The sequence below is a fragment of the Oryctolagus cuniculus genome, chromosome 3 (assembly GCF_051225735.1).
Source record: "Oryctolagus cuniculus isolate XC-2025 breed Fujian yellow rabbit chromosome 3, ASM5122573v1, whole genome shotgun sequence".
Lineage (NCBI taxonomy): Eukaryota > Metazoa > Chordata > Mammalia > Lagomorpha > Leporidae > Oryctolagus > Oryctolagus cuniculus.
Genome location: NC_142869.1, coordinates 33,609,143 through 33,681,231, shown reverse-complemented (window position 1 = coordinate 33,681,231; position 72,089 = coordinate 33,609,143). Strand labels below are relative to the sequence as shown.

The 72,089-nt window shown below is 42.2% G+C and overlaps 1 protein-coding gene across 4 annotated transcripts; it reads left to right on the top strand.

Moving 5' to 3' along the window:
* The first annotated feature begins 18,606 nt into the window (after window positions 1-18,606).
* Window positions 18,607-61,615, top strand: ZDBF2 (zinc finger DBF-type containing 2). 4 transcript variants are annotated; one of them, XM_008259033.5, is made up of 5 exons: window positions 18,607-18,895; window positions 36,622-36,697; window positions 37,828-37,918; window positions 46,671-46,798; window positions 52,068-61,615. In XM_008259033.5, exons 3-5 carry the CDS (start codon window positions 37,859-37,861, stop codon window positions 58,975-58,977), a joined length of 7,098 nt encoding a protein of 2,365 aa, XP_008257255.1. In that variant the 5' UTR covers window positions 18,607-18,895; window positions 36,622-36,697; window positions 37,828-37,858; the 3' UTR covers window positions 58,978-61,615. The 4 variants fall into 4 exon arrangements, with proteins under 4 accessions (XP_008257255.1, XP_008257260.1, XP_008257258.1 ...); XM_008259036.5 differs by lacking the exon at window positions 18,607-18,895 and adding an exon at window positions 18,928-19,054; XM_008259038.5 differs by lacking the exon at window positions 37,828-37,918 and having other exon boundaries at window positions 18,616-18,895.
* The last annotated feature ends 10,474 nt before the right edge of the window (window positions 61,616-72,089 follow it).

Sequence of the window (72,089 nt, the reverse complement as noted above, 5' to 3'; positions counted from 1 at the left end):
CCCCGACTGCTCCAGTTCTTTCCAGATCGCTGCGTATGGCCTGGGAAGCAGAGGAAGATGGCCCAAGATCACCCACGGGGGGCTTCAGATTGGTCCAGCTCTGGCCGTGTGGCCATCTGGGGAGTGAACCAGCAAATCGAAAACTTCTCCCTCTCTGTAACTCAGTCTTTTTGTTTTAAATGACCGTCCTTTATCAAGGAAGGGACGGGAACGGAGAGTGGTGAGAGAGCGAGGGGCACCTGCCTCGCCTGCCAGATGGAGAACAGAGAGCCCCAAAGCTTCACAGAAGCATCTTTGGATAGGGAGTCCTAGGGGAGTCTGAAAGTGACTCCCTAGGCCTGGCTTTAAGGTGAGACATTAGGCACACACAGCCCAAAACCCTCTCTTTTTGTTTTTGGGAGACTATTGACCAGTAGGAGCTGATTTTGTGGAGATAATTTTTCCTGCAACCCAGATATCAAGACCCAGCAATTATCAAGACACAAGAAAAGCACAATTGAATTTTCTTTGTCACTACCTTGTCGCCTCTCCCACCCCACCACCTTTTTTAGTTGCTAAACCTTTGTTCAATCTGTGCCCAGAGGAGAGCTGTCCTGTCAGAACACAGAAGCTCATCCACGTGTTAGAGTAAATTGGTTTCCTAGGAATTCTAAGTCCCTTAAATTCGTATTTTGGGTGCATGAGAAGTAGGTAGGGAACCTCAGTAAATCCTGGGGGCCAGTCAATCCAGGTGCATCATTGTTTGTCCCAGGTGATGGGAGACAAGTAATGGGAATCATTGGAGAGGAGCGTATTGACAAAAGCAGAACACAGATGGACGATGGTTAAAATATTTGGGTGCTGGCAGAGATCATAGACAGGCCAGCGTCAGGTTAGGCATCAGGGGAAGCTGGATTTGTCACGTTGATTGATAAATCTCAGATCTGGTGTTAGCAGATGACTTTTATCATTTGGCTCTTAATTTTTTATTTTATTAAATCATTTTTCTTTGTTTTCATTTTATTTGCAAGGCAGAGAGAGAGAAAATCTTTCACCCGCTGATTCACTCCCCAAATGGCTGTGCGGGCAGAAGCCAGGAGCCTAGAACTCTGAGTCCCCCACAAGGGTTGCAGGGGCCAAGTACTTGGCTCATCATCTGCTGCCTTGCCAGGATTAGCAGGGAGCTGGATTTGGGCTCTGGTATGGGATGCCACCTCAGAAGCGGCAGCTTACCACACTGTGCCACAAGCACCAGCCACTGATTTAGAGCCTTAATTGAATGAGTGCTAGGTTGAAGTGGGGAAAAGGAACTCAGGGAAGCCAGTTGAAGCCACTGGGGACAGAGACACGAGGCTCAGGAGTCAGGGAGGAATCCTTTGGGGCCACACAGTGTCTTGGTAAGTCAATTCGCGGGAGGGTCGGCAACAGATACGCGGGAGCTGTAGAACTGAGTAGGAAGTTAACACCGCTGTAAGAGGGAGAGGTTGAGAAAAGAAAATCAGAAGGCAAATGATCAAAGCCCGCCACCATTGCAACGTTTTGTGGCTCTTGGGAAACCAGGTGATGTTAGGGGTGGCATAAGACACGCGGTAGGTCGCCCTTCAATTATACACTGTTCCCCACCCTGCCTTTTTTTTTTTTTTTTTTAAGATTTTCGTTTATTTATTTGAGAGGCAGAGTTACAGAGATAGAGAGAGGTCTTCCATCATGGATCCAAAGCCAGGAGCTTCTTCTGGGTCTCCAACGTGGGTGCAGGGGCCCAAGCACTTGGGCTATCTCCCACTGCTTTCCCAAGCATTGCAGAGAGCTGGATCGAAAGAGGAGCAGCCGGGCCGCCAACCGGAGTACAGAATGCTGGCACTGCAGGTGGGGGTTTAACCTGCTTCGACACAGTGCCAGCCTGGCTTGTTTCCCTTTCAGTACTGTGGCAGTGGAGGGCATTTGCCATTTATTTCTAATGTAAATGATTGGGAGTCAATGAATTTTCTGATTAGAATGCGCCTCGGGGTTCTTCCGATTCCCGACCCAGCATTCTTTTTACACTGTTTGCCTTGGATCCAGTTTCCTGCTAACTTACCTGCAGTTTATAGTGTGGGCAAGCAGCTAGATCATGGAGCACCTATGATTTTGGGGCTGTGGGTTAATATTTTCAGTTTTTCTAATTAGTTTAATTGCAGTGGCACAGTGTCATCAATCTGCCTTGTGAATGTTCCTTCCCTGCCGCACCCCCCCCCCCCCATTCTTTTTTAAAGAAACACCGTCTCAGGGCGGTCGTCCTGGCGCAGTGGGCTAAACTTCCGCTTGAGACGCCGTCATTCCATATCTGAATGCCAGTTCAAATCCGACTATTGTGCTTCTGCGCTGATGAGCCCGGGTAAAGCAGCGGAAGATGGCAGGAGCATTTGGGAGACAATAAATTAATCTTTTTTTTTTTTTTTTGACAGGCAGAGTGGACAGTGAGAGAGAGAGACAGAAAGGTCTTCCTTTGCCGTTGGTTCACCCTCCAATGGCCGCCGCGGCCGGCACGCGGTGCACCGCGCTGATCTGAAGCCAGGAGCCAGGTGCTTCTCCTGGTCTCCCATGGGGTGCAGGGCCCAAGCACTTGGGCCATCCTCCACTGCACTCCCGGGCCATAGCAGAGAGCTGGCCTGGAAGAGGGGCAACCGGGACAGAATCCGGCGCCCCGACTGGGACTAGAACCCGGTGTGCCGGCGCTGAAGGCGGAGGATTAGCCTATTTAGCCGAGGCGCTGGCCAATAAATTAATCTTAAGAACAACATCAACAAAAAGAAATACTATTATTGCAGCTCAGACATGTTTGCGTTTTGTCTGTTGCTGTTATTTTTGGAGATGTGAGCTGGGGTTGGAGATCGTTACAAAGGTTGCTTCCAGAGCCGAGATGGGAAGTCTGTTCCCACATGGAATGTGTTTTCCACGGCGTCTCCCTCAGTGGTATTATCCTTTCGTTGCTCACGATTTTGAATGTGCAGCCTGTACATTTTGGTGAGACAGACAGGAGAGGTGCCTCCTAGCCTTTTTTCTCGTTCTCCTCAGGCTTCAGCAAGATCTTCAGGGATCTTCTGAGACCCTGGAAGGTCCTCAGATGTGGTCCGCTTGGCTTTTTCAAACGAAAAGGGAGGCATCCGCAGGAATGATCAGTGAGTGAGTGAGTTGATGCGGGTAAGAGAATCTTGGAGAGTATGCCCCCTGAACAATCCTAAGTTGTTCCGCAAATTTTTCTTTCTTTTTTTTTTTTTTTTTTTTTCCTAAAAGTGGTTAGGAAAAGTTCCTGGTGATGGCTCTTGTCATTCAGACCCAGGCTTAAGTGATGTTTTTTTCTTTAAATACTTTTCATTTGTTTATTTAAAGATTTATATATTTGAAAGGCAGAGTTAGAGTAGCAGAGGCAGAGGGGGAGAGAGCTTTTCCATCCGTTGGTTCACTTTCCAGATGGCTGCAATGGCAGGAGCTGGGCTGATTCGAAGCCAGGAGCTTCTTCTGGGTCTTCTGCACGGGTGAGGCGGACTAAACACTTGTGCCATCTTCCGCTTCTTTCCCAGGCTGTAGCAGAGAGCTGGATCAGAAGTGAAGCAGCTGGATCTTGAACCAGCACCCATATGGGAAGTCAGCACTTCAGGTGGCAGCTTCACCTGCTAAGCCCAGTGCCGGGCCCCTTATTTTTATTTATTAAAAGGCGGTGGGGGGGGGGCGGGGGGGGCAGGAGGAGGAAGAGAGAAAGAAATAGAGATCTTCCATCTGCTGGCTCCCTCCCCAAATGGTTGCAATGGCCCCTGACGATCCAGGCTGAAGGCAGGTGCCAGGAACTCTACGCAAGTTTCCCACTTAGGTGGCAGGCAGGGTCCGAAGCACTTGGGCCACCCTCCACGGCTTTCCCATTTCACACTAGCAGAGTAGATGGGGAGCGGAGCAGCGCAGACTGCGCTGTACCGGCTGTGCTATTGCACTGGCTGCGGGTTTAAGTGCTCTCGCTGTTCAAGTAGCTGGGGAACTGGTGCCTAGTGTACGCTGAGCTGCTTCTGCAGGAGCTGGGCGTCTGGTGCTGGATCTTCTGGGGATCGAGGGGCTCGATGTTTGGGCGGTGGAGGATGTTCGGGGAGAGAAGGATACAAAAGAGAGGTAGTGGGGATGGGAGGGATACAGAGTTGCTGTAGGGTGTACTGAATCAGAAAAATGTTTCCGAAGACGCAGTTTAAAAGCCTGACAGTTTGAGCAGACCTTCGTGTATTTGAGATTTTTTTCCTTTTTTGCTTTACATCTCCCCTTAGGTGGATTAATTTGGAGGAGTCAAAGGAACCCTACAAGGGTGATTGTTATTAAAAGAGTCTTGAGTAGACTTTTGTAGGTGAGACAGAAAGCGGACAGTGTGGAGACCCCGGTGGTAAAGGATTTTGATGACTGAGTTCTCTGGAGAGAACTGGATCGAATAGAACAGGGCCTCATGAGGAACCAGGAACAGAAGTTTTCTAGCTGAGGAGTTGGAAATGAACCCCAGTGTACACAAGAAGCCAGAAGGAAGAACTTTGAGCTCAGGAGTCACGGATGGCAAGAAGCCTGGTGCTCTAACCCCCTCTCAGGGACTTCGCTCAGAACGGTAAGAATCAAAAACCACCCAGAGCACTGGATTCGGAGTCAAAATGACCACCAGACACTCAGACGAGTGTTGAGACGGAAGTCACCGAACTTGTCAAGGGGTGTCCTGTTAGCTGGATGGCAGTCGGCACCGATAATGACAAAGGTCAACGGAGTGCGTATAAGTTAAGTTGGTGAAGACTGGTTAATTCTGTTCAGTAACTACTGGCAGTAGGGGAAAGAACCAGGCTCCATTCTGATTTGTGCAGAAGGGATTTGGCCATTTTAAAGGAATCGGTAGAGTCAGAGACATGAAATCGAATCAAAGGGCTTCCAGGTCCCTGGGGGTGGAAGGGCACAGAAGCTTCGTGCTCCCAACCTCAGATGTTGCCCTGTGCATCTCCTTGGTCTGGCTCGTCGGTAGTCTCTGTAATATCCTTTATGATAAACCAGTGAATGTAAATTCGCAGCAGCTATGAAAAGCTTCTCCTGAATCCACCTTTGATTGTTAGTGAACAATTGCTCAGATGCTTCAGCGCTAATTACAATAATGAAAAGGAAACACACGATTCCCATATTAAGTGAATTGGGGATACATTTGCAGATTTGGAAACCGTGAGTTTGCTTTAGGTGTGGATCATTTGGAAGAATATATGAAACAAATGTACTTTGGCCGGCGCCGCGGCTCACTCGGCTAATCCTCCGCCTGCGGCGCCGGCACCCCGGGTTCTACTCCCGGTCAGGGCGCTGGATTCTGTCCCGGTTGTCCCTCTTCCAGTCCAGCTCTCTGCTGTGGCCAGGGAGTGCAGTGGAGGAGGGTCCAAGTGCTTGGGCCCTGCACCCCATGGGAGACCAGGAGAAGTACCTGGCTCCTGGCTTTGGATCAGCGCGGTGCGCCGGCCGCGGCGGCCATTGGAGGGTGAACCAACGGCAAAGGAAGACCTTTCTCTCTGTCTCTGTCTCTCTGTCCACTCTGCCTGTCAAAAAAAAGAAAAAGAAGGCCGGCGCCGCGGCTCACTAGGCTAATCCTCCGCCTTCAGCGCTGGCACACCGGGTTCTAGTCCCGGTCGGGGCGCCGGATTCTGTCCCGGTTGCCCCTCTTCCAGGCCAGCTCTCTGCTGTGGCCAGGGAGTGCAGTGGAGGATGGCCCAGGTACTTGGGCCCTGCACCCCATGGGAGACCAGGAAAAGCACCTGGCTCCTGGCTCCTGCCATCGGATCAGCGCGGTGCGCCGGCCGCAGCGCGCCGGCCGCGGCGGCCATTGGAGGGTGAACCAACGGCAAAGGAAGACCTTTCTCTTTGTCTCTCTCTCTCACCGTCCACTCTGCCTGTCAAAAAAATAAAAAAAAAGAAAAAGAAAGAAAAAGAAAGAAACAAATGTACTTTATGTGGCTCCTCAGTCCTGCCAATGACAGACATTTTGTTTTCTTTTAAAGGTTTTTTTGTTTATTCGAAAGGCAGAGTTACAAAGAGAGAAGGAAGAGAGGGAGGGAGAGAGCCGTGTCCTATCCTCTCTGCTTCACTCCCCAAAGAGCTGCATCGGCCCTGGGCAGGGCCAGGGTGAAATCAGGAGCCAGGAGTTTCATTTGGGTCTTTCACACGGGTGCAGGGGCCCAAGGACTTGATCCATCTTCCACTGCTTTCCCAGGACATAGCACAGAGCTGGATCGGAAGTGGAGCAGTCGGGACTCCAAGCGGCATCCACAAGAGATGCCGGCGCTGCAGGTGACAGCTTTATCTGCTACACCACGCCAGCCCCAGACTTATTCTGAAGCTCTTGGATGTGTGAATGTTAGAAGTTCTCTGCCCAATTAATGTGGAGTTTGATGGCGTGGAATTACTGTGGAGATCAGAGAGCCATCTTGGAAGTCAGGTAACTAATACAGTGTTGGTGGCTACTTGTGCTGATTTGGCACTATTTAATCCAGGCACACTCAGATCTGATTTTTTTTTATTTTTATTTATTTTTTATACTATTTTTTAAGCTTTTATTTAATGAATATAAATTTCCAAAGTACAACTTATGGATTACAATGGCTTCCCCCCATCAGATCTGATTGTACATGTCCAGTGGAGAATTTTACTTGAAAAGAAAAGATTTTTTTCTTTTTGTCTGTCCTTGCCATAGTGAATCCATTTTAGTTGTCAGAGTAGCAGGTATACAGTGGCTTGAAGCACCTGAACATAGGATTTACTCTAGACGGATATTTCCTTACATCGTTGACAGAATTTGGAGTTAATTCAGATGCAGAATCAGGACACTGAATCTTTTTTTTTTTTTTTAAATATGTATGTATTTACTTGAAATGTAGAGTTACAGAAATGGTAGGAGAAACAGAGAGAAAGAGCTGTTCCATACACTGGTTCAACCCCGCATGGTGGCAACGGCGGGCGGGAACTGTGCAGGTTTACAGCTAGTAGCCAGGAGCCAAAAGCTTTTCCCAGGTCTCCCATGTGGGTGCAGGGGCCCAAGTACTTGGGCCATCTTCCGCTGCTTTCCCAGGCCATTAGCAGAGAGCTGGATCAGAAATGGAGCAGCCAGGTCATGAAACGGTGTCTATGTAGGATGCCTGTGTCGTAAGGGGCCGTTTAACCTGTAGCCCCACAGCATCAGCCCCAGCACACTGAATCTTTTTTTTTTTTTTTTTTTTGACAAGAGTTAGACCGTGAGAGACAGAGAGAGAGAGAGAGAGAGAGAGAGAGAGAGAGAGAGGCCGGCGCCGCGGCTCACTAGGCTAATCCTCCGCCTTGTGGCGCCGACACACCGGGTTGTAGTCCTGGTCGGGGCGCCGGATTCTGTCCCGGTTGCCCCTCTTCCAGGCCAGCTCTCTGCTATGGCCAGGGAGTGCAGTGGAGGATGGCCCAAGTGCTTGGGCCCTGCACCCCATGGGAGACCAGGAGAAGTACCTGGCTCCTGCCATCGGATCAGCGCGGTGCGCCGGCCGCAGCGCGCCAGCCGCGGCGGCCATTGGAGGGTGAACCAACGGCAAAGGAAGACCTTTCTGTCTCTCTCTCTCATTGTCCACTCTACCTGTCAAAAAAAAATTAGAGAGAGAGAGAGAGAGAAAGAAAGAAAGAGAAAAGACTTCATTTCCGTTGGTTCAACCCCAAAATGGCCGCTACAGCCGGCGCGCTGCACCAATCTGAAGCCAGGAGCCGGGTGCTTCCTCTTGGTCTCCCACGCGGGTGCAGGGCCCAAGCACTTGGGCCATCCTCCACTGCCTTCCTGGGCCACAGCAGAGAGCTGGACTGGAAGAGGAGCAACCAGGACAGAACCCGGGGCCCCAACAGAGACTAGAACCCGGGGTGCTGGCGCTGCAGGCAGAGGATTAGCCAAGTAAGCTGTGGCGCCGGCCAGCACACTGAATCTTAAAAGGTATTATAAAAGTTCAAGGTAATACCTACAAATAAACAGATTTTACCTTCTAGGCAGGCGTTGTAGCACAACAGGTTAAGTTGCTGCTCCCATGGGATGTCTACATCCCATTTGGGTTCAAGTTATGGCTACTCCTTTTGATGCAGCTTCCTGGTAACACACACCCTAAGGCAGCAGATGATGGCTCAAGAACTTGAGTCCTTGCCACCTGTGTGGGGGACATGGATGGAGTTCTTGGCTCCTTGTTTCTACCTACCCCCATCCCGACTGTTGTGGGTATTTGGGGAATGAACTGGTTTATAGAAAATTCTCTCTCTCCCTCCCTCCCTGCTGTCTCTCCCTCTTTTTCAGTCACTCTTCTTCAAATAAATAAATATACAAATATTTACAAATTGTGCTCTCTTGCTATTAAAGTGCATTTGAAATAGGAAGGATGCTTAAACTGTGCAGAAAATTTGTCTTCAAATATTTAGTACAGAAACTGAAGAGTATTTTCCTACAGTATAATGAATCACATTGAATTGATAGCATTTTTGCAAGGAAGCAATGAGTGTCTTCCAGGCCATTGAATGAGTTTAATTACTGCCACAAACAAATCACCATCACTGACAGCCTTTGAGGAAAAATCAGATAAACCATCAGCAGTAATTGCAGCAGTACCTTGCACAGAAGGACAGATTTGCCATATTTCTCAGAACGTTCACAACAACTGAGAACTGCAAGGAGACAAAGCCTTAAGAATTTCCTTCAGTTAGTGATAATGCATTAGAAAACTCTGATTCTGATAGAAACATATAGATAATGTGTTTTATTAGTCAAGGCCAAAAAAACCCTGTCAAATTAACATACAAATTTAGCCTTGACAACTACAGTAATATAATTATGGCTCTTTTGTACTTTCCCAGATCGATTTTAATTCTAGAGATACTTGCTCTAACTGTTCTTTTCATTTGGTTTTTACCAAGTCATATAATTTTTGAGTATAGTGTGTTTTGCCAGAAACAAATGAGAACATATTTGTGACTTAAGTATATATCCTGGGTAATGCTCCCAGATTAAGTGACTTCCATACTCAAAAGAAAAAAAAAAAAAAAGCAAAGCACCCAGGACTGGTCATTGTAAATTAAATGTGATCAGGCAGCTTTGTCGGCTGGCAGGCTGTTATCTAACTAAGGATCCTATCCTCCCACAAGACCTGGAGACAAACAAGGCTTATCTTTCTTGTTGAAAACATCCAATGGCCTTGAGACCTTTGATAGAGAAGCTTCTGAGTTGCAAGAACTACACCCTCTAAAGTACAACAGCGAGCCCTTTTCAGTAAATGCACTAGGAAAGGGATATCAGGGGCCTAGCACTGGGTGTGTGTTGGCGAGGACGTATAGTAACTTTTCTGGCAGCATGGAGCCGTCACCAGGAGGCACTTTAAGGAGAACAGAGGTCACTCAGAGAGGCAGCCCCGTGCTGCTAGATGGCATGCTGGGGTTGGGCTCATCTCTGAGTGCAGGGGTGTGGGTGGGGTGATGTGTGCCAGGAGTTCTGCAGTTTTTACTCTACGCAAGCTACACTGCATCCTGCACAGCCTGGTGCTCTTCCAGGCATTCTCCAGGTCTGTCTTGGAACCCTTTGGGCGATTGTTCTTGTTTTGGAGCCCTTTAACCTCAAGTATGCCCCAGCATTTTCTTTTAAATAATATTTATTGTATCTATAGGTTATAGGGACAGTATTGTGGCGTAGCAGGTAAAGCTGCCGTCTTTGCTGGCATCCCATATGGGCACTGGTTCGAGTCCTGGCTGCTCCTTTTCCAATCCAGCTCACGGCAAATGCCCGTGGGAAAGCAGTAGAAGATGGCCCAGGTTCTTGGGCCCCTGCATGCATGTAGGAGACCCCAGGAGAAGTTCTTGGTTCCTTAGTTCAATCTGGCCCAATCCTACCCATTGCAGCCATTTGGGGAATCTGTGTCTCTCCCTCTCCCTCTCAGTAACTCTGCCTTTCAAATAAATATAATAAATCTAAAAGAATATGGCGGGGGGAGAAAGAGAGAGAGAGAGAGAGAGAGAGATATCTTCCATCTCTCCCCAAACGGCTGCAATGCCCTAGAATTGGGCAAAGTAGAAGCCAGGAGCCTGTAACCCCATCTGGGTCTCCCATGTGGGTCACCCATCTTCCTCTGCTTTCCCGGGTGTGTTAGTAGGAAGTTGGATCAGAAGCGGAGTAACCTGAACTCAAACAGTCACCTGTCTGGCCCGCTCCCAGTCATTTTCATCTTGGAACTATTTGGGGTCAAAAACACCCCAGCATTTTTGTGTTTGAATTGTTTGGGCTACAAAATGCCCCAACATTCTCATCTTGAAACCCTTGCTCAGCGCTTGGGGGACGAAACGCCCAGCATTCCCATCTTGGAACAGTTTGGGGTACAGATATGCCTCAGCAGGCAGGTGTTGTGGCGCGGCAGGTTAAGCTGCCACCCGGGGCACAGGCATCCCATATGAACAGTGGTTATAATCCCACCTGCACTAGTTAAAATCCAGCTGTGTGTGTGTGTGTGTGTGTGTGTGTGACAGGCAGAGTGGACAGTGAGAGAGAGAGAGACAGAGAGAAAGGTCTTCCTTTGCCGTTGGTTCACCCTCCAATGGCCGCCATGGCCGGGGCGCTGCGGCAGGCGCACCGCGCTGATCCGATGGCAGGAGCCAGGTACTTCTCCTGGTCTCCCATGGGGTGCAGGGCCCAAGTACTTGGGCCATCCTCCACTGCACTCCCTGGCCACAGCAGAGAGCTGGCCTGGAAGAGGGGCAACCGGGACAGAATCCAGCGCAAGGCGGAGGATTAGCCTAGTGAGCCATGGCGCCAGCCAAAATCCAGCTTTCTACTAATGTGCCTGGGAAAGCAGCGGAACGGCCCAAGTGCTTAGGTCTCTGCACCCACGTGGGAGACCCAGATAAAGTTCCAGGCTCCTGGTTTCATCCTGGCTCAGCCCTGGTTGTTGTGGCCACTTGGGGAGTGAGCCAGCAGATGGGAGATTCTCTCTCTGTCTCTGTGCCTTTCAAACAAATAAGATTAAAAAAAAACACCCCGCATTCTCCTATCGAAACTGTTGCCCCCCTCCCTCCTGCCGTGATCTCAGAACCATTCGTGTGTTGTGTGCCCCTATTTTCAAGCTCTTTGGGGGTACAGTACACCTCATTCTCATCTTGGAACGCTTTGCAGTGCTGCGCGACACTGCACCGCAGCTCCCAAGCTGTGAGTTGTGAGGTCACAGCAGTCAGGCCCCGACAGAGAAATCACACAGTGGTATCCATCAAACAGCATGTAGGCACACGCCGCAGCGCTCTCTCCAGCGGGGACTTCTGTCTGTCGGGCTGGTTACCGAGCCCACAGCAGTCTATCTGGGTATCCTGCTACCCTACTCATGGCGCCCATTGTTCTAATGCGCCCCAGACTTGTTTGAGCAGGTGTAGTAAGCAAGAAGGAGTTTTGAAATTGTACCCATGTTCCCCTAGACCCAGGAGACACAGCACCATGCAGGGCTACACAGGGAAATGCCGAGTGAGATAAAAAGGCAGAGGTGGTGGTGAGGGTGACCTGCAGGTGGGCGGGAACTTTTTTCTCAGGAAGAAATGAATCAAGCAGGGTCAGCAGGCATACACACATAGACTGTAGTTTGTAGGCTGTGCCAGTGGTTTGGTACCTAGCCCTGCAATGATTAGAACAGGGGATAGTGTCCCAGACCCCAGAGGTCTGGTAATTGAGATGGTTGGGGCTAGGGTCCGGCGGATTGGTTGGTTTCATAGCAAAGACAAACTGGCAGGTCAGTTTGCTCTCTCTAGGAATTAGTTAATCCTGAGAGAGGTGGTTCCTCAGCCCTGAAAGTCCCCAGTTGCATGAAGAATACAGAAAATATAGTTGATACAATTGACTATGAGATGCTCCGACATTACAGAAATTTCTGGAACGCTTTCCATATCATAACATTTGAATGCCACCAATTAATTTCTAGAAATAGGGTCTGTGAAATTCACATTAGCCTCTAATTTTTTCCTTGTAGCCTCTTACACTCCAATGCAATAATTGGCTCTTTTCCCCGTAGCCTTGGACGCAATCGGCAGCTTTCGACGAAGCTGAATGTCCCCTTCCCCGCTGCTGGCTGCCGAGACTCATTAAAGTGGACGATGAATGTCAGCTTCGTGCTCGTTATGAGTAGCACTGGCCACGGACGTTGCTGCTCACAGTCTCTGAGAAGAACGGAAGGGTTTTGTGGTCTGAATCCGTGGTGGGAATGGCAAACGAGGTTTCCCCATGAAGCAGCAGGGTGTCCTGACCGTGGTGGAGTCTGCCCGCTGCTGAGTAGGGGGCACTCCTGTTAAAGACCAGGGGAACTGGAGAAAGAAAGTGCAAATCTGTCCGGTTGAATTGTGGATGACAGTTGGAGCCTTTTCAAGCTGGTTTTTGTTAGGAGAGAGAGAGGGAGGAAGGGAGAGAGGGAGGATATTCTTGACAGATCAGTATATCCAGTTCCTCGTCACCTGGAGCCCAAAAGAACTATGAGAATCCACAAACCTCTCGGTCTCTACAGAGACTTTACAAAGAAGATGATGTCTGCCAATATGTATTAAGAGAGCCCTTGCAAAAGAAGATAGGAACCCAAGACCAAGCACCTGAGGTTCAGCATCCTACTACTCTACGCGTTCTGCAATAGCAATGCTGGGGAATTGCCCTGAGGAAACAAGGGTACTAAGAAACCAGGGAGGGGAGGCAGCGCTGAGGCTGAACGAGTTAAGCCGCCACCTGCAATCCCAGCATCCCATATGGGCGCTGGTTCAAGTCCAGGCTGCTCCACTTCTGATCCAGTTCTATGCTAATGCACCTGCGAAAGCAGAGGAGGATGGCTCAGTCCTTGGGCCCCTGCCAACCACACGGTAGACCGGGGATGGAGCCCTGGACATTGTGGTCATTTGGGAGTGAACCAGCAGATGGAAGATTTCTCTCTCTCTCTTCTCTGTCTCTTCCATTCAGTGTGTCTTTCTAATAAATGTATTTTTAAAAAAGATTTATTTATTTATTTGAAAGAGTTACACAGAGAGAGGAGAGGGAGGGAGGGAGGGAGGGAGAGAGGGAGAGAGAGAGAGAGAGAGAGAGATCTTCCATCCGCTGGTTCACTCCCCAGATGTCCGAAATGGCCAGAGCTGCGCTGATCCGAAGCCAGCAGCCAGGAGCTTCTTCCGGGTCTCCCACACGGGTGCAGGGGCCCAAGGACTTGGGCCATCTTCTACTGCTTTCCCAGGCCACAGCAGAGAGCTGGATCGGAAGTGGAGCAGCCAGGTCTCAAATCGGTGCCCATAGGGGATGCCGGTGCTTCAGGCCAGGGCATTAACCCACTGCGCCACAGCACCAGCCCCTCAAATAAATGCATTTTTTAAAAGAGGCTGTAGAATATGCTAAACTTCTGGCTAAGAGAATGAAGACCAAAGAAAATTGCCAGCAATTGATTGCCAAGATTCAGAGGCTGTCTTCTCAAGGGCTTCCATTTCTTATTAGTCCAGTGAAAAATGAGAATTTTTAAAAGTAAAAATAATTAAGACTAGGCCTCAAAAAAGATTAATTATATATTGTTGCAAATGGACAAGTGGAGATTTTAAGTAGAGTGAAAGGCTTAAGAATATATTTTCATATTGATGACCTCATTGTATGAAAAGGATAGCAATTCTTTTAAAAATGAACGATCTTTATTCACTTATTTTTATTTATTTGAAGGGAAGTGGAACAAGAGAGACAAATAGATTTCACATTTGCCAATTCACTCCCCCAAATGGCTGTAGCAGCCAGGGCTAGGCAAGGCTGAAGCCAGGAGCCCAGAACTCAATGTAGGTCTCCCACATGGGTGGCAGGGACGCAAGCATTTGAGTCATCACCTGCTGCCATCTGGGGTGTGCATCAGCAGGGAATTTGAACCCAGGCATTCTGCTATGAGATGCAAGTGTCCTTAAGCGGTATCTTAACAGCTGTATCAAACATCCACCCCAATAGTAATGCCTTTTTTCTTTTTTCTTTTTTTTTTTTAATTGGGCTAAGTGTTTCTGGTGCAGTGGGTTAAGCCTTGGCTTGCAACACTGGTATCCCATATGGGAGACCTAACTGCTTTGTTTCTGATCCAGCTCCCTGGTTATGTGCCTGGCTCTTGGCTTCAGGCTGTCCCAGCCTTGGCTGTTGCAGCCATTTGGGGAGTTAACCAGCAAATGGAAGATTCTCTCTCTGTCTCTCTCTCATCCTCCTCTATTTCTACCTCCTTCTCCTCCTCCTCTCTCCTCTCTCTTGCTCTTTCAACTCTGCCTTTCAAATTAAATAAGTAAATACTAACAAAAAAGAATTTCTGTAGGATGCAGGAGGATTGAAGATATTTGCAGTCTCCTCTCCACACTTACTACTGCAACTTTAACTGGAGCTTCACAAAGTTTGTGGAAAATTACATTGAGATATGAATTTGTTTTGGTGCAAAAAAGGCTGAAATACATGCACAGGTCTTCCATAATACACATCTCTATGAACTTGCTGAAAACCCACCGAATGCATAAATTTTAACTTTTTTGTGCCCAAATAATCTTATTTGCTAATTTCCGTTTTCCATGAATGCTTCTGATCAGGTTAGTGCTTTAGTTTGCATTTTTATCCACCGTGTTGTTACAATAACCAGCTGTGGGAACTAGCGCTAGCATCTTGCCCTCTTCTTCGTGAATGTCATCTTTGTCTGTCTTACAGGAACCGGCAAGACAGTATGGAGCCGTGTTTGTGATCATTCTTGTTTATTTTTAAATTGTGATTTGGATGGCACCTAGGGGTGATTGTGTTACAGTAAAAGATAATTTATGTATTTTAAATGCAACATAGAAACTTTATTTAACAAAAGTAACAGGTAAAGCCAAACAGGTGTTTGCATGAAGAGAAAAACTGACTGGAGAAAACTGTATGGTAAACACCTTACAGTAAGCTACCTGCAGTTGCATTTAACTGAGCTCTGTCGTGAAGGATAATCTCATGCAGGTGTGGATGAGTGATTTGTACATTTCCCAGGTGTTCATGGAATATACATAATACACATACGCGTTACATTTGGAAAAGAATTGGTGATCTCCAGATATACTTCATTTTTGTCAGTCTTTTGGGTGAGGTCGTCTAAAGAGAAGAACCTGGGGCTCTGGCTCCTGAGTCAGGCAGTGAACCTGTCCTGGACTTTGCTGGACACCCGGCCTCCTCCACTCCTCCCCAGACAGGTGGGTTTTGGTACTTGTTTGGAGTGTTCTCTGGATATCCTGGCATGCTGGCCAGAGTGAGAAATCTGCTTGTGGGCCATCCTGCTGGTGTGGGGCCGACAGGGAGAAGCCCAAGTGTGAAGAGTGGGCACAGCACCCATAATGCATGCGTACATCTATGTCGGGTCAAGGCAACAACTCTGAGAGATAATATTGTACTGTTGAAAGATGTAAAAATCCTTTTCAAAGAGTGTGCCACTATTGAACCCTGCATTTTCTTATAAGTGGTTGGCCCTGTCTCATAAGTTTTGATCCTTGACTCATTCATTCGTTCTTTCCTACCTTCCGTTTTTTAAAGATGTATTTATTTAATTGAAAGGCAGAGTTACAGAAAGAGAGAGAGGGAAAGACAGAGATCTTCCATCCACTCTTTTGTTCCCCAAATGGCTAAACAGCTCTCTTCCTTTTTTTCTTTATTTTTAATTTGAAAGGCAAAGAGAGGAGAAACACACAGATATCAATCTTCCATCTGCAGGTTCCTCTCCAGATGTCCACGAAGATGGAGCTGGGCCAGACTGAAGTGAGCAGTCGGGTGCTGCATCCGCATCTCCCACGTGAGTGGCAGGGGCCCAAATCAAACAGTGGACCACCCGCAACTGCCTCCCACATGCATTAGCAGAAAGCTGGATCAGAAGCAGAGGAGGGTGGGACTTGATCCCAGGCCCACTAATATGACATGGGAAAGGGGAGGGGGGCAGGCAGGGGTTTACCTGTTGAGCCAGGATGCACACCCCATGGGGGCACCTTCTTGAAGCAGAAGTCAACAGCAGGTTTTCAGGTAATATCCAGGAATGTTTTTCTTCTTTGATGTGTTTCTGACTAAAACTTAAGGGGTTACAGTTGATTAACCAGGCTATCAGGAATAATAATAGCCAACTCTTAAAAGTATTTTGTGTTTGTGTTTGTGTGTGTGTGTGTGTGTGGGTGGTGGTGGTGGATTAGGTTTATAGTTTAATTGTTCACATGCAGGTTAACAATAAATTTACCAATAAATACATTAACAATAAATGTACTTGGGGGCCAGCAATGTGGTGGAGTGCGTAAAGCCACCGCCTGCAGTGCCTGCATCCCGTATGGGTGCCAGTTTGAGTCCCAGGCTGCTTCACTTCCAGTCCAGCTCTCTGCTAAGGTCTCTGAAAGCAGTCCTTGGGCCCCTGCAGCCGTGTGGGAGACCTGGAAAAAGCTCCTGGCTCCCGGCTTCAGATAAGCACAGCTCTGGCTGTTGCGGCCATCTGGGGAATGAACCAGCAGATGGAAGACCTCTCTGTCTCTGCCTCTCTGTAACTCTGCCTTTCAAATAAATAAATGAATCTAAAAAACAAACAAACAAGAATAAACGTACTTAGTGAGCAATTTAGGGCTCCCAGAAATCTAGTAGGTTTTAGCCAGTCCTTTTTCTTTTCTAAGAGCCGTGGCAATCTCTGGTTCTAAGAAAATCCTCTTCTCTAGGAAAATCTTCCCTGTTTTCCTAGGTAAATCTCTCTTCAAGTTTGAAAAAACTCTGTCATTAACTCCCCCCTTTTTTAGGGCTGAGGATTTTTATCAAACCACGCACTTAGCTGAAAGGAAGACAATTGCAACAGCAACATTCAAAATTTTCTGCCGTTTGCCCAACATGTGGAGAGCAGAGTTTGTAAAATGCATCCTGATTCCAGAGATGTTAGAGTGTGAAAAAAACATGCGTCTCACAGAAACACTTAGCAGTTTACTGCAGCGTTTCTTACATTAGGCTAGAAATGAATGTCACCTACGTGCCCATCAACTGATGAATGAAGAGAGGAATTTTGATAAATCTACACAAGAAATGTATCCAGCCCTAAAAAGGGATGAAATCCTGTTGCTTGTGACCACCTGGATGGACTGGAGGACATTATGTGAAGTGAAATAAGTCAGGCACAGAAAGACCTACACTTACATGTAGAATAAACAAGTTGATCTTACATAAATTGAGAGCAGAGGCTGAGGAGAGTAGGAGGAGGGAGGGATGGGGAAAGATTTATTAATCGGTACTAAGAGAAACAGGTTCTGATGTACAGTTTAACATACAGTAGGGTGAATATGGAAAATGTATTATATACATATATATATAAAGCTAAAGAAAATATTTTCCTGATAAATGTGGCTGATTTGTCCTCTTGACTTGAACATTAGTTAGTATATGCATGTAGCTGAACTGCACATGGTACCCTATACATACAGAGTTTTCTGTATTGTTAAAAAATATCTACAAAAAGTGTGTTTTAGCATGTGCAAATTGCGTCATTGTGGCTGGATTAATGTATCAAGGTTTTCCTTTACTAATTCCAAGATTGGGAAAGAGCTTGCCTTCAAAGAAATGTTTTTTTTTTTTTTCTTGAGTGTTCAACATCTAAAGATATAAGGAGGGTATGAATCCAACAGATGCAGTAGCCTCGGTCGCAAGTGAGAGAAACACAGGCTGGGGTTGCGGATCGCAAGAGCTAAGAAACGCACAAAGAATGGAAACTATGGATGCTGATGCGATGGGTAAGTTTTTTTTTTTTTAAGGGACAAAATCATGAGCTTATCAAATAAAGATGAAATAATAATTGTAGCAACGGCCAAAAAGCAAGGTGGCTTTCTAGGGTTGTTATGGCATAAAACACAAGCTTTGGAACAGGGGACTCTGTCCCTTTTTCGATAACAATTACTTTCCTGCGCACAGATTCTAATTATGTATTCGTAGTGTGATTGATTTAGGTTTGTGTTCCCCCATTACACATAAAATGTTTTTGTTCACCATTTGCTCTTCCTCATAGTGGGTAGTGCAGTGAATCTAATTGAATGACCGAGTGGATGCTTGTTAATATTCGTAACCCTTTCATGGGCAGCCCTGGGCTTCGAAAAACCTAACCTCCTTAAAGGGGCCTCAGTTTTCTCGCTTGTCAGAGGGGGCTAACAATGGGATGCCTCTTAAAAGAGTGTCCCCAAAACGCTGAAGCACAGCCCAGCCCAGCCCAGAGGAAGCGCTCCCTGGGCTGCAGCTTTTGTGAGACGCACCTCGCTGTCGGGTACTCACGGGGCCAGCGCGACCCACTCGTATCTTAGCCCCGTTTTCGTCTTCGCATTCGTGCGCTGCTTGAAACTGGCAAGCCATTTTTGCTGGGGCCCTCAAAAGCTAAAGCCCCGGTGTCTGGAGCTGCGCTGAGCGCCTCGTCCTGTGGGCTGCAACGGGACTTGTTTCCCAAGCTCGGGAGTGGGGCCCTGACCAGGGAGGAAGTGTCCGCTTTAAGAGCTCCTGGCGGGGAGGAAGGGGGCTCCCGCGCCGGGGCGAGTGAGTGGGTGGGCGGGCGTGCGGGGGGCGGTCCGCTCCTCCTGCGTCACAAGGGGCCCCATTTTCGCACCTTCCCTGACGTCAAACCTGCATCAGGGCTGCAACGCCACGTTGCCCGTGGATGCCTGCGTGAGCCCAGTCGTGACTCGGAGCCCGCGTCTTGCGAGACGCGCTCCCGCCTCGCTGCTTCTCACTCCCGGCATGACTGGCCGGGGGCTCGGGTTTCTGGCTCCGCGGCGCTCTGGACGGCTCGGCGGTCCAGACGCCGCCTCGGAACCGGAATAAGCAGGACGAGCACCGAGCCCGCTCTTCGGTCTCCACAGCGATCCGGAAGGAATCCGGGCAGCCTCCGCGGAGGTGAGTGCCGCGGCGGGGGCGGGCCAGGGCGGCGCGCGGCCCGGGCGACGCCCGCGGGCGGAGCCTGCTAGCCCGGCGCCTCGGGCGCCTTCTTCTTCCCGGGGGACGCGTGGACCGCTCGCCGGGCTCCTGCACCCGCTTCCCGCACCCGCTTCGCAGGTCTTCGTCTTTCCCTCACCCCGAGTCCTTTCTGCCCCTACTGTGTGAGAGGGACCGGCGTCTCCGGGCCGGATCGCGGTGGCTCGGGAGGGGAGGAGGTGGGGACCCTGGGTCGGAGGGGCCCGCGGACGAGGCCTCGGGTCGGGGCCGGGCCTGGGAGGAGGCGGCTCGTGGAGGTCGGATTTAGGGCTCTGTCCCCGCGGAGACTTGCTTGGGCACCTGTGGGGCGGGGATCGCAGCCACCTGTCTGCGCACCCCCCTTGCCCCGTGCCCTTCGTTGCGTCGTCCCCCCCACCCTACCCCGCTCCGCGACCCCAGACTTAGGCCTCGGCCGGCCGTTGGAGATTGGACTTTATCTTGGAAAGGTGCGATTTTTGTGTGCCTGATCGGTTTTGCTTCCGTCGTGCAACAGTTGTGTAATCTGGGCGGGCTTCGCCATCCTCAGGAGTGGCTCCTAAAGAGGCCCCTGGCAGCCCCACGATCACTGGACGCGAAGCTTCTCGGTGGCTCGGGGTGGAAATGCAGAACGCGGTTCTGGTTCTTAAGGACTAAAATGCGCCCCCCCACCCCATTGTCGTATCTTTGTTATTATTTTTATAGTAATTATATACTACGGGGCTGGGAGGGGAGGAACGCAGGAAGCCGTAGCCATCTCACCCTCAAGCGGGAATCCACGGGCAGTCTGAGGTGTATCTGCCGCTGCTTCTCTCTAGTGAGTCCACAAACATGTATACGTGGGATGCCTAGGTAGGGTATTGCTTTTCTGCTTTTTTCGCTTCGCACGTCGAGGAGTTTTTCTGTATCATTTGAGGCTGGGCAGAAACTCGTTGCAGGTTTGATAACCTATCGCTTCAGTGGTCAGTGTGCATTGGCTAGAAAAAAAGCTGAATTCAGGGTAACAAGCGGTTGCTACTAACTGTTGTTTGCTCTGCTTAATCATCTGCACTGTTTGTTCAGACTGCAGTTTGCCACCCATTAGTGAATTGTGAGATTAATTTAGTAAATCATAACTAGCGTTTTCTTAAAAAAAAAAATGAAATTAGATAGCAGAGAAAATACCAGAACGCATTATTGCATGTAGTGAGGGTATTGTTTCGTGGAATTTTGTTTTAAGTGCACATGGGTGCCTGTGTGTGTGTGCTGGAGTGTAATATACAAGGCATTGTTTCCTGCGTTTTCCGCTAAATAAATTTGAAGTCACTAATTCAAGGTACTGTCAGCATTCCGAAAAAGGAGCATTGATTCAATCAAATTAAATATCAGTTTTACTTTTTTCCTTTGGAATAGTGACATTGTTTATTGCAGCAAATGAGGTTCCTAATTGTTTGTTTTCACCTAATAGGAAAACAATCGACTGACATTTCTAAACATAAAGTGAGAAGATGTTTTATGGAAATGGAGGAGTTCAGATTGCCTTTGGGTCAAATGCTAGCTAGCTATATACCTCCGTTTCCTAATTTGTGAAATGGAAATTATTATGGCATCCGCGGTATCGGGCTGCCTGTTATTTAGATGATGCCTATGAAGCTGTTGACAGGGTGCCTGGGTCAGATTAAATACTAAATATTAGCTGTTACTATTTTATTGAGACTGAAGAAAAGTGTCACAGATAGCGCTGCTCATCAGAGGAAAGACAGCACAGTGTGAATTAAAAGGAAAAAAAAAAAAAACCCAGAAAGTTAAAAATTAGCTAACAGGTGTTACACGATGGAACTTACACTGATTTATGAGGGTTTTGTTTTTATATCATTTGGCTATTGTTTTGCGATTGCTTTCCAATTGTTTTCCTACTTTATTTGGACAGATAATTTAGATTGTCTTATTCAAAAAACCAGATACCCTTCTATTGCTTTATTTTCTATTAACTTGACGTCTCTTTTGTCAGGCAATTGAAAAATATTTCCCCCGAGGATTCTAGATTTTGTTAGATCTTATTATAATGCCATAGTCGGCTTGAGAAACACGCACTACAACTACAAAATCAATTCAACAATAATTTTATTAGTGTTTATCTTTGCGCCTGCCACAGGTCTCAGATGGGGAAGAAATATTCCTTACCAAAAACCCAAAACACAAAATACAACTTCATTTCAATTTTGAGACAGTTATGTTAAAGTCATCTTGGGCAGTTCGGAGATCTCTGTTTACTGCCTCAGATGAGTTTATGCCGTACTGAATGCTACATTAAGCCAGTGAAATTAGAGGGTAAACACTGACATTTTAAAAACAGTATTGTTATTTTTATGAAAAATAAATGGGGTGTCTTAGACTCAGAAAAAAGGCTTTTGTTACAAAAGTGCTTAACTGGGTGTGACGACTATAAAAGGTTGCGCAGAAAATCTTAACATGAATTATAATTCTGTTCTCAGATTTGAAAATGCCTTCAGATTTTTCATCTGCTTCAGGTGAATGAAAATAGAGACTCATTTGAGGGTTTATCGTGACTTGGTTTATGAAAAAAACGACTTTGAGCTCTCCTAGCCTGTCCACCAAAAAGCCGCAAACAAACAAAATAAAAAACCCAAATGAGACAAAAAAAAAACCCAACTTGACTTTATATCAAACAAATATATATTTATTTTTAAGTTAAATAAAATATTAAGGTTGATTGTATATATATTTTTAAAATCACCTCATTGATTGAAAAGTTAACTCACGGGTGACAGGTTCTTGTCAGATCAGACTGCTTTAATCTTACACTGATAAAATGAAATATGATACAATCACTAAATATTCTATATTAGAATTATGTGAATATATAATGGCATATCAAGGTGCTCATCATATATGGTTGGTGAGAGGTTGTTTATAAAATGGAATACACAGGACCAACCTTTTTTTTTTTTTGTAAAAATGTGTTTAGAACAAATAATAATACAAGTGCTAATGGTGGATGGTGGGATTATGGCTGATTTTACTTCTCTTTATTTTTAAATTTTTGTAACTCTGAGTATGTTTTGCTTTTGTAATAAAAATAAAGATTTTTTTTTAAAAGAAAATTTAGATGTGTGTTTCTTTCTAATTTTCAAGCGTAATTGAGACCATGCTTTAGGATACTGATTCTTTGAACCTGAATATTTGGGAATGAACTGATTCCCCAGTATTCTAGGAAATGGTGCTGAATAGTTTAACAGTGATATTCCTTACCCATGGACGGTAAGGAATTTTTGAGTAGGAGACAAGCCTTATTCCAGAATTTTCCTAAAGTAATCTTTGAGTATCTCTCTGTCCAAAATAATTTTACCTGAAAATACTCTCTAAATTTTTTAGTGTGCTTTTGAATCCTTTGGTGTCTAAACTCTGTCTGCCTTTCTTGTTTTTTTGCCCCTTAAATTCTCAAATTAAATCTTAGATTCATCTGAACTCGTTAGCTTATTATCTCCAAATGGCCTTGTGCTTTCTTGCTTTTGTGCTTTTTGCTTACTTGTTGCTTGGAATCTTTTTCTGACTTTCATATAAGCAAATCCTATGCATTGTCCAATATATGGTTAAAAAACTGTATCTGCTGCGACAGCCGTGGCCACGCCAGCAACACGCGAACTTTGCAGTTGAACCCATTTGCACTTATTTTTGGTCAGGCATTTCTCAGACGCCACTCTGTGCTTGTGCATTCATTCCCCAATTCCATTTTAAACTTCCTAAGGGCAAGAAAGCTTGTTTTATATTTGTGTCTGTGTCTCAAGTCTTCTAGTGTAGAATTGTGCATAGGATAGGTGCTTAATAGTTTATTCTTCAATGATACAGTGGTGTCACTGGCACTTTTTTCTCCTTCCTTCCTTCCTTCCTTCCTTCCTTCCTTCCTTCCTTCCTTCCTTCCTTCCTTCCTTCCTCCCTCTCCCTCCCTCCCTCTCTCTCTCTCTCTCTCTCTTTCTTTCTTTCTTTCTTTCTTTCTTTCTTTCTTTCTTTCTTTCTTTCTTTCTTTCTTTCTTTCTTTCTTTCTTTCTTTCTTTCTTTCTTTCTTTCTTTCACAGGCACAGTGGACAGTGAGAGAGAGAGACAGAGAGAAAGGTCTTCCTTTTCCATTGGTTTACCCCCCAATGGCCGCTGCGGCCGGCGCGCTGTGGCCAGCGCACCACGCTGATCCGAAGGCAGGAGCCAGGTGCTTCTCCTGGTCTCCCACGCGGGTGCAGGGGCCCAAGCACTTGGGCCATCCTCCACTGCACTCCCGGGCCACAGCAGGGAGCTGGACTGGAAGAGAGGCAACCAAGACAGAATCTGGTGCCCCAACCGGGGCTAGAACCCGGGGTGCCGGCGTTGCAGGCGGAGGATTAGCCTTTTAAACGACGGCACCGGCTGTCACTGGCACTTTTGAGACTAAATGGTGCAAACATTTTTAACCAGTGATCCTGGGTAAGGGTCAACAGTGCAGAGGAATAAAAACGTGTTAGTTCCGTGTAATTGTTCATTGGTATAGATAAATGCTAAAGAATTGACATTGTTTTCCATTGAAACTAACGTTGTAGCTGAGAATTGATTGGTTAGTTTAGGACCCAAACATGTATTGCTTGTGAAAATGTCTCATGAAACTCATTTTGTGTTTGAGAACAATTTTTTTGTTCTTTTTGGTTTTGTTGAAGATTTATTTATTTGTTTGAAAGAATTACAGAGAGAAGGGAGAGAGAGAGAAAGAGAGATCTCACATTCACTGATTTACTTCCCAGAGAGCTGCAACAGCCAGGGCTGAGCCTGTTGAAGCCAGCAGCCAGAAGCTTCATACAGGTCTCCCACGCTGGTAGCCAGGGCCGAAACACTTGGGCCATCTGCTGCTGCTTTCCCAGACTATTAGCAAGGAGCTGGATCAAAGTGGAGCAGCTGGGACGCAAACTGGTGTCCATAGGGGATGCTGCTGTCGCAGGCTTGACCTGCCATGCCACAACACAGGCTCCAGAATTTTTGTTCTTAACCTTACCACAGGTACAGTTGTACTTTCTAGTCTATTACGGTTGTTACTCCTGGAGCCCAGAGATAGATGTGTTTGATGGTGGGTTAGATAGGCTGTCAGTCACTCTGGGGGCACCTTAGGAGGTCAGGTTGTGAGATTCAGTGAATCATAGTATATAAAGTGTTTTCTGTTCAAAAGTTAACACTTTCTTCTGTTACTGGAGACAGAATTATGTCACTTTACAAACTAAAATATGATTTTGGGGTCCTTATTTTTTGTCAGTGGTAGACACAGGATTTATCTTTATTTAAAAAATTGCTTTATTTTAATTTGCAGATGTTTACCAAGACTAAATATAGCTGATGAAATACCTGCCCTTTATTGCTGAAGGTAATTAATTTGTTGCTATATAAGAATGCCAGGTTTTAGTAGAATTCAGAGTGTGTACTCACATAAAAAGATCACATAAAAAGTAACATAATTCCCATACCTTAAAGAAATGATCCCCTTAGTTAGAAGGAATTCTATTAGTTTATAAAAATTGATGACTTACGTTATTGGATCTACCTACAATCGCCTTGGAACATTTTAAACATGATAATATGGAATGTCGTCAACAAGATGGCTTACCGGAGGAGCCTGGCTTGCTCTCCTCCCGAACACAGGATCGAAGCAAAGCAAAGCAAAAACAGGTATTTCACTGGAGTGTGTGGGGAAGAGTGCGACTGTGCAGTTGTAGATGTGGCAGAGATACTGTGGAGCCTGGAGATACATGATTGCCTTGTAAGGAAGGGAACTAAACACACAATCTACCATCTCATCTCTTGAGATCAACTCTGAACTAGAATGGACCTTGTGTGGAGGGGAAGCAGTAAGCAGGAGGCCCCCAGCAGTCCCCGCTCATGCCACAGATGGCTGAAGCATTTGCTGCTAGAGAAACCTGCAGCTCGTGGGGCCCGAGCTCAATTTGGGGAGGTGCTGGGTTACTACACTGTAAGTTAACTGAGAGAAAGAGCGCAGCCTGTGGGGTATTCTCCCCCATCTAGACTACTGCTGGCCAGCTCCAGATCGAGACCTCACCCGTCCAAGGTCTTGTAAAGTAGCCAGGCAGTGGCTCACAGCTTTGGGGTCGACCTAGACCTGCCAACCAGTCAGGTGGCCCTGCCCACCATCTTATTTCTCTGGGAAGCAAGCACTGCCTTAAGTGACTTGGCTTGCTGAGGCTCTGAGAAGCACATAGGTGGCCTTGCCCAGCCACACTCAGCCCTGGGAACAACTGGAAGAGGTTGGCCCCTGAAGGTCCCATGAAGTCATTTGTGCAGCCCCAGACAGTGACTGGCATCTTCTCTAGACCCACTGGTGCAGCTTGGCTCCTGTGTGGCCCTCGGACACTGACAGGTACCATGCCCCCTACTGGGCACACTGCGTCACACCTGCCTGAACCCTCTGGAACAACTCCACTCCCTCTTGACTGCTGGAAACTGCTGGGTGCATCACACCCACAGTTAAGCCTGCTGTGCCCAGAGCCACCAGCAGCCCCACACGATGCCCAAGAGAGCTGCATCCCAGCCAGTGGTGCATTCTCCAAAGCCCTACAGCCTGGGCTGCTGAAATATCCACAGACACTGATGTGGTTTACGACTGAAAAAGCTACACTAAGGCACCTACCTAGAACCAAAGCCAACACAGCCTTCCTAACTGATCTCATCTTTTGCTGTGAAAGCCACCTCAGAATTGGTAGAGGTGACCAAGGCACTAGAAGCACAAATATCAATTTAGGGATATAAGTGTGAAACAACAAAGTAACATGGTGCCTCCAAAAGAACACAATAACTTTAGCAATGAATCCCAGACAAAAGGAAATTGAAAAGTTGCCTGATAGAATTTAAAATGGTGACTTCAAGGAAACTCAGTACATTACAAAAGAATGCAGACAGACAATTCATCAAAATGAGGAAGACAATTCATGATCTGAATGAAAAATTTGACAGAGATAAGACATCATAAAGAAGAGCCAAACAGGAATCTTGGAATGAACGAACTCAGCACATGAAGTAAAAAAATATCGAGTTGAGAGCTTCAACAACAGACTGGATACATCAGAAGAAAAGATTTCTGAAGTTGAAGATGGGTCTTTTGAAATAGCCTGGTGCTATGATTTGTCCCTCTCAAGCTCGAGAGTTTGATCTCCAAAGTTACATGATAATGACTTAAAAAGTGGAAACAATCCAATTATGTATTTAGAAATGGAGCCTTGGAAAATGATTGTATTTAGGTAAAGCCAATAGCATAAAGCCCCCATGGTTGAATCTTGGTTGCTTAATAAGAGGAGGGATGCAGACCCGCTATCTAGATGGAGCTACTTACAGATGCTGTGTACTGCTATGTGCTTCCTTGGGGCTGCCAGCAAGGAGGCTGTCTAACATGAAGTGATGTAGCCAAAGGGATACCTCACAAGAGTCTGTGCCATACTGTTTGGATTCTCAGCCTGCAAAACTGTAAGCTATGTGAACTTCCTTTCTTTACAAGGTTAGCTTGCCTTCTGTGTTTTGTTATAGTGACAAAAAGTTGACTAATTCATCCAAAAAAATTCTCTTCAAGGCATATTTTAGGCAAACTGTCAAAAGTATGACAAAATTCTGAAAACATCAAGAGGTAAGCATCAAGAGGTAATTTATCATTTGTGAGAGAATCTGTGTTAGACTAGTAACAGATTTATCAGCTGAAACCTTATAAGCCAGGAGAGAATGGGATGAAATATAGTCATAGTTCTATAGAACAAACTTTGCCAACCAAGAATGCTATACCTGAAAAGCTATCCTTCAGAAATGAAGTAAAATAGAAAGTCTTTCAAAGACAGGCAAAAACTGAAGGAGTTCACCACTAAACCCAACAAGACATGCTTTTAAGGGAGTCCTACACTAGAAGCAAAAGAAGGTTAACTACCATTATGGAAACATGATGTTTTACTAGTAAGGAACTCACTAATAGAGCAGATACATAAAAGACAAAGAGAATCAAATTTTATCAATACAGAAAACCACCAACTACATGGTAAAAAACAACAAGGCAAAAACTGAAGGATATATAAATCAATCAAAAATTAATGAAATGATAGGAGTATGACTTTTTCTTTTTTAAAGATTTATTTATTTGAAAGAGTTATAGAGAGGGAGGGAGAGACACACAGAGAGATCTTCTATCTGCTTGTTCACTCCCCAGATGGTTACAATGTCAAGGGCTGGCCAGGCCAAACCCAGTACCCAGGAGGTTCTTCAGGGTCTCCCAGGTGGGTGTCAGGGTTGTCCAAGCATTTGGGCCATCTTCTGCGGCTTTTCTCAGGCCATTAACAGGAAACTGGATCAGAAGTGGAGCAGCTGGGATTTGAATTGACACCCATATGAAATGCAGATGTTGCAGGTTGGTGGCTTTATCTGCTGCACCACAGTGCTGGACCCAAGAGTATGTCTTTACTTATTGATAATAACCCTGGAAATAGATGGGTTATATTTTCCAGAATTAAAAGATATAGATCAGATGAATGGGTAAAGAAGCAAGACATAGTGGCTGGTGCTGTGGCGTAGTGAGTAAAGCCACTGCCTGCAGTGCCTGTCCCATATGGGCACCGGTTTGAGACCCTGCTGCTTCACTTCCAATCCAACTCTGCTGTGGCCTGGGAAAGCACTGGAAGATGGCCCAGGTCTTTGGGACCCTGCACCCACATGAGAGACCTGGAAAAAGCTCCTGCCTTCGGATTAGTGCAGCTCTGGCCATTGTGGCCATCTGGGTAGGGAACCAGTGGATAAAAGACCTCTCTCTCTCTCTCTCTTTCCTCTTTCTCTGTGTAGCTTGACTTTCAATAAATCTTAAAAAAAAAAAAAAAGAAAGAAACAAACAAGACCTAGCAATATGCTGCCTTTTAGAAACTCACTTCACCAGTAAAGACACATTCCTGACACTGAAGGGGTGGGAGAAGTATACCAAGTGACTAGAAACCAGAAGCTAGCAGTGGTGATTATATATCAGATAAAATTTTTATCAGATAAAATAAACTTTAAGTCAAAAACTGTGAAAAGAAACAAAGAAGTTGTTATATAACATAAGGGGCTCAATCCAAAAAAAAAAAGGAAACAACAAATTTAAGAAATTATTTACTCATAAAATTATTTACTTATTTGAGAGACAGATAGAGGGAAGAGAGAGAGCTCCCATCTACTGCTTCACTCCCCAAATGCTTATAGTGGTCAAGGCTGGGCCAGGTTGAAGCCAAGAACTTAATTTAGTTCTGTGTGGGTGGCAGGAATCCTACTGAGCCATCACTGTTACCTTTCAGAGTTCTGTATTAGCAGGAAGTTGGAGTAAGGAACTGGAGCTGGGTGCTCTGATGTGGGATATGGGTGTCTTAACTGCTAGGCTAAATGTACACCCCAACTAATACATATATACATATGCACACATCCAATGCTGGTGCAACCAATAATTATGCAAAACATCCATTGTTAGATCTAAAAGGAGAGTTGTCCTCTACTATAATCATAGGGGGGACTTCAAAACTCCACTTTCTTCTGTGTGACCAGCATTACCCTACCAAAGCCAGAGGGAAACACAGCATAAACCTCAACCGATCAACCAACAAAAAACAAACACAAAACTATAGACCAAAGTCTCTGACAAATATAGATGCAAAAATTCTCAATAAAATACTAACAAATTTAATTCAACAGCACTTCAAAAAGATTGTACACCACCATCAAGTGGTATTAATTCCAGGAATACAAAGATGTTTCAACATATACAAGTTAATTAATGCAATATGTCACATCAACAAAATGAAAGATAAAAAACATATTATCATCTCAGTGGATACAATTTGATTTTATTTGATAAAATTCAGTATCTCTTAATGACAAAAACTCTGAAAAAAGGATTACCTCAGTATAGTAAGGAGTATATATGCAAAATCCACAGCCAACATCTACTGAAGAGGGAAGAACTTAAGTCATTTTCTCTAAGATCAGGAGCAAGACAAAGTTGTCTACTTTCGACCACTCTTACTTAATATAGTATTGGAAGTTTTAGCCAGAGCAACAAGGCAAGAGAAGATAATGAGGACCATGTAAATGAAAAGGGGGAGATCAAACTATGCTTGTTTATAGATGACATGATTCTTTATGTATAGAAAAATCTACAGATCTCTCTCCCTCCCTCTCTTTCTCTCTCCCTCCCTCTCTCTGTCTCTCTCTCTCTCTCTCATGCACACACACGCACACACACACACATTAGAATTGGTAAATGAATACACTGAGGTTGCAGGACAAGATCAACATGCAAAAATCAGTGGTTCCTTTATACACCAATGACAAAATCACTGAGAAAGACATCAAGAAGCAACCCCAGTCACAACAGAAAATACCTACATGTAAATTTTACCTAGGAATTTTATGATTTGAACCATGAAAAGTGACATAGCATTACTGAAAGAAATTGAGAAAACACACGCACATGCACATGCACACACACACACAATGGATATCTGTGTTCGTAGATTGGAAAAATTAATTTTGTTAAAATGCCCATACTATCCAGACACATGTAGATTCATTACATTTCCTATCAAAATGCCATAAAATAGAAAAAAGAAACTCTTCATTTGTATGGAACCTCAGAAGACCCCTAAGTAGCCAGAACAATCCTGAACCAAATGACCAAAGCTGGAGTCATTGCAATACCTGACTTTGAAACCTATATAAAACTATAGTAACCAAAACAGCATGACATTGGCATGAAAACAGCGCACAGATAAATGGAACAGAGTAGAGAACTCATCTGTTTACAGCCAACTGATTTCTACAAAGGCTTCAAGAACTTTGGAGAAATGGTGCTGGGTATTCCATATGCAGATGAAATTAGTTCTGTTTCTCAACACATACCAAAATCAACTCAGAATGGCTCAGACTTAAATGTAAGACCTAAAACTGTAAAGCTATGAGAAGAAAACATAGGGAAAGCAGCTCAGAACATTGCTATAGGTAAATTTTTTGTTGTTGGATATGACTTCAGAACTCAGGCAGTGAAAACAAAACTTGGGGTGGGCATGTGGCCTGCTGGCTAATGTGCCCATGTCCCACACTGGAGCAACTGGGTTCAATTCTTTGTTTCAGATACTGATTCTAGCTTCCTGCTACTGCACACCCTGATTGACAGCAGTGATTATGCTCTGGTAATTCAGCTTCTGCCATCCACATAGGAGACCTGGTTCCTGGCTTTAGCCCAGCCCATCCCTCTGGGGAGTGAACCAGAGGATGGGAGTGCATGCTCTCTCTTTTGGCTTCCTCTCAGATAAATAAATATTAATTTTTTAAAAAACCAAAACTGACAAATGAGATTACATCAAACAAAAACTTTCTGCACAGTAAAGGAGACAACCAACTGTAGCAACCCTCAGAATAAGGGAAAATATTTGCAAACTGTTCATCTGACAAACGATAAATAAGGATAAATAAGGAACTCAACAACTCATCAGGAAAAAGCCAAGTAATTTGATTTTAAAATGGGCAAATGGGGGCCGGTGTTGTGGTACACTGGGTAAGCCACTGCCTGTGATGCTGGCATCCAGTATTGCAGCATTGGCTTGAGTCCCAGCTGCTCACATCTCATCCAGTGCTACCTGCCACCACTCATGTGGGAGATCCAGATGGATTTCGTAGCTCCTGGATTCGGCTTGGCCTAATTATTTGGGGAGTGAGCCAGCAGATGAAAGATCTCTTTCTCTGTTTCTCTCTTTCTGTCACTCTGCCTTTCAAATAAATAAATAAATAAATAGTTTTTTTTTTAATTGAGGAAATGACCGGAGTAGATATTTTCCAAAAGAGGATATCCAAAATAGTAACAAATATATGAAAACATGCTTAACTACAAATCATTAGGAAAGTACAAGTCAAAAACAGTATATCATCTCACCCTGGTTAGAATGACTGTTATCAAATAGGTAACAGTATCCACATGCAGAAGAATGATCTTAGACCCTTATCTCCTACCATGTACAAAAATCAACTCAAAAAGATTACAAGCTGAGATGTGAGACCTGAAACTTTGAAGCTATTAGAACAAAATATAGGGAAAATGATTTAGGACATTGGAATCAGCAAGCATTGTCTAGATCAGACTCCAAAAGCACAGGAAATAAAAGCTAAGATAGACAAATGGGATTTCATCAAACCAAAGAGCTTTACACAGCAAAGGGGAAACAGTAGAGTGAAGAGACAACCTATAGAATGGGAGAAAATATTTGCAAGCTGCACATCTGACAAGAGCTTAATATCTAGGATATGTAAGGAACTCAACTCAGTAACAGTTAATAGTACAATTAAAAATGGGCAGTAACCATGAGAGTTTCTCAGGCATGGAAAGCCAAGACACTGTGGCAAAAAAAAATGACCTAAATGAAAGATCTTTGTGAGTGAGATCCCAGCGGAAAGAATGGGCCATCAAAGAAGGAGGTACCTTTCTCTGAAGGGAAGAGAGAACTTCGATTTTGATTATGGCCTTGTCTAAATAAGTTCGGAGTTTGTGAACTCAAAAACCTTCCATAGCCTTGGCAGCTCATGACAAGAGCCTTGGGTGATTACTGACGTCATAAATAAGAGTGTCAGTTGTTAAATCAACAATGGGGCCGGTGCCACAGCTCACTAGTCTAATCCTGGCTAATCCTCCGCCTTGCGGCGCCAGCACACTGGGTTCTAGTCCCAGTCGGGGCGCCGGTTTCTGTCCTGGTTGCCCATCTTCCAGGCCAGCCCTCTGCTGTGGCCAGGGAGTGCAGTGGAGGATGGCCCAAGTCCTTGGGCCCTGCACCCCATGGGAGACCAGGATAAGTACCTGGCTCCTGCCATCGGATCAGCGCGGTGCGCCAGCTGCAGCGGCCATTGGAGGGTGAACCAACGGCAAAGGAAGACCTTTCTCTCTGTCTCTCTCACTGTCCACTCTGCCTGTCAAAAAATAAATAAATAAATAAATCAACAACGGGAGTCACTGTGCACTTATTCCCCACGTAGGATCTCTGTCCTTAATGTGTTGTACTATGAGAATTAACGATATAACTATACTCAAACAGTACTTTATACTTTGTGTGTCTGTGTGAGTGCAAACTGTTAAAATCTTTACTTAGTATATACTAAGTTGATCTTCTGTATATAAAGATAATTAAAAATGAATCTTAGTGAAGAATGGGATGAGAGAGGGAGTAGGAGATGGGATGGTTTGCAGATGGGAGGCAAGTTATGGGGGGGGGAAAACCGCTACAATCCCAAGGTTGTCATTTCAAAATTTATATTTATAAAATAAAAGTTTTAAAAAAAGTGAAAAAGAAGAAAGAAAAAAATGGGCAGTAGATCATGGACATTTCTCAAAGGAAGATATATAAATTGTCAACTGGTACAGAAAAAATGCTCCTTATCAGTAAGTAATCATCAGGGGAATGCAAATCAAAACCACAGTGAGATATCACCTCACTCCAGGAAGATTGACTTTTATCAAAAGACAAAAGATAAATGTTGGTGAAAATGTGGAGAAAAGAGAACCCATTTACACTGTTGGTGGAAATGCAAATTAGTACAGCCATTGTGGAAAATAATATGGAGGTTCCTCAAAAAAATAAAAATAGGACTATCATATGATCCAGCAATCCCACTCCTGGGTTTATGTCCAAGGGAAGTGAAATATTTCTGTTGAAGAGACATCTGCATACCCATGATTGTTGTAGCACTTTCCACAGCAGCCAAGAAATGGAAACAACCAAAGTGTCCATTCACTGATGAATGGATAAAGAACATGTAGTACATATACCTAGTGGAATACTATTCAGACATGCAAAGATGAAACATTGTTTGCAACAACGTGGATAGAAATGGAAGTCATCTTGTTATATGAAATAAACCAACCACAGAAAGACAAACTATCACATGACCTCCTCATATAATGGTGGCTACCAGAGGCTGGGGAGGGAAGTGGAGACAGAGATGGTTGATTGACGGATTCTAGGTTGTAGCTAGATAGGAGTATGAAATTCTGGGGTTCTGTTGCAAATAGGGTGACTATAGATAATGTACTGTCTACTTCTCTATTTTAAAAAAATGGAACACAGGGTTTTGGATGCTTTCACTGTAAAGAAACATGAAATGCCTGAAGTGATAAATAGATTTGCTGTGATTTGCTACCACGCAAGGTGTACATGTAATGAAACATCATATAGTACCACATAAATATCCACAATTTAAAAAAGTGGGGGTAATAACATAAAAAGGAAACAATAGCAAATGGCAGTGAGGGTGGGGAGAAAGGTTATAAACTGGTGGTGGGAATTTAAAATCAAACAGTTTTTATGGAAAATACTATGGAAGTTCCTCAAAAAACCCAACATAGAACTATCATGTGGCCTAGCAGTCCCGTTACTGAAAATATAAAGTTACTTCAAAAAGTTTGTGGGGAAGCTTGCATGGTGCTGCGGGTTAAGCTACCTCTTGTGACATTTTCATTCCCTAACGGAGCACTGGTTCTGTGTCCTGGCTGCTCCACTTCTGATCTAGTTCCCTGCTAATGGACCTGGGAAGGCAGTGAAACTCTGCCACCCATGTGGGAGACCCTGCTAGAGTTCCCCACCCCCAAGCATTGTGGCCATTTGGAGAGTGAACCAACGGGTGAAAGTTATCTCACTCTCTCTCTGTCTCTCTGTCTCTTTGTCTCTTCCAATCTGTCACTCTGCCTTTCAAATATATTTTAAAAATTTTGTGGAAAAAATGGAGTTAAAATTATGGGTTTATTTTGGTGCTTTTTCCCCCTGAATATGTAGAAAATGTGTATTATGAAAAAATTCTGTTTTGAACCAAAGTGAGCACACACTTTTAATTCAATTTTGCATGATTCTTCCGGGAGTTTCCTTGATTGTCTAAAAGAATTGAAATCAGCATGCTGAAGAGCCACTTGCACTCAGATGTTTATTATAGCATTGTTCAAAAGAGCTAATATATGGGCTCAACCTAGGTGTTCAATGACAGACAAGTGGGTAAAGAAAATGTGGTATACATACACAATAGAACATTATTCAGCTGTTAAAAAGACAATGGAGTTTCTTTTTTTAAGATGTTTTATTTATATGAAAGGTCGAGTTAGAGAGAGAGAGAGAGAAAGAGAGAGAGAGAGAATCTTCTGTCTGCTGGTTCACTCCCCAAATGGCTGCAACAGCCAGGGCTAGACCAGACCAAAGCCAGGAATCCCATCTGGGTCTCCCATGTGGGTGACAGGCCATGCACTTGGGCCATCCTCTGTTGCTTTTCCAGGCACATTAGCAGGGAGCTGGATCAGAAGTGGAGCATCCAGGACTTGAACTGTTGCCTACATGGGATGCCGGAGCCACTGGCAGTGACTTAAACCACTGCACCACGATGCTGGCCCCCAAAATGTAGTTCTGTCATTTACAGCAACATGGATGGAACTGAAGGACATTATGTTAAGTGAGATAAATTTGTCATGCACAGAAAAATAACACATGTTCTCACTTATATGGAAAGGCTAATAGAAGTAAAAAATAGAATCATGGTTACTAGGGCCTGTGAAATACATGGAGTGGCGGGATGAAGAGAGGATGGTTAGCAGGTGAGAGTTTGCCGTTGGGTAGGAGGGTGAGAGAGAGAGCTTTGATGTGCTGGTTCTCTCCCCAAATGTCTGCAACAGCTAGAGCTTGACCAAGCTGAAGCCACAAGCCTGAAACTCAATTTGGATTTACCACATGGGTGGCCCAGATCCAAATAACTGACCCATGATCTGCTACCTCCCAGGGCATGCATTGGCAGGAAACGATTGGAAGTAGCTGGTCCTTGAATCAGGCACTCCTATATGGGATGCAGGCATCCAGAGCAGTGTCCTTTTTTTTTTTTTTTTTTAAGATTTATTTATTTATTTGAAAGTCAGAATTAGAGAGAGAGAGAGAGAGAGAGAGAGATCTTCTGTCTGCTGGTTCACTTCCCAGATGGCCAGAGCTGTGCTGGTCTGAAGCCAGGAGCCAGGAGTTTCTTCTGGGTCTCCCACATGGGTGCAAGGGGCCAAGGACTTGGGCCATTTTCTGCTGCTTTCCCAGACCATAGCAGAGAGCTGGATTGGAAGTAGAGCAGCCAGGACTTGAACCGGCACTCATATGGGAATGCCGGCACTGCAGGCGGTGGATTTACCCACTATGCTACAGCGCTGGCACCCAAAGCAGTGTCTTAATGGCTGTGCCAAACAGCTGCCCCAGAAATAACATAGTATTCTAGGAGGTACAGTAGGACAACCATGATTGACAGCAATTATTTGAATATTTCTAAACAACTAGGAGAGAGGATTTTGAATGTTGCTGATAAAAACAAATGAAAAATATATGAGAAATAGCAGTTACCCCGATTTGGTCATTACATATTATGTACATTTACTGAAATGTCACACTATACCCCATAAATATATACATTTATTATGTGTCAATTAAAAGTATGCATAATATGGGGCATCCACTTGGCACAGTGGATAAGTTGCTGTTTGGGGTGCCTACATCATATGTTGGAGTGCTTGGTATAAGTCCCAGTCCTGCTCCCTATTCAAGCTTCTTGCTAATGTGTATCCTGGGAGGCAGCAGGTAATGGCTCAAGTTCTTGAGACCTTGTCAACTCCATGAATTCCAGATTCCTGGCTTTGGTCTGGCCTAGTAAGCATTGTTGTGGGCATTTGGAAAATGAAATCAGTGGAGGAAGCTCTCTTTCTGTGTTTCTCTGTTTTGCTGATTTTCAAACAACCAAAAATATTTATGTGCCTGGGCCTCCCTCAACCCACCCAAGGGTATTTTGATTGATTGGTAAATTTTGGCTGGGGTTCTGGTGTGTGAGTTTTTTAAAATGACAGCAAACATTTCTGACTCACTGACTCGTCATTGTGGCACTAGAGATAGTGGAATGGCTGGTGAAAATGAGACAGGGATAAATGGCCATAAGGGCTAAAATTTAAAAGACATTTGAAGTATTTAGTTTTGTGTGTGTACGATCAGACTCATACTTTAATTTTGACTTCGTTTTATTTTTTTTAAAGATTTATTTATTTATTTGAAAGGCAGAGATACAGAGCGAGAAGGGGAGAGAAAGAGAGAGAGAGACTGAGCTTCCACATGCTGGATTACTTCCTAAACGGCCCAAACAGCTGGGGCTGGGCCACACTGAAGCCAGGAGCCGGGAGCTTCTTTTGGGTCTCCCACATGGGTACAGAGTCCCAAAAACTTGGGCCATCTTTCTGTTTTTCCCAGGTACAGTAGTTGGGAGCTGGATTAGAAGTGGAGCAGCTGGGACTCAAACCAATACCCATGTGGGCTGCTGGCTCTGCAGGCAGAGGCTTAACCTCTGTGCCACGGTGCTGGCTCTCATTTTGGCTTTCATTTGTTGACTGTTTTAATTACATTTTCAGTGAGTCACTAAAATGTTTGATATGTTATGACTTTCAAATTTAGGTTAAAGCTCAAGGGTTCTCTTAGTTTAAACATTACCTTATCTACATGTTCAACTTAAACTAAGAAGCTTTGTTTTGTTTTGTTGCTTTAGGTTAATAGAGGAAGTAAATTAATGGAAAAAAGACACAATTTTTAAATAAGTAATTTCTTATGTGCTCTTTGTTTCAGAAGTTGCTTCAGTTGATTTATTTTCCCCATAAATGTGAAGTCAGAAAATCAAAGATCCTGAATAAAAAGTTAATAGGTGAGTAAACACTATGATGGCATTTTGAGTTAATGAAGCTTTTATAGTCTCATCTAATTGGTCTTAAGGCTATAGTTTCATTCGTGAGTTTAACTTTTTTCATTGCAGAATAATCTTTTTATTCAGAAGTACTTATAAGCACATCATAGATTCTGTTAAAAATGTTGTAACATAAGAATGTTTAATTTGAATAAAAATTGGACAAAATTATTTGTAATTTCTATTTTCAGTTTAAAAAACCCCGCATTCTTTACTTAAAATAACCATAACTGTACATACATTGTGTCAGCTCATAAATTGATGGTGCATCCAAATACCTAGGGAACTTAAAAAATTCTGAATCCTGGGCTCTAGCTCAGCTCTACTAACTCAGATTTTTGGGAAGTGATTTTGGTATTCAGCCTGTTTTGGAAACTGGTGTTGTACATAATGTTGAGGCACTTTTGTTTTAGGGGAGTGGAGCCTAGGTAACTATTTGTAGGAATCTCAAAGCTCCAGTAAGAAATAATTTCTCATATTTGTTTGCATTATATACTTCTCAAGAGGAAAATGGCTTGTGTTTCAGAATCTAAATTAGTTGTTTTGATTTTTAGCAAATTTTTTTTAAAATCTGCCTCTCTGTGAGTTAATCAGAACATGCCATGTGGTATCTTTACTCTCCTGACAGAGAATTAGTCGTTATTATAAATGACATGGAGAGTTCAAATAATCTGGGGTTTTATATAGAAACATGGTGGTAAAATTAATTAATAGACTCCATTGGAGTATGGTAAATATACTATAGTAATATTTTAGAAGTAGTAATTTGTACAAATTGAGTATTATTTGTTACTGAATCAATTCCTAATTCTTAATTATGAGTTGTGAGAAAATCGATAAGAAATTTAAGCATCTGGCCTTCAGTTTTTGGCAACGAACTGCTCTTTCGGAAGCTGAGTCATTTCATCTCTATTTGGGATTTGCTGATCGACTCAGTAGCTCATGGCTATTTTATGGTTTCCTAATTAGTTTAGAAATAAGAGTGAGTAGGACTCAGGAGTACATTTTTGCTTTCCAATATTTATCAAAGCCATCTTTCTCACGTCCATAAGGAATCCTTGTCATTTTGGCCATTTTTCTTCTTTTGGCAGTTTGAGTATTCACGGACTTTGACTATTCAAGATGCAGCGGAAGCAAGGCTATTGCAGCTACTGCCGAGTGCAGTACACTAACCTGGAACAGGTGAGCACTTCCTCTTGCGTGATAATGCCGCAAAGGACCTTAACCGTGCCTCTCTGTTCTTTGACATTTTATTGAATCCATTTATTGAACAGATATTTCGGTATATTAGTTGGCAGAGGCTATTTAAGATTCTAGGGATGTGAACATGAACAAAACCATGTTTCTTTTTCCTTTTATTTTTTGACAGGCAGAGTTAGACAGAGAGAGAGAGACAGACAGAGAGAAAGGTCTTCCTTTTCCATTGATTTACCCCCCAAATGGCCGCTACGGCCAGCGCGCTGCACCAATCCGAAGCCAGGAGCTTTGGATTATTATTATGATTATTGTTATGTTCACAAAGTGATACAGCTATTACCACTGTCTAATTTCAGAACATTTCCATCTCCTTAAAAGGGAATCTTGATCCCGTTAAGCATGAAGTCTCCCTATTCCTTTCTATCCCAGACGCTGGCCACCATGAATCTACTTTCTGACTCTGTAGACCCTGAATATTTCACATAAATGGAATCATATCCTATTTGACTGTGTCTGGCTTCTTTGATTTAGTATAATATTGTCAAGGTTCATCCATGTTTCAGCATGTATTACCATTGTCTTCCTTTTTATGGATGAATAATATTTCATTGAATGATATACCACATTTTGCTTATTCATTCAACAGTTGATGGGGGTTTGGGTTGTTTTTACATTTTTGCTGTTATGAAAAATTCCTCTATGGACATTTGTGTGTAAGTTATCTTGTGGACATGTGTTTTCAGTTCTGTTGAGTTTATATGTTGGAGTGGAATTAGTGTCAGTATTGCTCTGTGTTTAATTCTTCTGAGGAGCTGCCTCACTGTTTTTCAAAGTAACTATTATTTTATGTTTCCAACAGCACTGTGTGAGGATTCCCATTTCTCTGCATCCTTTCCAGAACTTCCTATTATCTAATGAGTTATTGTTTAGCAGCTATGACGTAGCATCTCATTGTAGCTTTGATTTGTAGTTCCTGAATTATTAATGGCATTATCTTTCCATGTGCTTATTGGCCATGTGTATATCTCCTTTAGAGGAATACCTGTACAGATCTTTGCCCATTTTTAAACTGAGTTTCTTCTTTTTATTGTTGAATTGTAAGTATTTATATATTCTGAATACTATACCTTTATCAAAGATATGATTTGCAAATACTTTCTTCCCTTCAATGGGTAGTCTTTCCACTTTATTGATAGTATGTTTTGATGTACAAAAGTTTTAAATTTTGCTATAAGTATACATATATGTTTATATATGTGTGTATATGTACATATATATGTTTTTTTCCTTTTGTTGCTTGTGTTGGTGTCAGAAGGGTCTGCTAATCCAAGGATGTGAAGATTTATGTCTGTGTTTTCCTATAAGAGTTTTATAGTTGCTTTTACATTTATGTCTTTGATCCATTTCGTGTTAGTTTTTGTAAATGGTATGGGATAGGGGTCCAGTTTTATTTTTTGCATGTGATATTCAGTAGTCCAGCACCAATTTTTTTTTTTTAAATTCATCTATGGACATTTGTGTGTAAGTTATCTTGTGGACATGTGTTTTCAGTTCTGTTGAGTTTATATGTTGGAGTGGAATTAGTGTCAATATTGCTTTGTGTTTAATTCTTCTGAGGAGCTGTCCTTTCTTCTTGAATTGTCTTGACATTCCTATTGAAAATTAATTGACCATAAATGTAAGAGTTTATTTCTCTACTTTCAATTCTATTCATCTATACATCTGTCTTAATGCCAGTTTTGAGTCTGTAGATTTATACTAAGTTTTCAACTTAGGAAGTTTGAGTTCTTCAGCTTTGTTTCTCTTTTTCAAGACTGTTTTGGCTATTCTGGATCCCTTGTGTTTTCAGATGAATTTTAGTATAATCTTATCAATTGCTGCAGAAGGGAAGCTGTGATGAATCTGTAGACAAATTTGGAGAATATATACCTTACTAACAGATCTTCCTATTCATTAACAGGGAATATATATTTCCATTTATGTAGAACTCAATTCTTTAAAATCTTCCAACAGTATTTTATAGTTTTCAATATATAAGTCTTAGACATTTTTTGTAAAATTTATTCCTAAATATTTTACTCTTTTTGGTACTATTGTAAATGGATTGTTTTCTTAAATTCATCTTTGATTGTTTGTTGCTAGTGTACAATAGATTTTTAAAATATCGGTCCCATATCATTTTGCTGAACTTGTTTATTAGCTCTAATAGTTTCTTTGTAGATTCCTTAAGATTTTTGTATACCTAAGATCATGTCATATTCAAACAGTTTTACTTTTACATTCTGGATACCTTTATTTCTTTTTCTTTCCTAATCACCTTTGCTACAACTTCTAGTGTCATCAGTGATGAGAATACAAGTAGTAAGAATAGACATCTTTGTCTTATTCTTGAATTTAGGGAGAAAACTTTCTTTTACTAATAACTATATTGGTTGTGAATTTTCAACACATGACATTATAGGGTTGAAGAAGTAACTTTCTATTCTTAGTTTCTTGAGTGTTTAGTTACAAAAGGATACAGGCTTTTTGTCAAATGCCTTTCTCTATTAGATACTTATGTGTTCTTTTCCTTGTCTATTAATGCTAGTATATTGCTGTATTGGTTAGCTCAGGTTGCCATAATAAAAGACCATGGACTAGGCTTAATCAGTAGAAACTTACTTGTCATAATTCTGAAGGCACTATGAAGTTGGAGCTCAAGATGCCAACTGGTTCAGTACCTGATGAAGGCCCTCTTTCTGGCTTGTGGATGATTACCTCCTCATTATGTCCTCACTTGATGGAGGGAGGGAAATCTCATCCTTTTTCTTGTAAGGCCACCAATCCTAACAGGACTTTTATGACTTCCATTAATCTTTTACCTTTTAACATTTATTCATTTATTTGAGAGACATAGGAAGGGAGAGAGAGAGTGAGAGAGAGAGAGAGAAACTACCATCTATTGGTTTACCCCTTAAATGGCTGTAGCAGCTGGGGCCAAAGTCAGTATCCAGGATTGCAGTCCAGGTCTCCACCTGGGTGACAGGGCCGTCACCACTGTCTCCTAGTGTATGCATTAGCAGGAAGCTGAAGTCAGGAGCCAGAGCCGGAGCTGAATATCAAACCAAGGCATTTGATATGGGAGATGAGCATATTAACCAACATCTTCCTGTTAAGCTAAATGCCCACCCCAGGGGCTGGTGTTCTGGTGTAATAATGCTGGCATCCCATATGGGTACCAGTTCCTGTTCTGGCTGCCCCGCTTGCAATCCAGCTCCCTGCTCTTGGCCTAGGAAAAGCATCAGAAGATAGCCCATGTGTTTGGGCCTTGTTTCAGCCTAGTCCAGTGCTGTCCGTTGAAGTCACCTGGGAAATGAACCAGTGGATGGAAGACCTCTCTTTCTGTCTCTCCCTCTCTCTTTCTTTTTTTTTTTTTTCTGTAAGATTTGATTTATTTATTTGAGAGTTAGAGTTACAGACAGAGAGAGGGAGAGACAGAGAGAAAGGCCTTCCATCTGCTGGTTCACTCTCCAGTTGGCTGCAACGGCTGGAGCTGGGCCAATCTGAAGCCAGAAGCTAGGAGACAGGAGCCTCCTCTGGGTCTCCCGCACAGATGAAGGGGCCCACATGTTTGGCCATCTTCTACTGCTTTTCCAGGCTGTAGTAGAGAGCTGGATTGGAAGAGGAGCAGTCAGGACTAGAACCGGCTCCTATATGGGATGCCAGCGCTGCAGGTGGAGGCTTAACCCACTATGCCACAGCGCCGGTCCTGTCTAACTCTTCAAATAAATTAATATTCTTTGAAAATGCCCACCCCAGCTTCATGTAATCTTAATTGCCTCCTAAAGCCCTATCTCCATGTATAGTCACATTAGGGGTTAGAACCTCAACATATGAATTTTGAGGGTATACAGTTTCAGTCTATAGCAATTACATTGAATTTTTGGATGTTAAACTAATATTGCACTCCTGGGATAAGTCTCATTTGGTCATGGTGCATAATCCTTTTATATGGTGTGGATTCAGTTTGCTAATATTTTTATTCAGTTTATTTTTGCCTGAAATTCTTAAGGAATATTGGTTTCTTGTTTTATTTTCTTGTCTGGTTTTGGTATCAGGGTAATTTCAACTTCATAGAATGGATTATGAGGGATGTAAATGGAGTTAATTTCTAAAGACCTTGCATTATTTATGAAAAAGTTGAAAATAACAAGTAATTTTATTTTATTTTTAAAGATTATTTATTTGGGAGAGAAAGAGAAAGAAAGTGTCTTCCATATACTGGTTCTCACTCCCTCAGTGGCTGCAACATTAATAAGTAATTTTAGACATTGATAGGTCAGAAAATCTTGATGTAATCTGTTACCTCTAAAGAATATGAAAAAAATTCTGTAACTACCAAGCTGATTAAAAAGGAAATATGGTATACTAAAACAGAGTTCATAGGGCAAGAAAGAAGAAAAAAATGGGATATTATATAGGAAATAATAATAAAAGCAGATTTAAGAAGAAAAATATTTTTTAAAAAAGATTTTATTTATTTGAAATAGAGAAAGGAGAGGCAGAGAGAGAGAGAGAGAGGTCTTCCATCCGCTGGTTTACTCCCCAATTGGCCGTAACGGCCGGAGCTGCGCTGATCCGAAGCAGGAGCCAGGAGCTTCTTCCAGGTCTCCCAAGTGGGTGCAGGGGCCCAAGGACTAGGGCCATCTTCTACTGCTTTCCCAGGCCATAACAGAGAGCTGGATCGGAAGAGGAGCAGCCGGGACTCGAACCGGCGCCTATATGGGATGCTGGCACTTCAGGCCAGGGTGTTAACCCACTGTGCCACAGTGCTGGCCCTAGATAAAAAAGATTTAAATCTAAGATCAGTGGACATGGGCTTAATGCTTGAATTAAATGTATATTCAATATTTTATCATAGGGACTGGTGCCCTGGCTCATTTGGTTAATCCTCCGCCTGCGGCACCGACATCCCATATGAGCACCGGGTTCTAGTCCCAGTTGCTCCTCTTCCAGTCCAGCTCTCTGCTGTGGCCCGGGAGGGCAGTGGAGGATGGCCCAAGTGCTTGGGCCTCTGTACCCGCTTGGGAGACCAGGAAGAAGCACCTGGCCCCTGGCTTCGGATTGGCGCAGCGCCATTTGGGGAGTGAACCAATGGAAGGAAGACCTTTCTCTCTGTCTCTCTCTCTCACTGTCTATAACTCTACCCTGTCAAATAAAAAAATATATATATTTTATCAGAGGTTCCTAGCCAAGGGAAATAAGGAAAGAAAAAAGAAATGAAAGTTATAAAATTGGATCAGAAGAAATAAAGCTGCTGTTTTTCGTGTACATGATTGTGGATATAGACAATCCAAAAGATATCTAGACAGACTACTGTAATTAATCAGTGAGTTAACAGAGTTGTTGTACCAACATGAAAAGGGACTTGTATATTTATATGTAAATGCCATGCAGAAAATGCGATTTAAAATTTATTTTTATTTATTTTAAAAAGATTTATTGATTTGAAAGTCAGAATTATAGAGAGAGAGGGAGAGAGAGAGAGAGATCTTCCATCTGCTGACCAAACCCAGGAGCCAAGAGCTTCACCTAGGTCTCTCACGTGGATGGCAGGATCCCAAATACTTGGACCATCCTCTGCTGCTTTTTCCAGGCCATTGGCCATGAGCTGGATCAGAAATGGAGTAGCTGAGACATGACTTGGGGCCCATATGTAATGCTGGTCTCTGAGGTGGCAATCTGGCCTCAAAAATATTTCTTGTACAGTTGTACAATAATATTTTAAGCTATGTGTTTTTATAAGAGTCAAAAACTTTTTAAATAAAAAATGTATAAACTAAGAAAATTAAAATAAGCTGAGGTTAATTTATTATTGAAAGAAATAAAAATAAATAAATTTAGGGGCTGACAGTGTGGTGCAGCAGGTGAAGCCACCAGGAATGTGTGGTTTGAATCCTGGCTGCTCCACACTTTCCATCCAGCTTCCTGCTAACTCATGGAGGAGGCAATGGAGCACGGCCCAATTCCTGTTCCCACGTATGAGACCTAAATGGAGTTCCTGACTCTTGGCTTTGGTGCAGCCTAGCCCTGGCTGTTCCTGGCATTTGGGGAGGCAACCAGCAGATGGAGGATATCTCCGTCTCTGACTGTCACTCTGTTTTTCAAATAAATAAATAAATCTTTAAAGAAATAATGAATACATAAATAAATGTAGTGCAGCCTAGTCGTACTGCATTTACCAAGTCCACAGTGGTAGGGTTGGCGCTGTGGTGTAGTGGGTAAAGTTGCCACCTGCAGTGCTGGCATCCCATATGGATGCAAGTTTGAGACCTAGCTACTCCACTTCCACTGCAGCTCTGTGCCATAGCCTGGGAAAGCAGTAGATAATGGCCCAAGTGCTTGGACCCCTGCATCCACGTGGGAGATCGGGAAGAAGCTCCTGGCTCCTGGCTTTGGATTGGCATAGCTCCTGCCGTTGCGGCCATCTTGGGAGTGAACCATCGGATGGAAGACCTCTCTCTCTCTCTGCCTCCCATTCTCTCTGACTTTCAAATAAATAAATAAATAAATAAATGTTTAAAAATAAATAATAAATAAATAAAATTTAAAAAGTATATGGACCAGTTAAATTAAAAACAAAACAAAAACAAAGTCCACAATGGTGTGCAGTAGTGTCCTAGGCCTTCACATTCTCTCCCCTCTCACTGATTCTCTCAGAGCACCTTCCAGTCTTTCAGGTCTGTTCATGTCCTATACAGATGTACCACTTGAACTCTTTTACACCATATCTTTACGGTCTGTTTTTGATACTTAGTCATGTTGACATCACAAATGCCATTGTATCGGATTTGCCTATAGTATTCAACAGAGTAGCATGCTGTACAGGTCTGCAGCCTGGGAGCAATGGGTTATACAGTGTATTGTAGGTATCTAGTGGTTGGCTGTCCTGTCTAGATTTGTATAATGACATTTGCACAAACATGGAATAGGATGAAGGCAACCAGTAGCATTTCTCAGAATGTTTCCCCAACGTTAAGCAACACATGACTGTTTTGGACTTTTTTGTAATAATAACACTTAACTTAAAACATACATTGTATAGCTGTACAAAAACATTTTCTTTCTTTATATCCTTATTCTGTTGTGTTTTCCTATATATGTATACCTATGATAGGGTTTCATTTATAAATTAGGTACAGTAAGAGATGTCAAGATAGAACAATTTTAACAATAAGTTGTAATAAAAGATATGTGAATATGATTTCTCTTTTTCTCCCAGAATATCTTGTACTGCATTAACTCTTAAAGGAAGCACCTTATAACTTCCCTTGGGCATATCTGAATTATCAGCATCATTACTCTTGTGCTTTAGGGCTATTATTTAGTAAAATAAGTGTTTCTTGAATGCAAACACTGAGATCCTGTAATAGTTGATCTGATACCAAAGACAGTTACTAAGTGACTGGTAGGTGGGTAGCATATATGGTGTGGATATGCTCAACAAATGGATGAATTAGATCGTGAGTGAGATGGAATGGGATTTTTTTTAACTTTTATTTGATAAATATAAATTTCCAAAGTACAGCTTTTGGATTACAGTGCCCCCCCCCCCCCCCCATAACTTCTCTCCCACCTGCAACCCTCCCATCTCCTGCTCCCTCTCCGGAATGGGATGTTGTGAATTTTCATCATGCTACCCAGAATACCATGCAATTTAAATTGAAAGAGTAGGAAGGACACAGAGACTGAGAGAGAAACAGAGATCTTTGATCTGCTGGTTCACTCCCAATATGCTCACAACAACCAGGGCTAGGCTAGGCTAGGCTGAAGCTAGTAGTCAGGAACTGCATTCAGGTCTTCCACATGAGTGACAGGGACATAAATACTTGGGCCATCATCCGTGATTTTCTAGGTGCATTAGCAGGAAATGGGATTGGAACCATGGAGTATCTGGGATAAGAACACAGGCACTTTTACCTGGGATGTGGGCAATTTTTTTTTTAAGATTTATTTATTTATTTGAAAGGCAGAGTTACAGAGAGGCAGGGACAGAGAAAGAGACAGAGGTCTTCTCTCCACTGGTTCACTCCCCAAATGACCACAATGGTTGGAGCTGAGCTGATCTGAAGCCAGGAGCCTCCTGAGGGTCTCCCACTTAGGTGCAGGGGCCCAAGGACTTGGGCCGTCTTCCACCACTGTCCCAGGCCGTTAGCAGAGAGCTGGACTGGAAGAGGAGCAGCCAGGGCTTGAACCAGACCCCACATGGGATACCGGCACTGCAGGTAGAGGCCTTACCTGATACATCACAGTGCTGGCCCCAGTGTGGGCATCTTAAGCAGTGGCTTAACCCACCATGCCACAGCACTTACTGTGTGTTATTTTAGTTAGATGTATTATATTGTAGGGCATAATTTAAGGATTTTATTGTTAAACACCTAAGGAGTTTCCAGTTCTTTGTTATCATGCTCTGATAGGCATTGTGTTTTGTGAAAATTATCCACATTTAAAATAATTTCCTTAGGATCTGTTTAGAGAACTGCAATGACTACATCTAAGGGAGAGATACTTTCATGATATTTATTTATTTATTTTACTTTTTTTTTATCATGGTTTTTAGATGCATGTTTTGGAGTTGCTTTGTAGAGAAGGTATCAACGTATATTTCTACTGGGAGTATATGAATCCACTTCGTGAAACTGTCACTCCTACTGAGTATTACCAATTTAAAAACTTTCCATTTCCTTTTTATTCATAGCATTTGTTCAGTGCTCAGCACAGAAGCTTGACCAGACAGAGCAGACGTCAGATGTGTACCAGTAGTTTGATGGAACGCTTCTTGCAGGATGTACTGCGGCACCACCCGTATAACTATCAAGAAAACAGGTAAAGTAGCTGAGTGGAATAATATTACTCGGTAATTACATGCTACAGTAGAAGCTGAAGTGTTGAAGTTCCAATGCTTTTTGAAGTGAATCTTTGAATCAAGAAATACAAAATGACATTTTAGGTAGTAATTTCCCTTTTTTTTTTTTTTTTTTTGACAGGCTGAGTGGACAGTGAGAGAGAGAGACAGAGAGAAAGGTCTTCCTTTTGCCGTTGGTTCACCCTCCAATGGCCACCGCGGCCAGTGCGCTGTGGCCGGCGCACTGCACTGATCCGATGGCAGGAGCCAGGTACTTCTCCTGGTCTCCCATGGGGTGCAGGGCCCAAGCACCTGGGCCATCCTCCACTGCACTCCCTGGCCAAAGCAGAGAGCTGGCCTGGAAGAGGGGCAACCGGGACAGAATCTGGCGCCCCGTCCGGGACTAGAACCCGGTGTGCTGGCGCCGCAAGGCGGAGGATTAGCCTGTTGAGCCGCGGCGCCGGCAGTAATTTCCCTTTACAATTTTAAGTTTTCTAGTCTTAGTCCAACAGATAATTATGTGTCAATGAGGTGTTTTATAAGTATGTCATAGCAGAGGAAAAAAGGTGAGAGCAAAATGTTTTCAAAAGATTAGTAACAGAAAAGCTAGTGACAAGAGCAGAGTGAACAAAAGTAAAAAATAAGTTACTTTACTGGATCTGTTTGCTAAAAGTGTCAAGTAGAATTGACTATAATCTGTCAATATCTTTATACCTTTTGCTTGTATAAATTTATTTTAGTTATTTAAATAGTAAATATTTGGATAATATTTAAGAATTGATATCCCATATTTTTAGAAAATGAGATTAAGTACTACAGTGTGTTTGCCACTCTGGCCATACAGGATAGGTAAAATCATTAGCACCTCTGTGCTGTGTTAGCCAGGAGGCACACCAGTAGTCAAAGAGGGATAAGCTTCTAACCTAGAATTTAGAAATGGTGAAAGTGTTGTAATGGAGAAGTTAGAGGCAAAAAATAAGGTTTCTTATCTGGTGGAAAAATAGAATTAGCCTATCATGGAGTCAGTATTAGTTGTCAGTTTATAACTCTCAATATGCAGTGCTTTCAAAAACTATGTTTGTCCAGTGCAGCGATATCTGTGGTATGCGTTCCTAGAATTTGAACTCTGGGTCAGTTTCTAAACCTTTAAAAATAGATTTTATAGGCCAGCGCGCGGCTCAGTAGGTTAATCCTCCGCCTGCGGCGCCGGCACCCCAGGTTCTAGTCCCAGGTGGGGCGCCGGATTCTGTCCCGGTTGCAGCGCCGGATTCTGTCCCGGTTGCCCCTCTTCCAGTCCAGCCCTCTGCTGTGGCCCAGGAAGGCAGTGGAGGATGGCTCAAGTCCTTAGGCCCTGCACCCGCATGGGAGACCAGGAGAAGCACCTGGCTCCTGGCTTCAGATCAGTGTGGTGCGCCGGCCGTGGCGGCCATTGGAGGGTGAACCAACAGTAAAGGAAGACCTTTTCCTCTGTCTCTCTCTCTCTCTCACTGTCCACTCTGCCTGTCAAAAAAAAAAAAAAAAAGTTTTTATATTTTTTTACTTTTCATTTGGAAAAAAATTCAGGCTTATGAAAACATTGCAAAACTGGTATAAGAAATTCTTGTGTTACCTTTACCTGGCTTCCCTGAATATTGAATCTAAAATAACTACCCTACAGTGGTCAACAACAGTAAAAGGCGCTGATAGCATACTACTCAAGAATCTGTAAACCTTATGGGACCTCGTCAGTTGTCCTCATAATGTCCTTTGTCCAGAACAGATCCAATGTAGGATCACACATTGTATCTAGTTGTCTTATCTTTTTATTCTCCTTAATCTTGAACAGTTCCTCAGTCTTCCTTTGCTTATAAGACTTTTTAAAAGAGTTCTGGGCAGTTATTGTATGGGATGTCCCTAAATTTAGACCTGCTTGTTGTTTTCTCATGGTTTAACTTAGATTATGTATCTTGAGAAAATCTCAGAGTTGATGTTGTGACCTTCTCAGTGTATGAATCAACAGACAGATATTTTGCCATAACCCATTGCTGATGGTTTTAACTTGAGTCGCTTGATTAAGGTGGTATCTAGCAAGTTACTCCACTCCGAAGTTACTGTTTTTCTAGGTGTAGTTAATGAGAATCTTGTGGGGAAGAATTTTGAGACTGTAAATATCACCCACTTACTTTAAGCATCTCTTGATTCTTCCCTGAAATAGTTATTATACTATTCATCACAGTTTTACCATGAAAAAAAGCTTTACATCAGGGATGGGGAACATCTGGCCTGCGGGTTGTAGAAGACCCATGAAATCATTTGGTCTGGCCCTGCGGACAAAACTTGAAATTCAGTTAATCTGTAGCAAGTTATAAGTCTTAAACATAAACTCATGCAAATGTAGGTGCAAATGAAAGCATTGAGATGGCAGTTCCCAACTGTTTAGGACTTTTATCAGCTTGTTTGGTTTTATGACTCTGCTTTCTCTCCTTGTCTTTCTTTCCTTTGTTTTCTTAGACAACCATTACAAAATTTATTTTGTTTTGAGAATCGTGTTATAGTCCTCAAGACAAATGAAAATAGTCTAGGATTCTGGAAAACCTAGAGTAAAGTGATTATTGCATGGCATTTTCATTGATTAGAATTCTGTCATATGAGAATGTATGGATTTTTACCCCCATCATTATACTATTATTGATGCTAGAATTAATTTTTCTATTTTCCAAATTCAAATTAAGTTAATACATTTATATGGGGAATAAAATTAATACTTATGATACATTAGAAGAAGAGTTGCATGTTACTGACACTTCATATATATATCACATATATACATACACATGTTCTTTTAGACAAATGAGGCTTTTTTCAAATCCAAAATATTTAAGAAAGGTTTCTTAAATCATTTTTCAAAGAATAACCTTTTTTTAAAAAATTTATTTAATATTTGAAAGTCAGAGTTACACAGAGAGAGGAGAGGCAGAGAGAGAGAGAGAGAGAGAGAGAGGTCGTCTATCCAGTGGTTCAGTCCTCAGTTGGCCGCAATGGCTGGAGCTGTGCTGATCTGAAGCCAGGAGCCAGGAGCTTCTTCTAGATCTCCCATGTGGATGCAGGGGCCCAAGGACTTGGACCATCTTCTACTGCTTTCCCAGGCCATAGCAGGGAGCTGGATGGGAAGTGGAGCAGCCGGGTCTCGAACTGGCACCCATATGGGATACCAGCAGTTTAGGCCACAGCATTGATCCACTGCACCACAGTGCTGGCCCTAAGAACTACCTTTTTTTTTTTTTTTTTTTTAAAGGTTTTATTTATTTATTTGAGAGGTAGAGTTACAGACAGAGAGAGGGAGAGACAGAGAGAAAGGTCTTCCATCTGCTGGTTCACTCCTCAAGTGGTCACAGTAGCTGGAGCTGGGCTGATCTGAAGACAGGAGCCAGGAGCTTCTTCCCTGTCTCCCATGTGTGTGAAGGAACCCAAGCACTTAGGCCATCCTTCATTGCTGGATTGGAAGAGGAGCAGCCGGACTAGAACCAGCACCCACATGGGATGCTGGTGCCACAGGGGGAGGCTCGGCCCATTTTGCCATAGTGCCAGCCTCTCTTTAATCTGTTTTTATTTTTATAATTTTTGTAGTCTATTTTTAGGAATACTTTTAAACTCACAGAAAAATTGAGAAGATAGTGGAGATAGATTTTATTTCTCTACCTAGTTTTTCTGTTATTAACATCTTACATTAATATGGTACATTTGTTTTAAGAAATGATCTGATATTAATACATTAAAGTGTATGGTTTATTCAGATTTCCTTATTTTTACCTAAATTAAGTTTTCCTAAACAAAAATCTTCTAGTTTACCTCTTTTTCAGTGTGAGGATCCTATCCAGGATTGCATATGACATTAACTTGTCAAGTTTTAGGCTCCTTTGGGCTGTGACGGTTTAATCTCCTTTTTAATGGGTCTAGATATGATAATGCTTCTCACTTTGAGTTGTAATTATTTTTTGTATTACTTTCTGCTGATGCATGAATGCTCCCTGGGAGACAGCTTATCTGTCTTGGAATTTGTATCAGTATCTAGCATAGAACCTGTCACATAGTACTAAATCCTTAGTAGGTGGTTATTGATGACTGAATTTTTGCCTGTTTTGAGTTATGAATTCAGGAAGTGGCAGTATCATTAGGTCAGCAGGTTATATATATGAATGAGCTACCCCTAAAATGCTTTAAATCAAGCATGTTGTCTTAATGCTGGTAGGAGAGATTCCCAGACTGATTTTAGATATGAAAATTTTAGATCTTTTAAAAAAGTAATATAGTTCAAAATTTGAATGGTAAGTATATAAGCACATGGACATAATTCAAAAGACACATGCATACTATACTGTTATAAGTGTATATTTTTCCTTCTATTTTACATAAATGGTAGCATTCATATACAGTTGTTTTTCACTAGCAATGTTTATAGTGTTTGATTTTATTAGTACATGTAGACCTGCCTTATTATTTTTAAAAGCTAAATTATATCATATTAAATGCTGTGGATGATTTAACTAGTACCCAGATGGACTCTGCTCATTTGCTATTAGAAGTAAAAGGCAATGAGTGTTCTTAAATATTCCTCATTAAACATATGAGGAAATTAAAAGTAGAATCATCAGGTCAGAGGGATGTACATTTTAAATTTCAGTAGGCATTGCCAAATTGCTTTTTATCAAGGTGACAAATTTACAAAGAGGTTAACTAATAATCTTCATATGCATTACTTAATCCATACTCCTACCAGCAGTATATTAAAGTGCCTGTGCCCTTACACCCTTGCCAGAACAATATGTGAAAATAATAGTAGCTGACATTTCTGAATGTTTACCATGTGCCAGGCTTTGTTTTCTCTTTAACAATCTTTACAAATAATAGCTAATTTATTTCTCAAAACAATCTTATTAGGGAAAATAGTATGATCATTCCCTTTCTCCAGAAGCAGAAACTGAGACATACAATGTTAATTAATTGTGTCAAATTTTTTCTAACCTTGATAACTGAAAAATGATGCCTGGTTTTATTTGCATTTTGTTGTGTTTATTCAGTGGCAGTTGGTGGGGCTGCTCGTGACCTCACTAGAGTACATACAGTAGAGAGCCTGATAAGATTGCCTTGATTCTTGGCTCTCTAAGGATGGCCCATAATAGAAAGAGAGCAGCAGCTGTGACAGCTTTTATTTAACGTTGTAAACAAATATCAGAATGTTTTATGTTTTTTTTTTTTCCTGATCTTTCTTAGATCAATGCAAAATGAAGCACCTACGAATACTGATGTACCACCTGATACGGTGCATATGGATGAGTCTATTCCTGAAGAAAAGGCTGAGGATGCAGCTGCACCCCACAGAGAGAGTCCCTCTGAGAGTTCTGAACCTGCTGAAGAGTCCCATTCCAGACCCAGTAAACTCCTGGAACATGGAGAGGAAGTCTCAGTTCGACCATCGGTTATACAAAAGCTGGAAAAGGGACAGCAGCAGTCTTTGGTGTTTGTTCCTAAGGTTGAGAGTAGCACGAAAAAGTTTAATCCAGTAGATACTGGTCAAGCTACAAATAAAGGCAAAAGCTTAATCCGACACCCAGTGATTTGTAATGCCCCCGCTCGTGGTCTCCCTGAAAGTTCTTGTACTAGACCAGTTATAACTAAAATGACTAGGTTACCGCTAGCAGCACAAATGGGTTCAGCTAGCAAATGTGACCCAAACAAACCTGGAAAATACGATGTACCATCAGATGGGGTTTCTAGAAATATTAGGTCATCATCCAACCTAGAAACGTCTTCAGTTTCATATGAGAAACATAAAGAATCAAATAGGAAATCTTTACGTGTAAATTCAGATAAATTGGTCACACAGAAAGGTTTAAAATCACAGGGAAAAACTTCATCAGGTGGCTTTAAATCCCATGAATCTATGGGTGCTGAGAGCTCTGAAAGAGCTGAATTTCCTGAAGTAGCAGCAAACCCAGCACAGAACTTGAGTGTAACTGACATGCCTTCTAATGTAGGGATCTTTGAAGATGCCATTCCAAGGCATCAGGAGGAATTCTTTTCTAATATGGATTGTACTGAAGAAGAAAAGCATTTGGGTTTTAGCAAGTCAGTGATTTTGAAACAGAAGGGCTCAATGAGTACTGAAATGAAGTTTGACTGTGACTCTGTCCGGTCAGTTTCTGATCAGCCCCAGGAGGCTGTTCAAGGCGTAAATCTATGGAAGGAGGATGGAATTGATCAGGAAGAATCTAGAGGTTCTGAAACGAGTTTTGATTGCAGTTCCTTTTTTCATTCACTGACTAGTATATCTAAAGTGGCTGCCAAAGAAACAAATCTTTCAGAGAAATTATATTCTGACTTACAGTATAAGAATATTAAACCTTATGTTTCTGAATTAAGTTGTGATTGTGATGACTCTCCTCAGGTGGGTACTAGCCAATCTCAAGTGATTGTTAGAGGTGAAAGTCTTCAAAATATAAAGCCTGTTAGCCTGGTTGACCAAAGCTATGACTCTAGTGGTTCTGAAATGAATTTTGATTGTGATGCCTCACTCCCGACAACTAGTGACTACCCCATGCAGTCTGTAAAAGAAGAAGACCTTCCTAATGAGATGCCCTTTTCTTTGGTTGATAAGAACTATGGATCTAGTAGCTCTGAAGTAAGTGCTGATACTGTTTTCCCACGTCAGTCAGTGATTGACCGTCCCCCAGTGATTGTCACAGAAACAAAACTTTGGAAGAAGTCTCATGTTGTGTTGGTTGATAAGAACTATGGATCGAGTTGTTCTGAAGCAAGTTATGATTGTGATGTTCCTCCTCAGTCAGTAGTTGACCCTCCCCAACTGACTGTCAAAGGAAAAAAATCGAAGCATAGACATGCTCGCCTGAAAAAGAAGAAACGGAAATCCAGAAAGGCTAAAAGGCATCTTCATAGCGATGTTTCACTTGAGGCAGTGGCTGATGAACCCCAGAGGGATGCTGAAGAGATCAATCTTCTGAAAGAGAAGAATGCTGACCTTATGGATATGAACTGTGAGTCTCATGGTCCTGAAATGGGTTTTCATGCTGATGCTCGATTTGTGGCTGACCAGTCTGAAGTAGCAGTTAACGAAGTAAACCCTCCAAACATAGATAATGACCTAGAGAATCAGAGTGTTCACTCTAGCATTTCTAATATAAGTTTTGATTCCCATGCGTTTTCTTATCTGTCAGTTTATGATCAGCCTCAAGGGGCTTTGGGTGAAGTAAATCTTAAAGAGTTAAATGTTGACATGGAAGTTAAGAGCTGTGGGTCCTCCACTTCTGAGTTGACTTTTGATTCTGATCCCCCCGTTCTGTCAGTTTCTAATCTGTGTCAGCTGGATGTTGAAAGACTAAAAGAAGAACGCGCTAACCTGGAAGATGAGAGCTGTGAGTCAAATAGTTCTGACATAACTTTTGAGTCTGATATTCCTCTTTGCTCAGTAGTTGACCAACCTGAAGTAGCTGTTAATGAGAAGGAACCTGTTGAACTGGAAAATAAAAGTAATGAGCCTTGTGTTTCTGAAATAACTTTTGATTCTAATATTCCTCTTCATTCAGGAAATGATCAACCTGAAGTAGCTGTTAAAGAAGTAATCATTCAGAAAGAAGAGTATATACACTTAGAAAGGAAGAATGATGAACCCAGTGGTTCTGAAATAAGTTTGGACTCGTATGCCCCTCATCATTCAGTGATTAATTCTCCTAAAGTAGCTGTTAAAAACTTAAATCCTGAAAAAGAAGAGCAGGTACCTTTAGAAAATAAGGAAAAGGAACGTACCAATTCTGAACTAAGTTTGGATTATGGTACTCTTTTCCATTCTGTGACTGGACATTCTGAAGAAGCCACTGAAGAACTAAACATTACAAATGAAAAGCAAGCACACTCTGGAAATAAGTGTAATGAAGGAAGTGTTTCTGAAACACGTTCTGGTTCTAACATCCCTCTTCAGTCAGTGATTCAAAAAGCTCAAGGAATCATTAAGGAAAAATGGCTTCAGAAAGAAAGGGTTGCTATATTTCAAGGTAAAGGTGCTGATGTTCATGGTTCTAAAACAAATTCAGATTCTAGTGTTCCTCATTCAGTGACTGAACCTCAAGAAGTTGGTAGAAAAAGGAAGAGAAAAGAGAAGCATATTCAAGAAGAGGAGAGTGATTACAGTGATTCTGAAAAAATGGTGAAGCCTGGTTTCTCGCCTTGGTCAATGACTAAAAAATCTCAACTCGCTGTTAGGAAGGAGGACCGTGTGGACTCAGATCATGGAAGTACTGAACCCAGAGGTTCTGAAGTAAATATGGATTTTGGTATCCCTCTTCATTCAGTCACTGGCCAATCTCAGCTAGCCTTTTTGAAAGCAAAACATGCTGATCCAAACGATAAAAACAGGCAACTTAGTGATTCTAAAATAAGTTTTGATTCTGTTGAGCCCCATCAGCCATTGGCTGGACAATTTCAAGAAGCAGTTAAAAAAATCAATATGTGGAATGAAGGGGATATTGGCCTTAAAAATAAGATTGATAAGCCTAATGGCTCAAAACACGGCTCTGATGTTTCTCTTCTGTCTGCAGCTGATCAACCCCAAGTAGCTGTTAAACAAATAAACCATGAGAATAAAGATCATAAGTACTTGGAAATTAGGAGCAGCCAGTATAGTTGTTCTGAAATGAGTTCCCATTCTAATTTCTCGGTTCAGTCGCTAGTTGCTCGACCTCATGTAACTGTTTTGAAGCCAGAGCACATTGAGGTGGAAGGAAAACGCGGTCAGTCTTGTGGTTCTGCAATAAGTTTTGATTCTGAGAAACCTCATCAGCCTGTGGGTAAGCAGCCTATGGAAACGGCTAAAGAAGGAAGTTTCTGGAAGGATGAAGTTGGCTGGGAAGATAAGAAGGATGAAGCTAAGGGTTTTAGAGTTATATGTAATTCTGGTGGCCTTCAGCCAGTGATTGGCCAAACTAAGGAAGTAGTTAAGGAGATCAGCCTTCAGAAAGAGCATGTTGACTTGGAAGAGAAGGCTGTCAAACCTAATGATTCTAAAATAAATTTTGATTCTGATGAACCTCTTCAATCTGTGACTAATAAAATTCAAGACCCTGTTAAAGAAACAAATCTTCTGAGGGAGGAACATGTTTGTCTGCATGATAAGAGCTATGAACCTGATGGTTCAGAAATATTTTATGTTTCAAATATGCCTCTTCAGTCAGTGATGGAGCAGCCACATATTTTGGAAGAGGAACGTGCCAATTTGGAAATTAAGGGCAGTGATCCTTGTGGTCCTGAAATAGGTTTTGATTCCAATCATCATTTTCAGTCAGCAGCTGAGCAGCTTCAAAAAACAGACAAAGAACCGAACCTTTGGAAGGAAGATCATATTTACCTGGAAAATAAGAGCTATAAGCTAGGTGATTTTGAAATAAATTGTGATTCTGGTGCTCCTGTTCAGTTTGTGGCTCCTGTGTCTGTCAAAGAAATGAACTTAGAAAAGATGTATCATAATGACCCGGAAAATAAGAACTATAAATCTTGTGGCTTTGAAATAAAATGTGATTCTGGTGTTCATCTTCATTCAGACTACCAACCTCCAGTGGCTTGCAAAGAGACAAACTTTCAGAAGGATGCGCAAATTAGCATGGAAGATAAGATGAGTGAGCCTAGTGATTCTGAAATGGTGTGTGATTCTGATGTCCCTTTTCAAATAGTAGTGAACCAGTGTCAAGGGTCAGACAAAGAAACAAATCATCCAGAGGTATTACTTGTGGACTTGATGACCAGTGATAGTGATTGTGATTGTGAAGTGATTTCTCATCCTCACATGCCTCTTCAGTTGCTGAATGACCCACTTCACAGGGCTGTCAAAGAACTCAGCTCTGCAAATGCTGACTCTATTAATGTAGACGATTACTGCTACGACTCCTGTGGTTCTGCTGTAAGACATGTTTGTGAAGCCCGTTCTCAGTCAGTGAGAAGGCAGTCCAAGGAGAGTTTCAAAATAATAAACCGCAAGAATGACTATATCATTCTGGGAGATTTAAGCTGCCAGTCTTGTGATTCTGAAACAGATTGTGACGTGGATGCCTCTGACCTGTCTGTGGCTTGCCACTCACGAAGGCCTGATAAAAAAATGGTGAGAGCTAATGGTCCCAGAAGAAATTCTAACATGAAAGGCACGTCTCAGCCAGTGACTCATCAAATGCAGAAAGCTGACAAGGAAGGCAACCTTTGGAAAGATCTAAAAAATGAATCTGGTGATTGTGCAGTTGTTTGTGGTACCTCTTGTGAATCAGTGGCCAATCAGATAACTGGTAGAGAAGACCTTTTGAAGTTAAAGTGTACAGCTCTGGAAAAGCGAAGGAAATCTTGTGGCTCTGAGAAGGATTTTCAGGGCAGTCCTTCTCTTCGGTCTAACTCTGACCAGCCTCAAAAAGCTGTTGGCAAGAAAGGCCGCCTTAAAAAGGTAACCTTTGACCTGAAAGAGGATAGCTATGATTCCCCTTCCAGCTCCACTCCCATGGGTGGTTCTGGAAAGCAGCTGGAAAAAGCAAAAGAGGTCGTAGAAGACGATCCTGATGAACCAGTTCTTGAAGCCTTGCCTAATGTGCCTCCTTCTTTTGTGGGGAAAACATGGTCTCAGATAATAAGAGAAAATGACCTAAAAGTTGATGCCCTTGTGAAGGAATTTAAGGAAGGTCGTTTCCGCTGTTACTTTAATGATGATGATTGTGAGCCCAAAAAAGTTTTGGATAAAGGAAAAAAAAACACCCTGCCTGACCTTCATCAGGACACTGCATCAATTCAAGGTCTGCCAGATGACACTACAGGTAGTTTTTCTGGTAGTTTTTCTGGAAGTTTTTCCGGGAGTTTTTCTGACAGTGATGACTTTTCAGTGGACTTTGATAGACTAGGCTTTCATTACCCTCTAGCAGACAGGCTTACCAACCAGCTGTGGCATGTGGCATGTCGGTGCCGGGCAGTGAAAGTGAGCCATGCGACGCAAACCAATTTTACAAATTACCAAATGATGAAAAGGAAAATTGTTAGCCAAGAGGAAGAATCACCAAAAAGAAGGCATTTACATTCACAGAGTGACAGCAGAGCAACAGCAACAGTCAAAATCGGGACAGATGAATTTCCTGAATCATGCCCCAAACATTCGAAGCCTACATCATCCGAAGCCTTAGTCCATGTTCTTTCATCTCTAGATGATAAACTGAAAGAAGGTGAATGCTCTGAGCTCTCTACCATGAGTCCCGAGGGGTGTGATGATATGCAGTGTATATGCACATGTGGGCTGGATGCCATTCATTGTGATGACCCCTCATTAAAGCAAACTCTAACTGATCCAGAGTTCACAGGAGATGATGATGATGATGATGATGATGATGATAATGTACAGAGCTTTGCTTCAACATCTTCCATGATAGTGCCAGCAAGATATGGATTAAAGTCACGCCGGCGGACCAGTAAATGCTCTGTGGTCCTAGGGAATTGTGAGATTCCAAAGGGAAGTAGTTTCCGGCTAACTTTTTCAAATCGTGGTATTGCCCAAATCTCTCCCAAATCAGTTAGAAGTCAGTTTTTAGCAAGCAAAAGTAAAAAGAAAAGTCAGGGAAAGAAGATGACACCAAGTAATAAGAGAAGTTTTCCCCAAAAGGTTTATAAACCATTTATTCTCCGGCATAAAAGCAGAATAGCTTCAGAAAAACGGTCCATTTGGATTCGGACCAAACCAAGTGATATCATTAGAAAGTATATTTCGAAGTACTCTGTTTTTATGCGTCGTAAATACCAATCCAGGGCCACTTTTATGGCAATGCATCTTAAAAAGAAGCAGTCTGTTGTGGATAGGTCAGAGACAGTGGAGAGACCCGCTGAGGTGCTTTCGGATGCCCCAGCTCCACCAGTTGGTGCTGACGTGCAGTTAAGAGCTGCGGCAAGTCCTCCGAAGCAGCCTGTGCAGGCCTCTCCTAGTACAGCAGGAGGAAAGAATAATGGTCTTAAAACTTGCCGTCGCAGAAAGAAAAAACATGTTGTTTTTCGACCCTATGATTTGAGAAGTGTGTGTTACATCCCGGATTCTGATAGAATACTGACTCGGCTGGCAAACAAATTGAGAACTAGTGAGGTCAAGTCGAAGGCTAGTTGAGGATTCGGTACTTCAATTGAAATATATTTGGTACTTTGTGCACATAGCTTTCCCAGCTTTGGTGGGAAAACCTTGAATATTTTGCTATAGATTTTATTTTTCAGAACTTTTATATTCATTTAAAAATTAGTATTTAGGGTCCTTTTCTTTAAGATTTGAAAACAACTTCTGTCCAACATTTTCTGTAGAAGATCTTCATCTTAATTTGTCATAATTTAGCACATATAGAATTTTGTCCATCAGATCCTGTCTTACTTATTTTTTATGACAATCATTCTCATACCAGCAAGTTATACCATTGTGAGAATGAATATGGTAAACTTAAAAATGCCCTTATTTTTAAAGATTGGAACAAATGCGTATGTACGTGCATTCTGGTTTCAGAGTGTCATTGTCAAGATAACGTTCTAACTGGATATTAAAAAGAAGGAACTATATTGAATTATCTCAGCCTTTGAGTGAGGTTGACTTAAGAGATCATAACTAAAATATAATTTGTCTTTCTCTTTTAAAGTTATTCCAGAAAATGAGATTTTCGTAATCTTTAATCAAGTTTTTAAAGTGCCTGGTGATTTTATAAACATAACACAAATTCCTCCTTCATTTAAATTGAATCTGCAAGTCTAACTTTCTCCATTTGAACACATTCACCCACACACATCTCAGTAGATTTCCTTTAGTATTATTAGATCATAGTGGGGAGAATCATGTTGCCAATGTGGATAGGTCTTTTTAACTACATTTATGGCCTTTTTTGTGAAGGATTGTTGGCTTAGTTTGAAAATCCGTATTATTTTATTCTCTTATCTCTTAAAAATATTTTAGACATCATGGAATCATTTTTTAAGTGTCTAATCTGAAATTATTGGTTTGATAATATTACTTGGGCAGCCTACTTTTTTTTTAGTCTTTAGTAAGTCATGTAATATCTCAAAAAATTGAATAAAATTGATCACCTAAGTGGAGGCTCATTTTGCAAGTGGAACACATTAATTTGTCTTGAACTTGCTGATTTTGGTAATTCAAGTGAAAGATGTTGAGATACGCAGTTTGCATCTGGGATACTCGGAATATCTTCAGATTCTTTATTCAGAGACACTGGCTGAGCTAGTACAGATGCGTCCACTCACTGGTAAGCTAAGATCTTGGCTTTTCTTCTGTCATCAATGTTAAAGCGAAATGTGAATTTCAACTCTATTGTGTGACTACCATATTTTATTGAAACTACAGTCAGTGTTAAAATGTATCTTGATTTCAGAGATAAAAAATGTGTTACCTTAAAATTAATGAATATAGTGTAATGGTTTGTTTCTAAATGTGATTTTATTTCAGGGGCCATTACTTAACCTGTGGGTGTGTTATGATGGTGTTGTGTTGTAATTTCTTCTAAATTTAAGCAGTAATTATGTTGAAAAAATGAGCAAGTGCTTATCTTTTTAGTTGCCAAACAACACATATAGCATTTCCTTCAACTATGTCTCCTTCTATACAAACATTTTAATTTACTTAAAATATCACTGTGGGCCACTAGTCCAGAATAATTCTGCAATTTTAATTTAGTAAGTAAGTTCTGGCCCACTTATCAGGAAGTAAATAGCTCACTGTGTAAAAGTATTCTATTTATGGTTATTGATATCTTTTTTCCTATTGAATCAACACAGTTCCCTCAGGTACTACAAGGGAACTTCAAAAAGTTCTTGGAAAATGGAATTAGAAGATAAGATTATTTTGGTGCAAAAATTTTTTGAGATCCAAACATAGCTTTTTCATTATAAACATTTTCCATGACCTTTTTGAAGACTCTCAAATTAATAGACATTCTTCCAGTGTAAGTTTGAAAACAAGATTTCATATGGAAATAATTCTGTAAATATAATGTATCACATCTGTTGTGATGGTGTCACACACAGATGACAATTCTTACCATTCAAGAGATCAAAATTTAAAGTTAGAAAAATGTACTACCTTTTTCACATTGGAAGCTCTTTTAAGTACCATTTTCAGGGTGACAGGTTTGTATTTAAAATTTACATTACTGAAAATACTAAAGTATAATATGGGACTGATGATACTGATTAACATTCTGGAAATGCTATTCTAAGTTGTTGTAACTATTATTTTAGGAAAGCTTGAAAAATTGAAAGTAAGTCAAGTTGGAAAGGAATTTCTTTCAGAATTTGATAGTATACAGGATGTGCCCCTTTGTCTAAATAAATGTTGGCTTAATTTGCAGGTTAGATAAAACAATTGGTGTTTTTGTGTGCTCAAGAATGCATCATATTGTTTTAATAGTAAAAAGTCTAATTACAACCATAATGAGTATTTTATTAACCTTGTCCATGTTTGGTATCTTGCATAGATTTTTATTGTAATTGTCCTGAGTTAAAAAGTATGTGAAACAATATTGTGTAAAGTGTGTTTTTGCATTTGTGCATTTAAATTATTTATGTAACTAGGGCTATGAGTAGCACTTTTTTTTGCTTAAAGAAAAATTATATTTAAATATTCAAATAATTATATATTTCCATGTAAAACTAATGTGAAGCTTAATGTATTTTTTATAATGCAATTTAAAAGGTAAACTTGTTTTTGAAGTTATCAAGATAAAGCTTATTAAATATTGAAATTTGTGTCTACACTCTCATCGTGTGAGAAGTTTTTTTTCCAAAAATGCTCAAATGATCAGTGAATAACAAAAACTGAAGTACATTTTGTAAATGGTCTGAGAGAGAATAAATAGGAGAATATCAATATTGATGCTGGTGAGAAAATAGTTTAACCAAAGAGGTACAGATTATATTCAATGCAGTAGTTATTTCAAAGGATTAGAATAAAACAGCTGTTCATTTGTGTGGTACAGCAGTAAATTAGCAGCTTTGCTCTTTGTGAGCATGTATTGAAAGGACCCATGATAGGGCTTAGTCGAGGAGGCAGTACCTGGATTACTATTCGACACCTGCTGGGGAAGGGAGAAATTTGCTGCCTCCAAGACCCCAGCATATGTTAGAAAAGATAAGAAAACATGGAGAGTTGAATGAGGGAGGGGGCTTTGAAAAGTTATGGAAATATGGGGGGAAGCCATTGTAATCCATAAGCTGTACTTTGGAAATTTATATTCATTAAATAAAAGTTAAAAAAAAGTTATGGAAAAATGAACATTAAAAAAAAGATTTATTTTACTTATTTGGGATGCAGAGTGACAGAGGGAGAGACACAAATCTTCCACCTGCTGGTTCACTCCTCAAATGGCCTCAACAGCTGAGGCTAGGCCAAGCCAGAGTCAGGAACTCCATCTGGGTCTCTCACTTGGGTGGCAGAGGCCCTATCACTCAGACCATCATCTGCTGTCTTTCCAGACACATCAGCAGGGAACTGGGCCAGAAGTGGAGAATCTGGGACTCAAACTGGTACTCTGATATTGGATGGCAGCATCACACAGACTGCAGCTTAAACCACTGGGCCACACACACCAGCCCCACACAAAAGCCAAGAGCTGTGAATTCAAGCAAAGCCTCCCACGTGGGTGGCAGGAGCTCAGTTACTTGAACCATCACCCTTACCCTCTAGGAAGTGCATTAGCAGGGAGCTGGAGCTGGCAGCCAGAGCCAGGAATCAAACCCAAGTATGATGTGGGATGTGGGCATCTTAACCAGTAGGCTGAATGCTTGCCTCCTCCATGAACTTTTGAGATTCCCCTCGTATATCAGTGAGACAGGTGTGTTTGTCCCCAGTTTTACTGGCTTCCAGAATGTGTTGGGATATTATTGACAGGATAAACGATATCCTATTTAAGTTTTTATAAAGTTATTTGAGAGACAGAAATCTCATCTGTTGGTTCATTGTCGAAATGCCTGCATCACCTTGGTCTGGACCAGTTGGAAGATGGGAGCCAGGAACTCATTTGGTTGTGGGTGGCAGGAATCCAAGCACTTCAGCCATCACCAGCTGCTTCCCAGGGCACTTATTAACAGGAAGCTGGAGTCAGAGTGGAGTCAGGACTCAAACCCAGGCACACTGATAACAGCATGCAAGGTCCCAAGTGGATCCTTACCCACTCAACCAAATGCCTCACCACCCTAATCTTTATAAATATTACTAGAGTGAAATGGAAATCTGTTTTCAGTAAAAGAGTAGAAAATACTAAAAAAATCCTGTGAATTTCACACCAAAATGCCAACCTAAGAAGATCAGAAGGGATGGAGGGAGGTTGGGGAAGACCAACCTCAGCATTTCTTTGTACTTTATTTAACTACACCCGTGAGGGATGTAACCAGGTAATTTAGTATGTTTTCCTTTTTTCCTGTACTTTATATTTTAAGAATTTACCCATAGTGTCTTAAGCTTTTTATCTTGATTCAAGGAAATGGGTCTAGCATGTAGTATAGTTTATTGCTGAATCTTTGGATAAGTAAAAACCTGTATTTTTTTCTATATTTATAATTTATTACATGCACGTTGTAGTAAATTTCTTCTCAGATTTATTTATATGAAGGTATAACCAAGTTTCATTTTTTAAAAAAAGATTTATTTAATTGAAAGGCAGAGAGGCAGGGCTATGGCAGGGGGTGGGGGGAGGGGGAGTGCTTCCTTCTACTGATTCATTTCCCAAATGGTCAAAACATCCAGGTCTGGGCTAGGCTGAAACCAGGAGCCTGGAGCTCCATCTGGGTCTCTCACGCAAGTGGCAGGGGCCCAAGCTCATGGGCCTCTTCTGCTTTCCCAGGCACATTAGCAGGGTGCTGGATTGGAAGCAGAGCAGCCAAGACTTGAATCAGTTCTCATATAGGATGCCAGCATCACAGACTGTGGCTTAACCCACTGCACCACAAGCTGGCCCCAAGTTTCACTGTGAGGTGTATTAAATTAGACTTGAAATTTATCTTCCATATTTCCAAGCTGTGTGTGTGTGTGTGTGTGTGTGTGTGTGTGTACAACCTCAGCCCTTAGTGCAGCACATTGCTCTAAGCTTTCAACCTATTTTTAACTCATCTGATCTTCACAGAACCCTTAAGAGTCAGATGCTCTAATTGTCACTATCTATCTGATGAGAAAATCGAGGCATGGAGCAGTTCACGGTTAGTTCCCATTCTTACCCCCAGTCCAGTCCATCACTGGTCCACTTTATAGTTTAGCTTTTTCTGGACAATTCACATAAGTAGAATCATAAGTTATGTGACATCTTTCGTTACCCATGATGGTTTTGGGGGGTCATCCTGTTGTAGAACGTATCAATATTTTGTTCCTCTTTGTTATGGACTGGTGTTTATAATTAGTTTCTACTGAAATCAGTAATAGAATTCTGGTTTCCTGATAACAAATATGATAAAGCCATTAGACTCACTTTATGCCTGTCACATTTGGTAACATTGGTTGCTCCCCAAATGCAAGACCAAATAGGGTAACTGCCTTTTTGAGCTCTTTTAACCCACACTTGAATTCTCTATGCTTCCTGTCTTTGGCTCTTAAAGGTCCCTTTTACTGCTCATCTTGGAATTCTATTTCAGTGTCAACACATAATGCTAGGTTGTCAATCTTTTCATGATGGATAGTTTGCAGGCAACTGAAACCCGAGACTCGTATCTAAGTTGCCCATTACTCTAATCTACTTGTGCCTCAGATCCAGGATGGTAAATGGTTGTGGTGCCCACTCATTTAAAATCACATTCCTCCATAACCACAGTATACACCATCTAAACCAGCAAGTGCATCAACATTGATATAATATGACCATCTTCTCCATAGACCTCATTCCAGATTTTGCAAAATGCCCATAGCATCCTTTATAAGTGCAACATTTGGCCAGGGATTATAGAATGCCATGGCTTTCATTTCCTCTGGTGTGGAGCAATTCCTCAGTCTTTCTTTGTGTTTAATATAGCATGACATTTTAAAGATAGAAAGCCAGTTTCTTTGTGGAACGTTCCTCAGCTTGGTTCGGTCTGTTTCTTTATAGTCTATGCTTTTTTGGGGGGATGTAGGAAGGGAGTCTGTGTTTTTCTCAGTGTTTCATAACATGTGATGTCAGTTTGATTAATGTGACAGAAGATATCCATTGTTAAATCCATATCCGAGGAGAAAAGATTTTCATATTCAAACAGAAATAGAAGAATCTTAAGGCAAGCTGATTTATGAACAAAGTTATATTTTTTGAACTGTTTTGTTGTAGATGTGAGCATGAGAATTTCAATGGATATAAAGCTAAGACAATAGCTTAGCATTTAACAAATACCACTTCTACCCTTACTGTATGCACGCTCCTTAGATGGGTGCTGTGGACTCAATCATCAATCAAGCAGGGGTCTAATCACTCATCTTCATGAACTGATGGGGTGAAAGGGCATTTCAATAATGGTAAATCTGTGGACTCCTCACATGCTTTTCGTGCCTTCAAAAGATCATTAATACACTGTATAGATAATACTCACTGGATTTTGCTGTGTTGGAAAATTCCTCAACTTCCTGCACTGAGAATCATTGCAAAGATTTCAGATCATTATCTGGGAAGACTATTTTCCTGTGTTTGTGTTATTATGAATAGCCTCCGGTGTTGTTTGATGCACCAGGAAAAATTCTTTTATAGACCCATTTAGCTATCTGTCACAGCACCAAAATGGCTTCCTAAGACAGGTTAGGGCCGGCGCCGCGGCTCAATAGGCTAATCCTCTGCCTTGTGGCACCGGCACACCAGGTTCTAGTCCCGGTCGGGGCACTGGATTCTGTCCCGGTTGCCCCTCTTCCAGGCTAGCTCTCTGCTGTGGCCAGGGAGTGCAGTGGAGGATGGCCCAGGTACTTGGGCCCTGCACCCCATGGGAGACCAGGAAAAGCACCTGGCTCCTGGCTTCGGATCAGCGCGGTGTGCCGACTGCAGCACGTCTGCCGCAGCGGTTATTGGAGGGTGAACCAATGGTAAAGGAAGACCTTTCTCTCTGTCTCTCTTTCTCTCACTGTCCACTCTGCCTGTCCAAAAAAAAAAAAAAAAAAAAAAAAAAAAAAAGACAGGTTGGTATATTTTAAATGTTTAGTTTTTGAGTTGAGTTTTGTCAGCTCTTTTATTGAAAAAAATTTCAAAGATATTTCAGAAGAGAGAGAAATGGAGGAGAGATAGAGAGAAAGAGAGACATAGACCCAGAACTCCCACCTCCTGGTTTACTCCCCAAATGCTTGCAACAGCTGAAGCTGGGCTGAGGCCAAAATCAGGAGCTGGAAACTCAATCCAGGTCTCTCACGTGGGTGGCAGGAGCCCAATTACCTGAGCCATTACTGCTGTCTCCTAGAGTCCACAGTAGCAGGAATCTGGATTCAAGAGCTGGAGCCAGGGATTGAACCCAGGTACTCTGATATGGAATGTGGACATCTTCACTAGCAACTTTAATTGCTAGGCTAAATACCTGCCCCATAAACTCTTTTGACATGGAAAAATAGTATTTTGGGGGGCAGTTATCATTATTGGTCACAGACAACAAAGTAAAGTAAATGATATTTATCATCCATTTGTGCTAAAAATATTTCACTAGGTGACTGATTACCTAAAATTCTGAATTCTCTTTTTTCAAAGATGTATTTATTCATTTGAAAGGGAGAGTTACAGAGAGAAAGAGAAATAGAGAAAGGGGAAAAAAAAAAAGAGAGAGAGAAAAGGAGGAAGGGAGAGGTCTTTTCTCCACTGGTTCACTCCCCAAATGGCTGATCTGAAGCTGGGATGATCTGAAGCCAGGAGCCAGGAGCTTCTTCCAGGTCTCCCATGTGGGTGCAGGGGCCCAAGGACTTGGGCCATCCTCCACTGCTATCCCAGGCCATAGCAGAGAGCTGGATCAGAAGTGGAGCAGCTAGGACTCAAACCAGTGCCCATTCGGAATGCCAGCGCTGCAAGCAGCGGGTTTAACAGCTATACCACAGCACCAGCCAGGCAACAATCCTTTGAGGGTCAAATCACAGTAACCACAAAATGCCAATTATAGTCAGTAACAACTGCCTTATAGCATTTGGAGCCAGGACATTTCTCTCTACTGGATGATCAAGTAAGGTCTGTTCTAACATTAAGATGAGTATAATTGGCTGAGCAATAACAAAGCAAAACAAAAATCCAAAACAAATAGAAGAAAAACAAAACCAAAACACCCTAAAATGTGAGTTCCTATTGAATTCAGATGTTGATGAGAATTATCCTGGAGAAAACCAGCCATTCCATCTGCAGTGTTCATTTAAGGACGACTTCTCAGATGCTGTTGAGTAGTCTGTTTCTCAGTGATGAGGCTTAAGTTATATAAATTTAAACTTTGGAATAGGTATATTCTTTCTTCTACTTCTTTTTGAGTCAAACACAGGTTATTTCATTTGTCATAGGTGAAATTCTGGACAAAAATTCCCTTTAGTTAAGCGCAGGTGTGTGGTGGCTGCAGCTCTTTTATGTAACAGCATAAGTGCTTAAAGTTTTCTGTTTGTTTTTGTTTAATCACAGAACTTGAGTTAAAATTACTCTATGGAATGATCATGAAGCCCAATTTCCCTCTTCAGCCCCCATCCAGCGGAAAACCTTTTCTGATTTAGTCTTCAATATGGGACCTATCTTTCTTTTGGACATACAAAAGGCTTTGCAGTGTGTAGTACTAAGGGCTTAACATTCCAAGGTAATTTGAAGTAAATGGAGGCATTGAGAGCTCATTCTGAGTAAGGGAATAAGGATTATTTCTTAAGCAGAGTCCATTCTGCCAATGAATTGCCCCAGCTTCCAAGTGTACATAATGCAGTTGGGTCAGGGAGACTAACACAGCAGACTCATTTCTATGTCATCATTTCTTTCTAGGTACTCTATCCTAAAAATAAATAAATTGTATTGAATATTTACTTAACATTTCTTCCACATTGAAACAACCAGTCTTAGTTGTCAATCAGTGGATGAATGGATTTTAAAATGCTATATATATAACATATTAAAATTACATTTGTTATATATTATATATATTAAAATTATAATTTAATATATTGCATACACATATGCAAAGCCACACTATTCATCCATATAAAAGTAAAATTCTGTCATTTGCAACAACGTGGATGAATCTAAAGGACATTATATGAAGTGAAACCAACCAGGCATGGAGAGACAAAGAACGTATTATATAATTTTATGTGGAATCTAAAAAAGTCTAACTCAAGAAATAGAGAATTCAATGGTGGTTACCATAAGCAGAGGAATCAGGGTAGAAAGAGAAAAGGAAGACATTTATCAATGGCACAAAGCTACAGTTACATGAGGGCATAAGTTCTGTTGTATGGTGAGGTGACTATAATTCATAATAAGTGTATGTTTCAAATTAGCAAAGGAGAGGATTTTAAATGTCCTCACCATAAAGAATCAGTATTTGAGGTGATGGATATGCTAGTTACTCTGATAAAATCTTTCCACAATATATACAAATATTAAAGTATCACCATGTACCCTACAAATACATGAAGTTATCACATATCAACTAAAAGTGAATTACACTGATAATGGGTAAATTTTGTTATGCAAATATCAATTAATCTGTAAAAAGGAAAAAATTAAAATATCTCCTACATGGGTGGTTTTCACTCCTGCAGCCATTAAGTTAGTCTTCACCTTCATAGCTTCATAGCTAACTTACTCCAGAAAAGGCTGGGTTTCTGGTGTGATTCAATGAAGACCTCTCTAAATCTACCCCCTAAAAAAATTAAGGTGCTGGAAAAAATGCTCAAAATCAACTTTTTAGAATTCAGAAAATTAAACTTTTATAATATCTTAAAAGGTTTATTGAAAAATATACCTGTTGAATTTCAGAAAGAACAGTGGATTTTGTGGCATTTTAACCTGCTTTGCTCCTGTCATTCTCTAGTTCCACTATAAGCTTGAAAAATCTTGAAATCACAGTAGCTGTGGAAACCTTGCAGGTACCAGCGGAGGCAGACTGTATAGAGCTTTTAAAAAGGCCCTATACCCAGGACATTAAAAAAAAAGATTAATTAATTTATTTTAAACAGTTACAGAGAGAGAGGGAGAGAGGGAGATGTCCCATCCACTGGTTCACTCTCCAAATGGCTACAAGATCCATGGGCTGGGCCAGGCCCAAGCCAGGAGCCAGGAGTTTCATCCAGAGATCCCAGGTGGGTGGCAGGGGCTCAAACACTTGGGCCATCTTCCGCTGCTTTACCCAGGCCATTAGCAAGGAGCTGGATGGGAAGTAAGGCAGTCAGGCCTTGAACAAGCGCCCAAACGGCATGCCACGTGAAGTGGAGGCTTTACCTGCTATGCCGTAACACTGGCTCCCAATTCCCACAATGCTGACACTATTTGATCAACCTTGCAGCTCCCTGGAAAAGCCCCAGTTTGCGGGTAGTTGTCACTTTTTTGTCCTGAGTTGGAGTTCTCATTACTAAGAACTCCTGTCTTTAGGGTGTGTTTCCAAAACACCCAGTGACAATTGTTTAGCATCACACCTGCCTGTGTCTAGGATACCAGGTGAGGCAACAGACCCTGCCCAACACTTGAACGGAACATCTGAAGAACAAGCTGTTCACAGTGGCTTTGAGAAACTTGGATATATTCCTGGGATCTAAAAGGTTACACAGATGTAAAGGCTGGGTGCATAAATAAGAAAGATCTGAGAGGGCCCACTCTCTCACCTCTTGCTGATTAGAAGCCCTGCCTAAGCAAGAAGTGAATGCTAAGGCAAAGTTATCAGTTGCCTAATTATGGAGGGCAAGACATAATGCACATTTTTAATACAGAGCTTTTTAGAAAGGAATGGAATGTTTAGTGGTTCAAAGCATGTATGAAAACTGGCCAATTATTAGCTGATCACTAAGCTAATAGAGCAGAGAATTCAGTGGCTGCACAGTCTCCCATCCAAGTACTAAACAGGCCCAACCCTGCTTAGCTTTTGAAGCCAGAAAAGATCAGACGCATTCTGGGTGGTATGGCCATAGACTCAATGGCCCCACAGTACAGAAATAAGAACTAGTCCGGCTGGCGCCATGGCTCACTAGGCTAATCCTCTGCCTAGCGGCGCCAGCACACTGGATTCTAGTCCCGGTTGCCCCTCTTCCAGGCTAGCTCTCTGCTGTGGCCAGGGAGTGCAGTGGAGGATGGCCCAAGTGCTTGGGCCCTGCACCCCATGGGAGACCAGGAGAAGTACCTGGCTCCTGCCATTGGATCAGCGTGGTGCGCCGGCCGCAGCGCACCAGCTGCGGCGGCCATTGGAGGGTGAACCAACGGCAAAGGAAGACCTTTCTCTCTGTCTCTCTCTCTCACTGTCTACTCTGCCTGCTGCCTGTCAAAACAAAACAAACAAACAAACAAACAAACAAAAAACTAGTCCAGGAAGGTCACTAAACTAAAAAATAGTTACAACACCAGCAATCAAACAACAATAACAAACCCTGATGGTATATGGAAATTGCATTTTCAAAGTTGTCACATTATATCATCTAAAATATTTTTTAAAAGGTTTCTTTTATTTATTTGAAAGGCAGAGTTACTGAGAGGATACACACATACATACACACACACACACACACACACACAGTGAGAGAGAGAGAGAGAGAGAGAGAGAGAGAGAGAATCTTCCATTTACTGGTTTATTCCCCAAATGGCTGCAGTGACCAGGGCTGAGCCAGGCTGAAGCCAGAAGTTTGTCCCTAGGTGGCAGGGGCCCAAGCACTTGGGCAATCTTCTGCTGCTTTCTCAGGTAAATTAGCAGGGAACTGGATGTGAAGTGGAGCAGCCAAGACTTTAACCAACATATGGAATGCCGGCATCATAGGCGGCAACTTAACTCACTGTACCATAGTTCTGCCTCCCCAAACAGTTTTGTTAAAGATTTATTTTATTTATTTGAAAGAGAGTTACAGAGAGAGGTAGAGCCAGAGAGACAGAGAGGTCTTCCATCTGCTAGTTCACTCCCCAAATGACTGCAACAGCCAGAGCTAAGCTGATCTGAAGCCAGGAGCCAGGAGCTTTTTCCGGGTCTCCCATGTTGGTGCAGGGGCCCAAGGACTTGGGCCATCCTTTACTGCTTTCGCAGGCCATAGCAGAGAGTTTGATTGGAATTGAAACAGCTGGGACTTGAACTGTTGCCCATATGGGATGCCTGCGCTGCAGGCCAGGGCTTTAACCTGCTATGCCACAGGGCCGGCCCCCCTCCCCCAAACCATTTTTAATACAACATTTTGAAATAGACAAAGAAAGAGGAAAATATGTCCCATATATAGGAAAGAACAATCAAAACAAACTAAATATTGAACTTACTAGATAACTTTAAGCCAGCAATTATGTGACCGGCATTGTAGAGTAGTGGATAAAGCCACTGTCTGCAGTGCCAGCATCCCATATGGATGCCAGTTTTAGACCTGGCTGCTCCTACTCTGGTCTAGCTCTCTGCTGTGGCCTGGGAAGGCAGTAGAAGATGGCCCAAGTGCTTGGATCCCTGGACCCACATGGGAGACCTGGAATAAGATCCTGGCTCCTGGCTTTGGATCGGCCCAGCTCTGGCCATTACGGCCAGTTGGGGAGTGAACCAGTGGATAGAAGATCTTTCTCTGCATCTGCCTCTCTGTAACTCTGCCTTTTGAATAAATAAATAAATCTTTAAAAAAAACCCAGTGATTATATATAATTTATAATAAATGTGAAATTAATATTTATAAATAAGAATGTTACTGTGTCTGAAGAATTAGAATATGAGAACAACGTTTTACCAAATGATGGATAATATCATTAAAGTGGAATAAAAGAAACATCGAAAGTTAGAGCTGGAAAGTTTTTTCATACATTTTTTTGTGTAGAAATATACTCATCTTGTCCTCCTTACTGGGTTATATAGGCTCCTTAGATGAGTAGTAGTTCTTGTGAACATCACGTTTCCGCTTTTCAGTTCATCTGGGGTAATAAATAATTTTCCTTCTTACACTTAACAGGATTTGTGAATATATTTATTATATGTCCATTTCCCCCAATAGCATAGAAACGTCATGAAAATGGAGACTTGACTGCTTTATTCCTCAATTTTTATCCAGAATCTGACTCAATATCTTGCTGATAGTAAATTTTAAAAAACTATTTGTTGAGGCCGGCGCCGCGGCTCAATAGGCCAATC

Excerpts from the sequence above, each read along its gene's own strand:
- ZDBF2 (XM_008259033.5), top strand. The coding sequence starts at position 37,859 with ATGCAGCGGAAGCAAGGCTATTGCAGCTACTGCCGAGTGCAGTACACT. Across the intron at positions 37,919-46,670 it reads AGTACACTAACCTGGAACAG|CATTTGTTCAGTGCTCAGCA; the intron begins GTGAGCACTTCC and ends TTTTATTCATAG. Across the intron at positions 46,799-52,067 it reads TATAACTATCAAGAAAACAG|ATCAATGCAAAATGAAGCAC; the intron begins GTAAAGTAGCTG and ends GATCTTTCTTAG.